The 72,089-nt window shown below is 28.7% G+C and overlaps 2 protein-coding genes across 2 annotated transcripts; both read left to right on the top strand.

Moving 5' to 3' along the window:
* The first annotated feature begins 13,330 nt into the window (after positions 1-13,330).
* On the top strand, positions 13,331-37,489 carry LOC135923411 (WD repeat-containing protein 36-like). Its single transcript, XM_065458139.1, has 17 exons — positions 13,331-13,519; positions 18,974-19,107; positions 19,241-19,394; positions 19,678-19,824; positions 19,911-20,043; positions 20,144-20,325; positions 20,426-20,540; positions 20,933-21,040; positions 21,102-21,281; positions 22,749-22,822; positions 23,991-24,220; positions 24,970-25,164; positions 25,212-25,414; positions 25,681-25,932; positions 26,830-26,946; positions 34,164-34,381; positions 37,228-37,489. The coding sequence occupies exons 1-17, from the start codon at positions 13,364-13,366 to the stop codon at positions 37,375-37,377; spliced, it is 2,748 nt and encodes a 915-aa protein (XP_065314211.1). The 5' UTR covers positions 13,331-13,363; the 3' UTR covers positions 37,378-37,489.
* A 1,465-nt stretch (positions 37,490-38,954) lies between these two features.
* On the top strand, positions 38,955-57,050 carry LOC135923335 (diacylglycerol O-acyltransferase 1-like). The gene is made up of 14 exons (XM_065458023.1): positions 38,955-39,132; positions 42,871-42,958; positions 50,411-50,537; positions 51,792-51,844; positions 52,040-52,142; positions 52,280-52,564; positions 52,783-52,842; positions 52,899-53,002; positions 53,198-53,323; positions 53,478-53,590; positions 53,702-53,767; positions 55,202-55,289; positions 55,487-55,549; positions 56,175-57,050. Exons 1-14 carry the CDS (start codon positions 39,074-39,076, stop codon positions 56,316-56,318), a joined length of 1,479 nt encoding a protein of 492 aa, XP_065314095.1. The 5' UTR covers positions 38,955-39,073; the 3' UTR covers positions 56,319-57,050.
* Positions 57,051-72,089: the final 15,039 nt, after the last annotated feature.

Raw genomic sequence — 72,089 nt, forward strand, 5'->3', positions numbered from 1 at the left:
GGTACGACAAATATCTTCAAGTTATTAAGCCCAAATATTTATTATCGAAAATGAAGTTTTACAGTTTTCAAGCTACTAACGAAACTGTTTTTATATAAATTATTTTTTAAAAAAAACATAGGATTTTTAAACTATAAAATATGTTTATTTACTTCATAAAAAAAAAATATTATTTTTAATTTAAAAATTGCTGAAAAACCTATTAATTAAATTTGAACCTTAAGTAAAAAAAAATTAGCATTTTTTTATTTAAAATGAACCCTATTTAATTTTTTTATAAGAATTAATTAGTCTTTATGAAATGGATGAAATTACTATCAACAGTGAATATCAGTGTTCCATTTTTTTTTAACACAATACATGAAAAGGATTTTAAAAGGAAGAACTTTTTATAAAAAAAAATAAAATAAATTATTAGTGCGTGTGGCAATTAATTTTTAAAAAATAGAATTATCAAGAGAAATGTATTCTATCATGTTTAGAATACCTATCGAATCGTAAATAATTTTGCGGTTAACATTTAAAAACATTTATAATTTAAATTTTTAAAAAAAAATGTATGGAAAAAACGAATATAATATTATAGTATAAGTTCAAAAGTTTCATAGCCAAATTGTCTGAAATTTCTAAGGTAGGCATTCCAAACTATTGCTTACACATCGAGGTTTCGCTACTCTCCAAATCTTTGTGCCATTTATGAGCGAGATATTCAGGCTTGAGAAATATTTTTGTGAATAATATTGAGTTAACCGTTTTTAAAAATCGGCTTCAAACAAGCCGGTTAACAACACTACTTTTTGAAGTTTAAATGGGAAAAAAAAATTTTTTTTTTAAATAAGATGATCATATATTTATCACCAAAATTAAATCATATTTTGTCATCCTACCGTAAATGAAAGGGTTAAAATTTGCTAAACTAAAATATAAAAAAAATATTCCATTGCATTTGAATATAATCGAAATTGTGAACAAAAAATTTAATATATTAACTAAAAAAAAATTCTGTCGATGAAGTTATTTAAAATTGATATAATATTTTTATTATAATAATTTAAAATTTCACGTTATTTTTTTTTTGATTGGTTTCTTCCAATCAAACTCTGTACATCTTGAAGGAAAAAGAGCAATTGAAAATTGCGAAATATTATAAAATATCCCAGGTCTACATATTCATCTATTTTTTCCACCACCCCAATAAATTTTGGTAATCTATTTTTTTTTCACAATCGTAAACCCACCAATGAAACCCGGGGAGAAAACCTCTTCATGATGCAAATGACTGGTCATTGCCTTTCATAAATCTAATTACAACAGGGTAATGTGTAGTCTCATTCCAAAAGATAATTATTGTTACTATTTTGTATTTGTTTTTTATATTCAAATTTATATCCTTGAAAACATCGTCAACTCACTTACTAGGACCCGTAATTTGGTAATTCCTATGCGACTTGAATGCTAGGATTTGGAAGGAGAACTCGTTCTATAAGAGATAGAATAATTGGAAATGCGGCCATTTCACAATCTAACAATGATGATAGTTTGAAGATATCGGAAATGTGTATGTGTGTACTCTTAAAAATTGAGAACACCTTCTTTTCTCACAAACAATACTATAACCTGATTTCTTCATCTTAAACATTCATGGTTAGTTTACGGATGTGAAAGTAATGTCGAACATAAATATTTCCGATCATAAATTAATCAGAGGTACACTGTAAAAAATTTAAGTAACCAGCCCAGATAGCTTCCCTTGACAAGAAATTCAAAGTTCTTTGAAGTAATTATATCAAAATTTAAGTGATAGGATGGTAATATTCCTAGCGTCATCACTTGTTCTGTAAAGAAATGCTGGTTGTCCTTCAAAGCAATGTATTTGGAGTCTGATAGAATCTCTCCCAATATTAACAACTCTTCACAGAGACATGAATGGTTATTTGTACTGTTCATATGATAGCGGAATCAAGTTACATGAAAGACTAATGGTAACATCTGGACTACAATCCATAGACTTAGGAGGGACAGAAGGATTTATATTGCAAATAAAGATTTCGAAATAAATAGAGATATTAAATTTAATATTCGACACCTACAAAAAGCTCAATTTCTGCAAAGTTAAAGTGTTTGTTCAAGACTCTCCCATCGAAGGTAGATAATGGTTTACTGACCCAGAAAAAATGTCGTTATGGTTAGAACATTATACAGGTATCTTAGATTCTAGAAGGCCAACTTTAGTTATAGTCTGAACAATCTGATGCTAACTTTTTATTGGTAGAAATAGCTGCCGGCATAAATAAACTAAGGAATAATAAATCTACTGGTATTAATAATTGTTGTGTTTTAACTTGTTTATAATTTTTATTATCCTTTGTTAGTACGATATTTGTGTTAACTTGTTTACCATTTATATTTTTTCTCTATGTTTGTATAACATTCATATATTACCATTTATATTTTTCTTTGTTCACTTATACCGAGCATGTTTTGATTACATGAGATGGACAAGGATGAAATGAATATTTGTTTATTATTATTTGACTGAAAAAAAGGGGACTATATAAAGACCACGGAAAATGAATTGTGATCATTAAATATTTGATTTTGTTTTGCTGTTTATAATATTATGTGAATTTGATGTATGTTTGTTTGATTACCAATAAAAATAAATTCGTCTTTCATTAATTTCATTACGTAGTCCCGGTGATTCCATGACAAAAATTATATCCAAATCCGCCCCCAGTCCCCATCATCGATCATCTAGGCCCCCCGAACCAGGACCGTATCATCCCTTCCCTGACGGTGGGACTCATCTGTCCAACCACAACAATAACATTACTGGGAAATATCTGAAAGAAACCCTCTTAGCAATTTCTCAGTTCATACTGAGATTGTTTAATCAGATCTCGCACTGGGAGGATGCCTGCGGATTGAAAATGACTATCTTCTCCAACTTCCCTAAAATTCCTAATCCAACCAAATTCAAAGTTACATAGCCATTCTCTTATATTTATTGCATCAAAGGTTTTTATGGTCCTTTTAAAAAACCGCATTTTCTCTTCTATACCTAATCTTTTAACCAAATTTATTTGCGCTTACCGTCCAAGAAGAAATATAAATAATTTTCTGACAAATATAAGTCACCTTTTTACTTTATTTTTATTGATTTGAAAAACGCTTTTGATAATGTTAGTCATGATTCCCTATGGAAGATCTTAGCAGAATGCAGCATTGACATTAACGTCATAAGGATCAAGACATACTACTGCAGTTTTTTGCAACTTTCAAAATCAACAACAAAGTTTCTCCATTCTTCAGAACTAAAAAAATGGGTTAATCAAGGATGTGTTGATTCCCAATTGCTGTTTAATAATGTAATGAACAAAATTATAAAAGATATGCTGGGAACTGCTAATCTTTTAGAACTAAGGTCCAAGTGGTATTTATTGGAGAATAAGGTGATATGTTATACGGATGACAAAATGATGATCACAAAAAGTCTGGAAGAAACCCAAAATTTGATTTTTATACTAAATTCATGTATATATATTTTGATAAAACAGTGATAATGCACTCGTCCCATGCACCCCCTCAGGATAACTTGATAGTAGGGGACAAGATGGTCCAGTTGATGAAATTCTACGAATATCATTCTGTAACTTTTGACAATATAGGCAGTAGTAAAGAGGAACTAAAAATCAGTTTGCAAAATTCTAAGGCAGCATTTTACAAATTTTTCAAACTGTGGAAAGCTAGAGTGATATCTGCTTTCACTTGCCTACTAATTTACAAATCAGCCATTATTTCAATTCCACTCTATGGCGGTTAAATATGTGAGATTACCAAGACTGACACCAAAATAGCAGACATTCGCAAATAATCTATGAATAATAAATGGCATCTTCTACCATAATATTTTCTCGAATGAAAATCTTTGGAAGAGGTCAAAACATACTCAAATACACGTGACTATAATAAAGAAATCCCTTACTTTCTTTGCCCATATTCTGAGAAACCATAGTTTTGACGCTGTGCCGTATCTTAATGACCTACCTAACGAATTTAACTGTCCTTTTTAGGAATTAATTGATTTTACTTTTATTTTTCTTTTAAACAAATGACGCCGAAACTTTAATTAGTCCTATTTATTTTTTTTCTTAAACAAAAATTATATTTTTAACAAAATTATAAAAATTAAAATTACATTTTCATAAAAAAATTAAAAAATTATTACAAAAATTAAAATATATCTAAATTACAAAATTATATTTTCCAGCAAAAAATATATCCTCGACTCACCATGAGTCCTCTCTTTTTTTTAAAACAAATAATTGCGCGTATGTTATAATATTAATCCGCGTTAACAAAAATATAAAATAATTTCACGAAAAAAATAAACAACAAAAATACTTATAACAATAGTAATAATAAATCTGGTTATCGATGCCATTAATCCCCTTTAATGGGAAAACATAACGCAAGTATAAGACATTATAGTTTTACAGAGCTTGTAAGAATATAATTGATTTAAACTTAAATTTGAAACAGTTCCTGAAGATGAATAAAAACACAAGATCAATAAGGAAATGATTAAATATCAAGTGAAATTATCTAAATTTCCCACAAACTAATCTTTTTATTTCACTTTTTATTCTGGCTTATATTTCACTGACAGTGTAGCTCTTCATTTATTTTCATTTTAACTTATCATTTTTATATTTATACAATAATATCTTAAAATTTTCGTTTTTTTTAAATAATTCACAAAAAATCAAATCCAATTTTATTTTTCAATCAGCAATTTAATAATTAAAATTCATTTTCAATATATTTTATTCTTATAAAAATAATTTTCCATTTTTTTATATCATAATTTTTTTTAATCATCTTTAATACAAAATTCGTTCCTTTGTTCTATTTTAACAATTTTTTTTTATCCTTCCGCGATGATTTTTTATCAAATCAATATATAATTAAAAATATATGTTTAATCAATAACATTTTGATTGACATTAAATTCATAAAACAAAATATACTACATATATATATATATTAAAATTTATAAACATAACAATCATAATAGAAACAAATTACTTTAAAATTAAAATCGGTCCTTCCCTTGCCTTTACAGTAGATAAAATACACATGTAATTCATGGGTATCTATGTTTATTTTGTTCATTCCCTTTTAATCAGCCCATAGACCTTTAAGCAATAGTCAGGACTATTGCGCATACAAATCCCTGCGGCTTGCCCACAAACGCGTGAAAGGCTCCTCATCCCTATCCAGTTTGATGGATTTGAGGAAAACAAGCTCTGTTGCATCCACAACCATAGGGCGAAAACGTATCTTTATCACGTATTCGTAAAATGGGATAAAAGTAATATGTACAAAATAAATATTAAAAATAAGTAGAAATATTTATGGATAGCGCTTTCTTTTAGTATACATGCTTATAGTTTTGCGTTATATAATTTCTCAACTCAATAACAGGTAATTTTTTTAAGATTTTTATTTTTTGTCTTAAAGATTTTTATCTTTACTAATTTATGATTATAATTGTATCTCACTAGAAAATCTACAAAGTTATCAAAATATTTTAATCAGTATATTGAACCAGTGTCATAGGTTTGTATAAAAAACATATATATATATAAACGTCAATTTACAATAATTTTTATTGTTGATTGGTCGAAAATAAAAATAATTATTATATTTATTTATTTTAAAAAAAATTTTTTATATTGTAAAAATATAATTGATTATCACTTTTAAAAATTTTAGGATTTATTATATTTTAAAATTGCGTATTAAGATATAAATTTCATATTCCAATATGAATAATAAATATTCAAAAAAAAATATAATTAGTAAAGGATTAAGAAAAAAAAATCATAATAACAAAAGGACAATAAAATAATGTAATACAAAAAAAATAAATAAAAGCGAAAGCAGCAAAAATTATTCAAAACCTCCTTCATCTAATCATCAGGAGAAATCGAATTAATAAAACAAACATAATTAGCCTTAAGAACAGCTATTGCGCAGAATTTTTTCCGATGGTGGCCAACTTCTTTAAAAAAGTTTTTAGCCAAATCACCATATGTAGTTAAGGTGGAGCAAATGATGGGCATGAATATGTAATTAAAAGAATCAGGGCTGTATTTGTCGTTCTTAAAATTTAGAGCTCTGTTCAGAGCGTCCTTGTTAAAATTATAGGGAAGGGGTTAGTGTCCAGACAAGAGAAATCCCACATTAAACTTTCCTTGAAACCATGGGATACATGTGATCCCTACAGGACGCCTACCATCGAAAAATAGAAGGCTCCATTGAGGTAGGAAAACCAGCTGACGTAAGTGCAAGAGATATGATTTGATTGCATTTCAAGTGTCGAGTTTGCCGACAGGGATTACGATTGCAATGTAAAGGATGCAGCTCCATATTTTTATCATCCGTATGACATTTGCTGCATTTATATGGTAACGAAAAAGGAATGTTGAGCCTAATACATAAAGCATAGCTGAGCTCAAGGTTGTCCAATTCGAGTTTGAGATTGGTAGATAGAATAACATCTAAAAATTCATATCCCCGATCTTTGATAAGTTCAATAAATGTGGATTTAGCTAATGGTGAGAGACTCGAAATAAGGTAATCAACGGAGTTTTTCACAAGTGGTAAATCCCAATCCTTCTTCTTTACAGAGATCGGAAATAGGGTTGAGGTTATGACGGATTTTGCCCATTCTATCTTAGCTGTATTCAAAAAAGGATGGTGAACCGACAGATGTTGGTCAATAAATATAAATGCCTGAAGGTGGCTGGCAATAAAAGCACATATTGAGATCGACAAAGGAGATCTTATACCAAGGCCGCCATATTTGGAAGGAAGTGTGGCTTGATGCTAAGCTATGTCTGTAAAAAGGATGACTTTTATTCTGGTTTCGAATCTCACTAAATGCTCCCTCTGTAAAAATAATGGGCTAGATCGTAGAGCATAAAGGTTTTTATGTTGAAGAAATTCCCAATTATAAAAAAGGCCTTGTGAGCCAAAAGACAAGGAAGAATGTGTTTTAAATTTTCAAAGATATCGTCCATATCGCTAAAAAAAGAATTCACTGACTCCTCACCAATGGGAGAGCCAAAATGTGATAGATTTTTGAAGGGGACATGCTTAAAACCAAAAATGTTTTGCGGAATTGTATTAATATCTACAAAAAAATAATACTTTTAAAAATTATATTATTGAATTTGAATTGAAAATAAAAAATAAAAGTTATATGAAATTAAAAAAGTGTGATTAAATTAATTAATAGTTATATGAAATTAGTTAGAAATTGGATTTTATGAAATTATATACAGTAATAATATGATTTGTTGTAACACATTTCCATAATGTAAAAAAACATTCTTAGATAGTTAAATAACTTTGTGTAATTATTCTTAAAACTTGTTGAGATACATCCTATTAAAAAATTTTCACAATACAAATCGATGTCATTCGAATATTCAAGAACAACCAATGATCCTATTCGTTTGAGGAAAAAAAATGGTAATTGGAGCGACAAAAAAATGGAATTGGCTAAAATATGGATGAGCAAACCAATTGATGATCAGCCAAATGCAAAGACAATTTCCCATGATCTAAATTTATCCATTGGTTCGGTTTATCGTTTCAAGCGGGAAACTTTTCCTGAATATTACGACGACCCTTAATCTGATTATATAATAAAACAACGAGGACGGAAGAAGAAAGACACTACAGAACTTCAATCGCATATAGCTAAATTGTTTGGTGCAGAGTTGTACAAAAGATCTTCTTTGAAGATTTTTGAGCGAGATCTAGCTCAAAAATTTGAGCAAGATCTTTAAAGATCGTAAAATTTGAAGATCTTTTATTTTTTAAAAATTTTGTGCTGCGATCAACGATCTTTAAAAATCTTCATGATATTTATTTTTTTACCCCTTTATTAAAAGCCCAGATGTTTTTCAATTTTCATCAAGACAGGAGGAGAGGTATAAAACATAAAAGAAATATTGTATTAATAAAATTGAAAAACATCTGGGCTTTTAATAAAGGGGTAAAAAAATAAATATCATGAAGATCTTTGAAGATCGTTACACAAAATTTTTAAAAAATAAAAGATCTTCAAATTTTACGATCTTCAAAGTAAATCTTTGAAGATCTTTTTATTTTGAGCAAATGTACAACTCTGGTTTGGTGATAATAACGGCTATACAATCAAAAATATTATAGAACATTTACCGCCACATCTAAGGTTGAGCGAGTCGGCTAGATCTTAATGCTTTAAATTAATTGGCTGGAGTCGGAAAAGGGTTGGAAAAGAACCCGATAGGAGAAACTCTCCAGATGTAATTCAAATTCGAAAGAAATATTGTGACAAGATGATAAATATTACTTTTGAAAATGTATTCTTCCTGGATGAGACAGGGTTTAATACCCATATTATTTCTCAGTATGGGTGGGCACATTTGGAAAAACGTCTATCTGTTAAGTTACCTCCCTCCAAGGGGAAAAATATATCAGTCCTATGCACAATAGTAATAAGTGGAATGAAAAAATTCCCAATAGATGGGGCTTTGACTACCATAAAATTCAAGGCATATCTGGATGAATTATTCGCACTTTTACCATCAAATTCAATAATGGATAATGCTCCAATACATCAACGAGAATAATTAGTGAGAATTATCCAAATATCATATTTTTCCTACCTTATTCGCCACAATTAAATTCGATAGAAAATTTTTTCGGAGTAATTAAAAATCAATATAGATCAAATTCTCCTAAACCCAATAAACGGTATTACTAATTCATTACTTATGAACTAAGATAATTAGTGAGAATATCCAAATATCATATTTTTGCCACCTTATTCGCCACAATTAAATTCGATAGAAAATTTTTTCGGAGTAATTAAAAATCAATATAGATCAAATTCTCCTAAACCTAATAAACGGAAGTTATCGCACTTTTACCATCAAATTCATTACTTATAATGGATAATGGTTACATCATACAAGGATAATTAGTGAGAATTATCCAAATATCATATTTTGCCACCCTATTCGCCGCAATTAAATCCGATAGAAAATTTTTCGGAGTAACTAAAAATCAATATGGATCAAATTCTCTTAAACCCAATAAACGGAAGTTATTTCAATTGTTATGAGTATGTTGGGCAAATATTATATATTTAACTTTTCAAATTTTTATTCTCACATCATAAAGTTTATTGAAGCAGGAATTTTATGGATTCCTTTAAATGATTGAATTTGTAATTGATTTATATTGTGATAGATTATTATTATTATAATGGTTATTATTTAGCGAGAATTTTTGTATCTTACATTCATTTAATTAACACCATTTTTAGATTTTTTATATACGTGATACGTGATATATAGCGCATTCGCCCTCTAACGTTGAATATACAACAGAGCAACGCTAGGTTTTCCTCATTTCCATCTAATTGGAATTTATTAATTTAAGGGGGAAAAAATATGAGGAGCCCTCCACACGTTTGTGGGCAAGCCGCACGTACTTGTACGCACAACAATTCTGAAGAAATTTTATTAAAACGTCTATAGGCTTAGAGGAAAAGAGAGGGACCAAAAAATAGCCTACACCCAAGAACTGCTTTTAAAATTAATTACTTTAAAGGTGGGAGGTGGAAAATTTAACTTAAAAAGCTTTATTGTAAGTTTATTTATTTTAGAGGTAAAAAAGAAATATACTTTCAAGAGGAATAAATCCACAAGAGAAATCGAGGAAGAAAAGTAAGAAAAAGGTATTTGAACTAGAGATCTCTAGGAACAAATTTAATTTTCATCTAAAATATCTATCTTTGATGCGAAAGAGTTTTCTGATAGACCTTTTGCAATTATTAAGCTTTATAAATTGTTTCATGTTTACATTCAGCTCCATCACGTCTTTTATAGCTTTGTAATACCATAACGATTTATATTTAGTATACTGTTTCCCTTTATGTGTATATAACCAAACGATAGCATCATGTACAAGGTTGTGATCTGAATTTCTTATTATATGGGCTAGGAACTGTATCCGACGTTTTTTTAAAGTAATATTTATCGGAGTGTGGCTAGATTTCCTCCAGAGGTTAGAGTTAGAGATGACTCTGGGATAAAAAATACCATTTATAGTTCTCAGACAATTATTTATAAAGGATTGGATACGTCTTAAGTCCGTCTTGTTTACTTCCCATATGTCACTTCCATATAATAAAATGGGGATAATAGTAGAGTTGAAAAGCCTCAACCTCGTAAAAACCGATATTTCCTTAGACTTCCAGATTTTCATGTACATATAGAACGCTCTTTTGGCTTTTTGCGTTCTAATCTTCATTTCCTCTTTACATTCCCCCTTGTTATTGAGCATCACACCCAGGTATTTGATATTATCTACTTTTTTGATAACGTTCCCGCCTACCAAAAGATTTTGGAGCGGTGGTGTATTTGGCGAGGAAAGAATAACCGTTTTATTGAAATTAATTTTTAAACCAACTCTGAGGCTTATGGTTTCGATAAGGTAGATCAGACATACAGTCTCTTCAATATTTTTTGATATTACAACAATATCGTCGGCATACGAAACGATCTTATTAACAAAGTGAAAATTTTCATTAGACCCAAAGTCAGCCAAGTCTGCAGCAGCATTTACCTCCTTTATGACTTTATTTATTATGATGTTAAAGAGAAGTGGTGATAAAGTACAACCTTGTTTTACTCCCTTTTTTATCTTGAAGAAGGGTGATATTTTATCGTTTGTTTTAAAACATGAAGTTAATTTGGAATAATGATTCCTTAAGATGGAGATAATATTTTGTTCGATACCACACTCTGATAGTGCTACCAATAAGGCGTTATGGTCTACATTATCAAAGGCCCTACTAAAGTCAATAAAAGTGTAATAAGACGGAATCCTATATTTCCAGCACTTTTGCATAATTATTTTCAGCGATAAAATAGGTTCCAAAATGTTTTTATTTGGCCTATATGCACAGATATATTTAGAAAGAAGAAGGGGTGTAGAAGTTAAGATCCTATTCTTGATGAGTGTCATAAAGACTTTCGATACGCAGGAGGTCAGAGCTACTGCCCGATAGTTCGCAAATTTCTTAGGTTCCTTAATTTTCGGGAAATTACACAGGAGAGATTTATTCCATTCTGTCGGAGTATTCCCACTTTCCCAAATTTTGTTAAAGAGAGCAAGGAGAAAAGAAGAGATTAGGTTCGGGGATATTTTTAAATATTCAGCAGTAATGTTATCCAAACCCGGAGCTCTATTGTTCCGTAGTTTCTTTACGATATTCGAAATTTCATTTGAAGAGAAACCAGCCGGGGATATAATAGTGTGAGAATTCACAGTAGTTAAAGGAGTAGCCTTGCGGGAGTCAAAAATCGACATATAATGATCCAGCCACAGTGCCATTTGCTCATCTTGGTCCGTTATGGTTTTCCCATTTGCTAAGACAATCATAGGAAGTTTCACAAAGCAACTGGATTTGCAGAAGTACTTTAATTTTCTATATGCATCGTAGATCCTGTTCTCTTTCATATCTTTGTCAATGTCAGCCGCCCTTTTAGCAATAAAAATTCTCCTATCTTTCCGTAGTAATCTTTTAATGTCTTTCCATAAATCAATGTTAGAGCTGTTCGTCATTCTTAGTTGATATATCTTCTCAAGAGTTTCATCAGACATCCATTCTTTCCTAGATGCAAGATTTACGTTTGGCAGTCTCTCATAAGATTCCGCTAGTTCTTTCTTAAAAAGTTCCCAGCAAACTTCAACGTTTCCATTTCTGGTAGCATTAATAAAGGTTCCTTTTTTTGAAATAAGGGATTGTTCAAAGAGAGTTTTGTTCCCTTACAATAGAAACTTATTTGCTTTACGTGGAAAAATTATATTGGACGAGGTAGCATTGACGGCCATTAAGTTAGGAATACTATTATTGTGATATCTCCAGATGTTTTTTATTTTTATAACTGCAATAACCATCTTATGATCAGATATGTTAACCCTGGTAGATGCTTTAACATCTACAAACCAACTATGAATATTGGAAATAAAGAAGTCTATTTGAGATATCTGTCTGCCCCTCACAAAGGTATATTTGTTGATATCACGATGGCAGAAAAAAGTATTTTCTACCTTAAAGTTTTTGTTGCTGCAGTAATCTAGGAATTTTATGCTGTCTACATCATTAGATTGTTGAATGGCAGCTTGCCCAATAACTCCTCTACTTATATATTCACTATCTTTTCCTATTTTCATATTGAGATCACCCAGGATTATTACATTATATCTATTTGAGAGGGAGTTTAATATATTCATCATTTCGTCCAAAAAAATTTTCCTCATGTTCCTATTAGGTGGGGCTTAAAAATTCACAACAATAGTGGGTCTAAACTTAGTATTCAGATATAGAAGTCCACATCTCTCCGACACAGGTACAAATTTTATAATGTGTTTATGTAAACGTTTCTTAGTCAAAAAGGCGATTCCTGCCCAACTATTTGAAGTGGTTCCCGAACAAAACATCTTATATACACTAAAGTTTGCCATACTGTTTCCTGGGCAATGAGTTTCCTGAATGCCTATTAAATCTACTCCTTCCGCTTCCAACAATCTTAATAGAACCGCCAATTTATTATTTAATCCATTTATATTTAATGAAGCTATTTGCAACTTTCCTGCGAATAATTCTTCCATAACAGTGTACTGGTTTGAATCCAAATAATGTATTAACGTATATAAAGGATAAATTTATATATAGATTTTTAGTTAAATTAGAGTTAAAAATTGTAGTTTAATATTTTTTAAATACATTAAATAAAACTTTATTATTTATTACCTTGATCCCTGCTAATCTTTTCAGTGTTATGTTTTAAGCTTAACGAATTGGATTAATTAAATAACTATTTACGATATTCTTATGTTTAATAGATATACTATATCTCATTGAAAATTAGAATATGTCGTATCTAAAATTAAGAACCATAAATTTTGATAAATAGAACAGATTAATATTATATAGAAAATATAACAACAATTATAAACTTTAAATCATAAATTATTTACCGTTAGATAGCGCAATTTATTTTAAATTTTAGTTTCTAAATAAAAATACTCAGATAATTTATATTTGAATAGATTTAATTTATATAATAAAAACATTTTATTTATATTTTTAAAATATATTTGATAGACTATAAAATATAAATAAATTTTACCTTTCAATTCACAGTTTCCATTCTCAGATTAGATACACCAATTCCACACATTCATTTTAGTTTTTTAAAAAGTTTTCCTCGCTTCAAAATTTTTGCCGATGATAAACGATAATAAGACCAATAGTAAAATATTTTTACCCTTTAAAGCTCTAGGCTATGTTTGTGATCATGTTCCAATATGTTTAAAATATAACCCACGTTTAAACAAATATGATATCATAACGGCAGTTTCCAAAGTGATTCATTTATATAAGGTAATATTTTTAACAATTTGTTTATCATTTAGTCAATATTAATGTTTAATTATAAAAAAAACTTAATATAATAGATAGACAAATATTCTTTAGAAATCTTAAATGTAATTATTTTCTACATTTATATGAATTAGAACCTGATGTTTCTTTATTTTTTATTAACTTTATCCCAAATATGTATCATACAATTAATTTTGTCCATGATTTTGAAGTGGGACCTCTTAAGATCTGCTTCTTGTTATTTATTATCTTCATAACCCAAAATGATCTTTATTACAACTAGATCATTAAAATAATTATTAATTTTGCAATAATTTTTTTTTAGATAATAACAAAGTTAGTAATGTTTTATAATTTCAAAACAAGTAATATAAAATACATGCTAGCATATTTTTTCCAAGCATGGGAATCTATCCTTATTACAACTTTACGCCATTTCTCCAATGTACTTACTTAGACCATTTATTTTGAGTATTTTAGAGTAAAATAAACAAAATTGAGAGATATAGCAGTATATTTTATATTTATCAAAACAAAATCTAACAATGTATAGTTTTTGTTCCAAGGTCATAACATTAAAATCTTGATTACCAATAATTGCTTTAATAAAAGGGGAACATTTTAAACAATTGAAAATGACATTTTTTTAAAAAATAGAAGAGCCATGAAATTTATTATCAATTTTTAGCTGTATAAATTAATTGGCTGTAAAATAATTTTGTGCTGCTTTATTAACAAAGATTCCTCTGATTGCAATTTCATATTAAAAGCATATAGATTTCCTAAATTTTAAACAATGCCTAATTCAAAATAATTCTTTCAAAATATTTGGATAGCTTTTATCATTTAAAAAATATATATTTAGCGGTTCATGGGTATTAACTATTCCATATCGTATGTGGTTTACATTTGTTGAAATAGGAATTAATGATTGTTTCTTAATTCGAAAATATTTAAGAGTTATGTATTGCTTTGTTTTAAATGACTGATTATAGCAGGCGCGTACGCAGGAATTTGGTCTGAGGGGGGGGGGGGGTAATAATAAATATTATTGTTTTAAAAATATCAAGCATAAATTTATTAGGACTAATAACTATTTCAAATACACAATTTTAAATTAATTTGAATTATAAAAAAATTATATGTAAAGAATCAATTAAATGACCCAAAATAGAAATTTGATTTTTTTGAACTTTAAAAGTTATATATAAAGCATAAAAAATTTAAATGTTAGAAATATAAATTAATACACAAAAAGCTTAGGGAATAATTGTATTTTGTATGTTATATATTTATAATGTAAAATCCAATCTTCGTTGGGATTGAGCTATTTTTTCAATTATCTAATCCTTGCTTGTTGTCAAATGCCTATGAATATTCAAAAGATCCAAACCTTTCAATCTACTTTCAGAAGTTGTACTTCTTGGTATGTTTTTCAGAGACCTGCAGGTCTGGCCCACCGTGCCCTAAATTTTTTAAAAAATAACACCAGGACTGAGCCTGAATTTAAAAAAAAAACATCTAGGCCTGGCCTGAAAATTTTTTTTAAAAAAATATCCGGGCCGGATTGTATATTTTAAAACAGCCTATATTTGAAATCGTTATTATTAGCTATAAAAATCAAATATAAATATAATTTATTTTAAAATCTGGGTGGCCTGAAAATTTTATTTTAAAAAAGGCCAGGCCGGGCCTGAAAATTGAACTTAGCCGTAAAAATCTTTAAAAAAATCCGGGTCGTGCCCTGCAAATGGCACCTCTGCAGGGCTCTGTTATTCTTCTTAAAAAAGAGAAAGTTCTCTCATTAGTTTACTATTGGGAAGAGTTGCTAATATATATAAACCCTTTTAATACATTGGGAATATAATCTAAAATGTGTTTGTAATAATGCAAAGCATCCATAGCATTTTTTGGGACTGTATCAACCATAGTTAATCTTATAAACATAGTTATTCAGCTAATAAGGCATCATAAGATACTTTAACATCTTCATGATAAAAATCCAAAAATATTTTTTTTCTATCACCATCTGAAAAAGGTTGGGAAGGCTTTTATGGAAATAATATTTGCAGTTAATAAGTGCTGCATAATGAATTAAAAACCATTCATTTATTTGGTTTATAAATGTATTTGTATCTAAGATATACTCTTCTACTGATCCTATGTTTTAACTATGAGCTTGCCTTTCTGCAAGTCGAGTGAGACAAATATTAAACACGTATAGCTCTGCTTTTGACTTAACAATAAAAATATGAAATTCTTCATAAACATTAGCCTTAATTTCCTTGAATTCTAATAAAATGCTCTCTGCTATTCTTATCTTCTTAATCAAGTCATCATGTTTTTGAAAAGTAATACATAAAATAGTTGTACATTCTAATGAGAAAAAAAATTTGGAATAAGCATTGATTCCAATAATTTTCTTGCTTCTAAGGAAAAATTTCTTTCAGGCCATTGTGATATGTCAGTAATAGAAAATAATCGGCTCTTCTAACTCCATAAAAGCTGTTACTGCTTGATGGCGGAGACTCTTATCTCGTAGGACAAGGTTGCAATTTCTTTCTCCCTGTTGGACAATTTCAGAATAATTATTTGACTAGAAATTTAAAAATGGTAGATAAATATTACACCGCTAAAAATTTGAAGATAATATTATGCCGGAAAACTTGAAATCGAAATTAATTGATAAACTTAGTGATGAATGTGATAATAAATGTAATTAAATATATATTTAATATGAGATAGGAATAAATATTAACAAATATAAATTAATATAGTACTGTGTAAATTTAATTCAAAACATTTCCATATTTATTAATTTATTTGAAAATAAAATTATGTAAAAGTTGTTAAATAACATATTTATATATTCTTATCAATTTTTACAGTTAAAATTTTTATTTACAAACGAATTAAAAAATATGGGAATGTTTTAAATTAAATCTGCACAACACTCTAAACAAAAATATTTTTGAAAAATATATCCGGCATCTGCATTTTTTGGCTTTGGGGGGGGGGGGATTTGCCCCCCCCCGCTGCGTACGCCAATGGATTATAGTAATAATGAATTGCTCTTATATTTAAAGTGATCTATAATAAATGAAATAATTATCTTCTAGAAATAAGTCCAGTATAATTTATAATTATGTTTTGTATTTAGGTGAATAAATTAAGTTAAGAGACAGGTGATTCACCCTTGAGGAAATATAGTCTAATTCAGGTAAAATGTTCCTATATACAAATTCCTAATATTTAGTTACACAAACAAAAGGTTATTATGATTTTATGCCTATATATTGGATATAACATATTAGAAAGAAGGAAATCCACAAACTAGACATGCATTTTGAAAAAAATAAAATAAAATTTACTTTTTAAAAAAAATATTTGATTAAAGTCAAATACTGTTTCATCAAAATTAATTTATAATTTAAAAACATTAAAATGCTAAAAATTTTAATGCAAAAGTTTTACAAAAGAGTGGGAGGGTGGGGTGTGTCTATATGTCAACTAAAAAATTGTGGGATCATCCTCTCTGATGGGGGGGGGGACATAACAACCCTGTGTATGAACATAAAAATTATAGGCATTCAACTATCAATATAAAATGTTTGTGGTTTTGAGACCTTTTTACAACCTGAATACCCCTATATAATTTATAAATATTTATTAACTTCCAAATGCTCAGATTAAATAAACTTCAAGAGGTAGGAAATTTTCTATCCTGGGTTCAATCAAAAATTGACTCGTTAACCCCTGGTACTTATTTTTTAAAAAATTATATCATTAATTCCCCACTTGCCAATCTTTCTTGGTGCTGCCAATATACGTAACAAACATTTCAATCAAAGTACATAGTTCTCGATATATTTTTTTTTAAAAAAAGTTGCTATTTTGAATAATATATGTATTAGAAATGGCACGATTAAATCAAATTGATTTTAATTGCATTTTTTTTGAATAAAAATATGATATAAATCTATTTTGTTTTTTTTAACCTCATTTTATTAGATAAGTATAAAAGTTTTAATTAATCCCTTAAATTTGATTATTATCAATTTATTTTTTTTGTAGGAATTCATTGATAAAATTAATTTAAATCGAATAATTTAATATAAATTGAGTTTGGATTGGTGTTATTAAACTGTCCGATCAACATTTTAGCCAAAATAAAATTATGTAATCCTAGAGATTTAGCAAATAGAGGTCCTAGCCTTTCTGCCCATCTACAGGCTTACATAAGATATTGGCCATTAAGGGGAATAATAAGCTTACCTTCGCCCCATTTTCTATCAGTGGATCCATCGCTTCCCGTCTCTCATCTGATTCATACATTCGCCAGCTTTCCCCCCTTTGCTTACCCATTGTTAGCACGAAGCCCAGACCATTTGGGACAATTCCGTAGTCTCTAGAACTCTACGACCTTCCCCGTGTTCACGGAAAGATTGGGATTACTCCACTCAATGAAGGTTCCTCTCTTATCTAAAAATCAAGCCTTACGATGAAGATCTCACAGTTTTTCACCACTTGAACCAAGGATCCATTCAAGTTTCTGGAAACCATACCCAGCAACAACCTGGATTTGCTTCTTTCCGCTTATGAGCAAAGATTTTCTATTGGATTACTGCTCAATTGTGAAATTGTTCTACTTTACCAATGCAAACCATTGCGAAACCAGCTTAGATAGCAAAGGTGAGCATTGCCGCTTTGGCGGAGGCTGTTTCCCACGGTACGCCAAATGCAACATTATTTTGCGTGCACTTAAATCCGCAGGCATTCCCTCTAGACTTGAACCAACCGGCATATTTAGTACCGATGAAAACTTCCTGATGGAATGTTCTTAATTTTCTTGGTCAAGTGATCATGGGATTTCACCTGCATTGATCCAATTCACCATCTAACCACACGTCGATTACACTCGCCTCCTCCATTCTTACCATTTTCGGCAGCAAATCTCAATACTTTTTTTTTAAAGGGTTAGGAAGATGGATACATGTAAAGACTCGTCAGTAAGGAATCTCTTATCTTACGTCAGAGGCTTGCTACCATCATTATTCGTTAAACTACCTAAATTTTATTTTTTCTTATCCAATAATCCTCCATGCCTTAGAAATTTCTTTCTTTTCCTTCTCTTTCCTACTTTCTGCTTTCTATTTCTTTTTGTTTCTCCATAATATTTTATATTAGTTATATTTACTCTCTAACAAAGACACAAGTGAACACTGAACAGGAAATTTTTTTTTAAAATTAAGTTTTACAAAAAAAAGCCATACACACCCCCCCCCCCTCTTCTGCAAAGACTTCCTCTTTTTGCAAAATGATTGGCATGTATGAAAGGATTGTTGTCAAATATTTGACAGCGGCATATCTCGCCAGCACTTCGAAATCATCTATCTAAATATTTTTTATGAATATGTGTCCAAAAATTAATAATTTTTATTTATCAAAAAATAGTACAAGGGCTTAAGGCTGGTCTCCACGAGCAAACCGCTCGACTCCGCTATAGACTGCCTCTCCGCCGACAACAATTTCATATTCGTAGCGTGTTCTAAAACTCTCCTCGCCATAAACATCAATCGGGGATTAAGGTTATTTTTTTTATAACAGATAGAACGATATAATTCTTTGGGTATAGAATAAGTCAATTTTTTTTTTACTTCTAAATTTAAAAAAGCAGGTGTTTTTTCTTTAAACAAAAATTATTATTTCCAAAAAAAAAAGGCACGAGTTTCCGGATCACGTGGCCGCTATTCGCCATATTCTTCCGTTCGGGTTTCATTTAATCACGATCGATGATAGCAACTCGGTACACGTTTGGGAGATACGGGACAGATCGAAATACACGGAAATTAATTTCGAACCTACCCTGTTTAAAGTTTGTTTTTTGAATTATTAACCTAATAATCTGCGTCGGACCTAATAATACCCTGGTATCCGTTAACAGTCGATTTGAATTTTAACCTAATCTATACCGAACACTTAAGAGTTTTTAACCCCATATTTAATACTTCTAATTGTATACCAATATCGAATACCTTAACCGACACCGAATACTTTCAAAGCTAACCTAATTGCCGATTACTCTCGATTTTAACTAACATCCGTATAGTTTACATTTATATGAAGATATATATTTTTTTTTTTGAAAACTTTAACAGATATCTGCCGTAATTCACCCTCAGACCTATTTGAACAAAATACTATTGGGATCGCATCAAGGGAGCATGGAATTGTGGAACATTAAAACGAACACGATGGTGTACCATTTCAAGGGGTGGCGATCTAAGATCAACGTCATCGAACAAGTTTGTAAATCACATTTTTTTTTCACTTCTCTTTTCTAATTCGAGTTTTTAACTTTTCCATTTATTTATCTAATTTTTATAATTAGTCACCAGCCGTTGACGTAATGGGGATAGGAATGGCGGATGGCGTTATCGCGCTCCACGACATCAAAAGCGACGAGACCATAATGACCTTCAAGCAAGGTTGGGGACCAGTGGATCTGTTGTCCTTTAGAACTGGTAAGAAATTTTTTATTTTTTTTTAAAGAATAAGGAATGATTAAAAATCTGGATAGATGGGAATAAAATCTTTTTTAAACAAAAACAAAAAATAACCAAGACGGCAAAAATTTTTTCATAAGTGGATCCCACGTAAAATGTAGTCTAGCCGTATGGGACCTGGAGGAGCGACGCTTGATAACGAAGATGGCTCACGTTCACTCATCCAAAACTCTCGTGTCCGCCATCTTTATACCCTTTCAACCCTTGCTCGTCACGTCTTCCGGTGACAATTCCATGAAGGTTCATCATAATTTTCCATTCTACATTATTATTCATTCTTTCCATTACTTACTTTTATATTATCCAAGTTTTATCAATTTTTAAAAAAACAACAACATAGGTCTGGAATTTCGACAGGCCAGATGGTACCGCCACGTCTTTACACGTCAGAGAGGGTCATAAAACGCCCATTAATAGGATAAGATTCTACGATCAAGAATTTATTCTCAGCTCAGGTTGTTATCATTAAAAAATTTTAACTAAGGAAACTGGATAATAACGAATTTTAATTGTCCAAATTTGGATTATATAATATTTGCTCTGACTATCCGCGAAGAAATATCGCCATAATTATTGGCGGTGAAATGTATAAATCTGTTTCGACCTTTCAGCTGTTATTGGGTTATGTTTGAGTTAGAGGCCAACTTAGAGACAGTTGAAATTCAAAATAAGATAATTTCAATCTAGACCAAAGGAGTATATGTAAGGGCCATCTTGTTTTTATGGCATCATACAGGGATAGGTGAACGGGTTCCTCGATGAGATTTGGGTAGTTTAGCGAAGCCTAATTAATAAATTGTCAAATACAATCTATAATTATAATCTTACTGATTGATTTTTCCCATAGGATCAGACGGTTCTTTCCGGATTTTTTCGACGATCCACGAGGGCAAAAACAAGTGCTTTGGTCTTCCAAAAACAATGCAACCTTCGCCCATCACCTATTTTGATTCAAGTATTTTTTTCAACAAATTTCAAATAAATCACATAATTTGTGTAAATTTTCCTATTTAAAGGTTTAGGATTAAACGCCAGAACTTGGGACAATATAGCCACCTGTCATCGAAATGGATCGTCCTCCTCATGGAATTTTAATTGTCAAAAGGCATCGGGCCGAAACTTTCGACCTAGAGCTGTCGCTCTTCGTTGCGCTATTAGCGAAAGCGGGCACTTTTCCATTTTCGGGTTTTCCGACGGTAACCCCCATTTTTTTCCGACATTTTTAAAATTATTTTCTCTTAAAGGTATTTTAAACTAGAATTGGTATTTACGCAAATGAGGGAATCGTAGTGATCCTAAAATGTTTAAGACACCAAAAATGTTTAAGACAAATTTATCCTCAAAGTTTAAGACAAATCTTTATTTCAAAGTTCAAGACAAATTTTTATTTCCAATTATTTTATTTATTTTTTTTATTAATTTCAAATACAAATATATATTATTCTTTTCTAAATTCAAAAAAACTAAAAAAAAATATCGTTTATAATTTTTCTAAATTCACCAAATCGCCGAAAAAAAACATTAAAAAACTATAATAATAATGAAAATCGCGAGCGAAAATAAAAATATATCATCTCAAAAATCAATAATATGTTTTTTTTTTCTCTTTCTTTTAACATACAAGCATACAAAAAAAAATAAATATATATTTCTTCGACTACAACAGGAATAAAGGGAAACAAATATAGGGCGTCATTTTTTTTGTTATTTTAAAGCTTTTTTATTGGTAAAGATTGTATTTATTTTAATCAAATATTTTTTAGCATTTCGTTTTTATTTACGATAGTAACACTCGTTCGATACAATGACATATAATAATACCTAGAATGACGATGCATTCATTAAAGGTGTTACATCAATGAAAAACAGCTGATGACGCCATTTCGGTTACCCATATCATTATCAAAAATTTTAAACGAGAGACCAATTTTTTCCTATGTCCTGACGCAAACTTTATTAAAGAATTGTCCGATCAACATCGAGATAATAAGGAAGCGAGTTATCAATTTAATAGTAGTTTTTAAACACGAGAATAATTATAGTATGGGTTACCAAAATGGCTGTTCCAGCTGATTTGCATTCAACGACGCTTTAAATGCATTATTATTTGAATGCATCTTTAGTCACTCTATGTGTCATTCATTGGTTCGAAAACGCGAAAATTATACGAACGGACCATTTCTTTTTTGTCGATTTTATGAATAGTTTTTGGGGATATAACTTATTTCGCTTTTAAATTTTTTAAAATAATATCAAAGAATTGGATACCTTTTTTCTTTCTTCCAATTTTTTTTTTTTATGGCTAAGTTCAAAATATCGAAAAATACGATTCGCAAAGAACTTTCGAGACTTTGTAGAAAAAAATAAAATCTATAAAATTTTTTCTAACTTTTGAAAATTTTAATTCAAAAAAAAAATAAGATTTTGGGACTTAAAAATAAATCATTTTATTTATTTTACAAAAAAAAAATATTTTTTTTGGGTCACATAAGCAGAATAATAGTGGGCATGAATTTAACTTTTCAACGCAGCGTTTCAAAAATGGTGCACTCAATCAGGCCAATATCGGTGTTCTGAGGCAACTCTATTATAAGTTTTCCTTGGAACTCGTTGATGGCCTTATTCTAATTTTTATATATATAATTTAAAAAAAAAAAATGAAGGTCGCGTCGAGAAATTCAATTTGCAATCTGGGCTATCTCGAGGAATTTACACCGAGACCACGTTAAGCGACAAAGTAAATTAATTACGCCAGGGTCGCATGACCCGTTTTTAAAACTTGTTTCCGGTTTACCGACCCGTCGGATGAGACCGAAATATTTAACCGACTAACTAATGATCCCTATTTTATAATATTATATTTAAATTATCTGCCAATCAATATTAATAAATAATAATAATTCGAATTCTCCGAAATTATAAAATCTTAAATATTCTTTTTTTTATAAACAATATAGACTTCAAGCTTAAGAAAATAATTTAGTCTGTATCGAGAGGTAGGGAGTTTGTTAAAAAATTTTATTTTTAAGGCTATGTCCAAAATCGTTTTTTAAAAAAATTCGCAAAGTTTCAAAATTTTTGAAATTTTTATAATTTTCTAGAAATGTTTTGGGACATGTTTTTTATTTTTTTCATAAAAGTTTGTGAATTTAATTTTACGTTTTGGACGCAACCTAAATAATAAAGTATTCAAAATATATTTATATCTTGTCAATAAATTTGAATCGTAATCTTTAAATGTTAAGTTAAATAAAGGTTTGTTTAATTCACTATTTTTGAAATACGAGTTAAAATTTAAAATTAAATACAAGCGAAATACCAAATTGAATATATTTATGTTTATAAATATATATGTCGATTATTCCTAGATTTAACTAAACAATATTTTACATTATTAATTTTCCGATTTATAACACTCTGTTTTTAGGGTTTGCTAGCATGGGGTTACTATTTTTCACTTCTTAAAAAAAATTATTAGTTGCTTAGATTAGAGGTCTGAGCCCACGCCCGGGTATATATTTTTTTGAAAACTATGGGCGGGCCTTTGGTCCAAAAACCTACCCAATGCAGACCTCTAGCTTAAATATCAAAGTAACGGCTCTGAACCAAATTAGTATCGAAAAAAAATGACACTTACATCTTTGACAAAGGAAATTATGTCATAGGAAAAAGTTATACAAATCGATTTTTTTTAAAATTCCACATCAAATCAATAATTCATAAGTGTAAATTTTTTGGGAATTATGTTTTATTTGTTTCATGTAGGGGTAGAGTGGGTCATAACGGCATTCCCCCCCCACCCTAAATATGCCGTTGACTATTTTGGAACGAAAATTAACATTTTATATTTTATTGCTAAATTGCAAATTGTACTATTTTTCTAAAACTGTAAAAATGTATTCTAGAATCCTACCACATTGTCATCAGAAAGTCAACAACCCGTCAATCTTCTCAGAATAGCTTGTTCCGACACTTTAGTGGTTACCAGCAACGCCGATAATAACGGTAACGTTGGTCGGGATATTGACGGGCACTCCATCAAATTCTGGGCCTTTGGGACTCGTAAACTGATCGACATCTTAAAAATCAAAGGTTTGCCGCCATTATCTGGCGTTGACGCATTTCATCGAAATAGGTTATTTTTAGTATATTTTTTTAAAATATTTTTATTGTTAACGTTAATCTTATAATTTAATTCATATACTACATTCAAAAATGTTAAATGAATGTAAAAACAGACACATGGTGCTAAGGCAACCATAACACATAGTCATTTTTTGATGGGTGAAATCAGATGTAATTAAGAATAAAATCTTTAAACCAACTTGAGAAATGGGGAATTTTGACACCTTATACTTTTGAAGCAATGCCATCATCAGGTCTGTGAATTCATTGGTATTGGATTATTTTACATATAAAAAGTGTATAATAGATGGATATACCTAGTGACCCGAACCCCGAGTCTAAACCACGGGTGTCTGTGCTCGGGGTTCTTACTCAGGGCTGGTTTAGTCGATTTTTAGACCCAAACCCCGCAATAGTGTGGTTTAAACGGCTCGTGAGCCCAATTTTTAAAAAACGGCTAACTTCAATATTTTTAAATATCGATCCAATAGAAAAATCACTAAAAAAAATCTGTAGTGTCTTATTTTACGGACCTGTTATCGTGTCTTGGCCCTGTCTCCAGATGTGTTTATTTTACTTGGAGCTATTTATTGACACCTATCTATTATACACCTATAAATACCGGGAATAATGAGATGTTAATATAAATATTATATCATGAGGGGGGGGGATTGATAAATTAAGGAGGGTGTTTAGGTAAATACTATAAACTTGAATATGTTCTAATTTTAATGCCCCTTCCTTTACTCGCTTTCAAAGCTCGTTACTCGCCTTAGCCCTGAAAGACTATTCTATTCTGCTGGTAGATATTTCTAACCGGAAATGCGTTAGACACTTCCGGTCCGCACATTGTTCTGTGATAACGGATTTAGGTTTTCGATCCCAAGATTGTCAGCTGTTATTCAGTTCCAGCCTGGATTGCACCTTCAAAACTTGGCACATTGCAAGTTCTAAGTAATGATCAAATTTTAAATTTCATTATTAATTTCTCTCTTTTGAAGTTTGTTAGATATAATGAAGTGCCCAACCTCGAGCCCGATAATAAGTTTCGATCTCTCACCGCAATACCTCGTTACGGCTCATTTGAATGACAGGTATCTATACCTTTGGTCGGACGCCACCTTGTACAAACACGTCCAATTGCATCCTCTTAGCAAAGTGATCGACGTTCCCATAGAGCTCAGCGAGAACGGAGAGGAAACGGGTAAAAATTTATAACTTCTCTATACTTTTTCCCAAAATTATCCCGCACCTAATTTCGTGATTAATAATATTAAAACCGCAATATTAAGGGGCCGCTTAAGGGCGATTCGAGAGCGGATCATATTATAAGATGATCAAATTATGAGGTTTGTATTTTAAGTAAATATTATCGAGGGATAATATAGTAAAATGGCCCAATATTATTTAGCCAATAGGGGGGTGATCACATTAAGAAGTTTTATTGATTGTTAAATATTTTCATCAAAGTATCTCTTACATCCTCCTCGTTACTGCTACCACAATTCCGAAACAACGCCGCTACGTCACCGAGTCACGCGAACAAATCGCTGATCAATTTATCCGGCCTTTCGGCCAATCAGATTCGAGCCACGATAAATTTGGACGCCCTCAAGATGAGGAATAAAATGGAAGTCGATATTACCGACGCCCCATTTTTTTTGCCGTCCGCCGCTCATCGAAAGGACCAAAATATCGGTTACGAAATTTCGGGAAAAGAAGGTCAGATTTTATTTAATTTATTTTTTTTTGTGGGGGGGGGTGGAAAGTGTAGGAAGAGTGGAGTGTTAGGTAGTTAAACAAAAACCTTTATATATTTAATAGGTTACCCTGCGTTCACAGTTAACCCTAATTGGCGTCGAAGTATACAAATAATCAGAGTTGTTAAAGGATCTAGATACAAGTATTTAGACCCAGTATCTAGATATAAAAATGTGGTATCTGTATCTATATAGATTTTTGATTAAAATATCTGTATCTAGATATTTAGACAATGTATCTGTATCTAGATCCATTTAAAAAGTATCTTTTAACAACTCTGTAAATAATGAATGTAAAATTATAATACTTACAAATGATATTTTGCATACTTCGCCGCGAATATCGCGCTATCTGTGAACGCAGTTATATACGACGGCGTTCGATAAATATTCTATCCTGTTTTTAACTCTTTAGGCTACGGTTTACATTTTAATATTTTACCCGTCGGCATAATTTCAGTTTAAACGAGATAATGCTTAAATAATTTTTAAAATTTAATTTAATTTTGTGAGTTTATTTGTTAGGATCGGATTAGATCATCTGGGAAGGTTATTCAACATTATTTGAATAATATATTTGTCGTGTATTTAATATAGCGTAATTTTTATTATATTATATAAAAGGTCAGTTAAAGTGAATATAATATAAAAACAATTGACCATATATTTTATGAAGTTTCTTTACCATAAAAAATACTATTTGGGCTGAATCCTAAGAAATAAGTTACTCATTTAAATATGTTATATAGAAACTGGGGAACCTTAAAATTAAATAGTATCTGGTATAATCTCTGTTAAAAAAAAAAACTTCTCTTATTTCAAATTTTTATTTTTGGAAAAAATAAATAAAATATAATAGTAAGCAAAATAAAGTCATCGCTATCGGAGGAGAAAGGTGGTGGCTTGGTCAGTTTCGACGACAGAACACCTTTCGGGAATTTGTTGCTTCGTTACGACGCCGAAGATTCTAATCAACGTAAAAAAAAAAAAATTTTTTTTTTCTTTTTTAATTATATAATTTTATTTTAGTTAAATATATACTGATATATGAGTTAGTGGTCTGCATTGGGCGGGGTTTTCGCCCGCCCGCTCTCTGGCCTATACTTTGAATGGGCGTGGTCGGGTTTTTCTAAAATATTTTTAACATTTGGTCGGGTGGCGATCGAGCTTGAAAATTTTTTTAAAGTAATGGGCAGGCGTGTGACGGGTAAATTATCGATATTTTTGATAGGCGAAATGGGCAGAACAGACTTCAATTTATTAAAATTGCATATTATATATGTGTTTGTTTTTATTAGAAATACATTTTAAATAAATTAAATAAAGAGTCAAACCAGCCGTTAAAATAATTTTCTAAACTTTAGGCGGGCTGGCGGGTTAAATAAATTTCAAAACAACGCGTAGGCCTTGCAGACCTCTAATATGAGTAAAGCTAATTTTTTGTAGAGCTATATCTTTTATCTCGAAAGAATAGCAAAGAGATAAGGGTAACAAACTCAATACGAGGATGGATTATATTATAAGATTTGAAAGAAATAAAAAAAATAGGAAAATCATATGGTTAATATTTATTTATTGGAGTGGTCTAATCGCATCTCCTGGATAAATGATTAGCATTTTATTTTATATCGATGCTACTTCTAATCACTTGTTAATTTGCCAGAGGCTACTGATCATAAAAATCACCTTATTTTGACCAACTCTAAAGTGGCATGGTCAAGAATATCCCCTCAACTTAATGATAGAGACTATATTTTTTTTAGAATGAATAACTTGGCTGAGCAGTTTTAAAGCTAGCCAAAGTTATATGATTTAACAACACCAGAGGTTTATAATAATAGTGATCTGCATTGGGCCTAATTTTTCAAGCCCGGCCCGGCCCGAAATTTTTTAAATATAGAAATTAATTTTTTATAATTACTCAAAATAAAAGACATATGTTATACGGCGTTTAGTTTCAATAAATTTAAATCAAAAATTTTTATCTAGTTTATAATAAGATATCCTAAACGTTATTTACAAAAAAAAATTTAATATGATTTTGAAAGTGTTCAATATTATGGGAGAAAAAAAATATATTAATAGGAAAATACTCTCGCTCGCATCTCAATTTTATTGATTAACATTTCAACTTTACTTTAAGCTTTAACCCTAAAATAAAAAAAATCTCAAACATTTTTCTAAACTTTAGTAAAACTTAAAAAACAAGAAAATATTACTTACTAGTTTTTTTTTCCCATAAAAATTGCACGAATTTTAAATTATTGGCCCTAAAAAATATTTTTATTATAAAATTTACACTGATCAGTAATGAGATAGAAGGAATGTACTGGAGTTTTGGAAAAACTAGTTTTTTTTTCCATAAAAATTGCACGAATTTTAAATTATTGGCCCTAAAAAATATTTTTATTATAAAATTTACACTGATCAGTAATGAGATAGAAGGAATGTACTGGAGTTTTGGAAAAATGGGACTATTGACTTTTGTCCGTTGGATCCGGGGGTACAGAGTAAACCGTCGGGTCTGAGGTCATCCTCTAATGAAAGGTTAGTTGGTTCGAGGATGTTGATTTTTGTCTTATTAGATGCTTTATGGATGATTTTATTTATTGCTTTAAAACGGAGATGGCGACCTTGGCTGCGGGTGCAGTTAAGGCTATGTCGGGCTTTAGGATGCTCGGGTAAGTTACATTGGTGGCATATGTGTGGTTGTGTAAGTGAGCATCCAAGTCTAAATCCCATGGTAACTCTCAGTTGTTCGTTGGTTAAGAGATTATCTAAGGTTTGGCTTGGAAGTGCTTCGAGCCATTCGTGCCCACCATTTTTATCGTTGGATTGTAATAATTGTATGACGTTAATATCAGTAGGATTAAGGGGCGTTCAATAATAGATTTGCTGAATATTTCGGTTGGAAATGTAAAACCGTGTAGGGTAAGTTGATTTGATTCCAACGTTCGATTGCTGCGAAAAGATCATCATTGTGTGCTATAAATGATGAGATCGCTGGATTGAGGGATATGCTTTGAGATGAGTAGAGATAAGCAGTTCTAAGAGGATCAAGTCGATATCGAGGTGCCAATTTAAGTCCGATAATGAAAGGTTGAGGATTTTTTTCTAAAAAAGTTTTTAAGCGAATATTGTGTTGATTGAAAAATTTTGAAGCGGTAAATGAGGAGGATGAGTGGAAACGATACTAGATTTTAGATAGATAAAAACATTTTATCATTTATAACACTCAATGATGATCTTTTAACCGCAGTAATCGAACGTTGGAATCAACTTACCCCAGACGATTTTACATTTCCAACCGAAATATCCAACAAATCTATTATTGAACTCCTAATAAAGAACCAACAAAATAGCCCCTTAATCCTACTGATATTAACGTCATACAATTATTGCAATCCAACGATAAATACGGAGGGCACGATTGGCTCGAAGCACTTCCAAGCCAGACCGTAGATAATCTCTTAACCAACAAGCAACTGAGAATTACTACAGGATTTAGATTTGGATGCTCACTTGCACAACCAAACACATGCCACCAATTTAACTTACCCATACATCCTAACGCCCGACACAGCCTTAACTCCCGTAATCAAGGTCGCCACTCCATCATAAAACAATCAACAAAATCATCATAAGGCATTAAGGCAAAAATTCGAAATATTATTTCATTAAAACTATGAATTACTATTATTGAAAACATCCTTATTTTCGCTGAACCAAAAAGAACCTTGTATGAATTTTAAATTTATAGCTATATATATTATAAAATATATATTCATATTGTCAAATTAAACCGTTATTTTTTGTTATATCTAAAAAAAATATACAAATTCAGTTTTTTAAAAAATGCTCCATCTTGTGGTGATATTTTTGTTACTTTATTTTCTTTATTATTTATTACATTTATTTTTTTTTATATTAAGGGTGTGTCTTACTAATCATTAAAAATATGTTCTAAAAAAGATTAATTGATTCTTTTTTATACTTTAGAAAATATTATATATTGCAATTAATAATTTATTAATTGCAATATATAATAACAAAGTAATATATTAAATGTTATATATATATGTTCTATGATTAATTTAAATTTACTGCTCAAAAAAACATAACCTTAATATTTTAGCACTGGAAAATAATCACTTAATAAAATTTTTATATAGATAAGCCTTTAAAATTAAAATATTACTGTACAAAATAATTCCAAATTTCACTTTCAAATCAAAATAGTCTAAGTATTTCTAATAAGAGCAAATAAACTTATATAATAAAATATTATTACTTACACTATAATAAAATAATGTACAGTATCAATATCTAAATAAAATGAAATGAAGTCCAGGAAGAAAAACGCGAAGGTAAAATAAATGATTCCACGAAGGAAATTATAAAAATTTTAAATTATTTTTTTTTAAAATTAAAGTTAAAAATTTTTAACACCCTGAACCCATGGACCCTCCACTTTTTAAAAGGGTCCGGGTTCAGCCAAAATACGAGGGTCCGAGCTCACGTGATTAAGATGTCACTCCATATCTCTCGTATCTTATCTTATAGCTTAAAGGCACCAAACTGTCAGAACTAATACAATTTTTTTATGAATTTCCGTAACAATAACATAAGCAGAGTTGTTAAAGTATCTAGATACAGTATTTAGATATAAAAATGTGGTATCTGTATCTAGATAAATTTTTGATTAAAGTATCTGTATCTGTATCTAGATAATATTTTGGAGGTATCTGTAGATACTTTTTATGATACATTTTGATATACTTTTATTTAACGCTTATTATAAATAAAAATACTTGAGTGTAAAATTTATTTTATTTCATATGAGCATATAAATTAATATTAATGTATATATTAAAAAATTATATATAGATATATGTAAAATATTAAAACTTATATATATAAAAGAATATATAAATATTAATTAAATAGTAATTAAAAATTATGTCATTCTGATATTAAAATCCATCTTGCCATTTTTAATTGCAATGGAATTGGTATTTTATTTTATTCTATTATATTAATTTTTAAGATTAATATTGATGACAAAAATGACGACATTCCATGGCCAATTTATAGACCATATTTTAAAATAATATCTCAAAATAAAGAAAACAAATCTCTGTTCTCTGTTAGTAAAATGTTTGCCATGTCCAAAAAATATGAAAATTTCAGTTAGCATTACCTCAACTTGCAACATTGTTAAACATTTAAGGGTATAGATACTTAATAAATGTTTACATTAATTTTAAGAGAAAACATCAAACACTCTTAATCCAAATAAAAAAGGGGAAGGAGAAAAAATTTATTAAAGAAAATATTGAACGAGGCTCATCGTCCATTGATTTTTTTTTCAAGAGACCTCAGACTTCAACCCAACCCATTTTAGATGATTTAATATCTGATTTTATTATAGATAGCATTCAGCCATAAATCCATCATTTATAAAAATGATCAAAACATTAGCTCCACAAAAAAATATAATTTGCCGACAGACAGTGGTTGCTAGAATCTCCCAAAGATGGGAGAATGAAAAGAAAGAAATTATTAAAAATCGAATAGAACCATCGTTAATATGCACAACAGCAGATTGTTGGAGTACCTATCGCCGGTAAACGTATTTCCCAGCTCATTATTAAATTGAAAAATTTTAAACAAATGAACCTGAAATTTTGTTTACCACTCTTAAATGCCTTACTTAAAGGAATTGAAGATAGGTAAATTAATAATAAATTAATCAGTATTTAATAATTTTAGCTTTATTGGGACAATTTTTGAAGATGAATATATTTTGGCAACTATGCCTCTTCCTTTTTTTAAACTAGATTGGACATGGTTGCAAATGGATGAAAATTTTAATTAAAAAAAACAATTAATACAAAAATTAGTTGAGGAATTATCAAAGTCTTCAAATGAGTGAAAATTAACCTGTGAAAAAAAACGATAATTTAATATCCGTTTTTTTTCAGTATCCCACAGCAGGAGATATGTTTGTTAATGATTTAAATTCTGATAATCAACAAATTTTAAATAGTTTTTTCAAAAATTAATGCCGAGATTTTAGTATTTTTAAGCAATATCCTGATATAAAAATGTTATTCATTAAATATAACACCATAATCCCTACCAGCGCTCCTGTTGAAAGACTTTTTAATATAGCTAAAAATGTCTTTACAGATAAACGAGGATGTCTTAAACCAAAATTTTGAAAATATTTTATTACTGAAATCTAATAATTATTTATAATCATTTTATCATATATTATTTTATTTGATATATAATAATTATTTATATTAATCGTATTATATTAATATCTAAAAATCATTATTTTAGTTATATTTTGATAAATGTGATATCGAGTCAATAAATTTTTTAGATCATTTCATGAATTTTCACAATAGAATCCTAATTTAGGTTTATTCAAACCTTATCTAAGAGTATAATAAAAAATGTATCTGTACCTAGATACATCATAAATTGTATCTGTATCTAGATAACTTTTTAGAAGCTGTATCTGTATCTAGATAAATTTTTAGACTATGTATCTGTATCTAGATCCATTTGAAAAGTATCTTTTAACAACTCTGAACATAAGTATAAACAAAGATGTCCGACAATATTATTTTTTTTTTTTAAAAATCATTATTTTTTTCGATAATATATTTACAGAACGTCAATAAATGTCAATTACAAATCGACAGATACTAAAAGCCCCCCTCCCCACCCCTCCCGTTAAATTCGAATAAATGATCTAAATTAAATATTATTTATTTTCTTTTTTTTCTGTTCCAGGAAGTTTATTTTTTTCTTGAATGGCTAGTAAGTCATAGCCTGATTGACATTGTGCTGTTGATTGTCATTAAATCCCAATGGTTTGAGTCGTAGCTTGATTGATCCAAGCATCATTGTAGTTTGATTAGACAGAATATTTACAATTAGTAAGTCAGTCAAAAATTTTTTTTTTATAAAATTATATCCTAATGTATTTTTCATTATTTCCATTTTAACATTATCCCAGATACACTTCTTCCTAATTAGTCATAATCCTAAATTTCAGATATTAAACACAAAATTTCTCATCCCAATATTCACACGAGACCTTTTATTATACAATCGACTACCTTTTTCCCTGCTCTTGGGTCTAATGTGATATCAAATGCCCAACTCCATTAAAAATAAAGAATATTCTAATATTATTCAATGACTCCCTTCATTACCCTTTATATACATAAATCCATATTTACACATATAAATCAAAAATATTTTTTTATTAATTTACCTTTACATATATTCAATAGTATGCATATATATATATATAGTTATATAAACTTTTAATATTATTATATTTTTTAAAAACTTGAACTATTTATTGGCCCATCATTCTTCACCTTCAATCCATCTTTAGCACATGTTCAATAATATCTAATTTTACATATTTTTAATCCTAAATCTGTGATTTGCCAATTTTTATATCATCACAATTCTTGCCACTTGCTTAACCTCTCTCAACCTTCTAATTATTCTTCATCTAAACTTCATGTCCTGGAATTTGACATATTTATCATTTTAACAAATTATTTTTACATTTATACATTCTTTCATCTTTATAATCAATATAAATACTTTTCATTTTTTTTTCATCAATACTATCAACATGTTCTTTTTTATATAAATTTTCCAATTTTTTCCCAATTCAAATTAATTTTATAAATTTCTATTCATTATTAATATTTTTTTTTATATTTTTAAAATTAATGCATCATGTATACCAAAATTTCTCTTTTTCAAAAAACATATTCCATTTAAACTTCCTCTTTCCTCCTTTCTCCTTCCATCTATTCCAATTTTTCTCCACTTTCTTATTTTTAATTTTATACATCTCACATATATATATATATATATATATGATTCTATTACCTTTTTTCTATTTTGGCTCTGTATAAGTGGTGTTCCAATTTTAACAAGCATCTGACCCTGTAGTTTAACAAACGGCGCCAAACTGTTAAATATAATGGTGTAATCCATTCTTTATTTTTATGAATTCCATAACGATAACATAATACGAACAATAATTTAAAAAAAGAAAAAGAATCGAGGTCCGCGAAAGGTGTACAGACAGATACTTATAATTAGGCTCCTTTTTATAATAAAAAAAAATTTACTTTTCTTTTTGACAAGATTCTACCATTTTGCTGCAGCTGAATTCCTTTGGACCTTCTTCTACGGATTTGGAAATCAGGTTGCTTTCGCCCGAGAATCAATCCACGTCATCTCTTTCCACCGATTCCCCTTCCAATACCACTCTCCTCCTGAATTTCCTTAAATTCCTCAAGGAATGTTTAACCAGCAAAAACGATTTCGATTTGGTTCAAACGCACCTTTTCTTGGTCATAAAGGTTGGTACCCGCTTATGATTGATTTTAAATAAAAATTTTTAAAAGCCTTTCAAATGTAGAAATATATTTCTTGGAATATGTAAATAATTGTGTTTCCCCACAAAAAAGTAACTATAGGTTAAATTTAAAAATTTATGATTTAAAATCTTTCCTAAGATTTTTTTGTAATTATTATTTACATTTTTAAATACATATCTTTTATATGGTTTTTGTTTTGAACAAAAAAAAGATATATTTTTAATAACTGAATTGTAATTATTTTAAAGCCAAAATCATATGTTTTTTTTTAAAAAAAAAAGTTAAAATTCGTGTATTGGCAAGTTAGTTATATAAATTAAAAATTTATCGAAAGTTCTTTGTTCAGAGTGTTTTTTTAAATTTATAAAGATATAGATATCGTTATTCTAACCCCATACTGAAATACGCTTTCGTAAACTCCTTCAAACATATAATTATCCCATTTTTAATATTGAAAAAAAAATTCCAGGGAGTGTAGAATAGAGGTCTGCATTGGGCGTTTAAAAAAAATTTAACCCGCCTGCCAATCAAAAAAATATATACCCGCCTGTCCCGCCCATTTGTCTTGAATTCCTTACCCACCCGCCCGCCCGCCCATTGGTCTAAATTTTTTTACCCACCCACCCATTATTTATAAAAAAATTTTTAACCCCAAGCCCGCTTATAAAATTTAATTGTGGTCATTCTTTCATTTTTTTTAAGCATCTAATAAAAATATTTCAGCATTACACCTCTGCAGAAAGTTTATAATTTAGGAAATTAATATAAGTATAAAAATAAATCAAATGTAAATTATGGACAATTTATTTGATCAAATTGAATATTCATGAAAAAAAATATAAATGTAAAAATTAATATTGTATGTAATTATAATGCAAAAATAATAATGAATCGACATTTTCTGGATTCAAACACGTTCTTCTTTGTTCTAAAAGTCTTCCAACAATACTAAATCATCTTTCGGAAGAAGTACTAGTTGCAGGAATTGCCAATATTTTTCTTGCTAATCTTGATAGCTTTGGCAAATCTCTTTCTGTCGTTTCCACCAAAGTAGGATATCCGTTTGAAGTATATCCTCTTCCTCAAGTGAGATCTTTAAATAAAAGTGAAACCAAATGCAGATCGCAAACCCCCAAAAAAAGGAAATTTTAAGAGAAAAGTTTTATTACATTCCCATAAAAGGAAATTTTTAATGTACAAACATGTTTATTTATTCTAAGAAAAAAGTTTTATTGTTGTGTTTATTACATAATATAGTTAGGTAAATGTTCTTCACTTTAAAAAAAAAAGGATTGGTACAATTAAAAAAAAAGAAATATTGTTATAGATCATTTAAACAATTATTTTTTTTTGTTTTTGAACCAAAATTTTAAATTTCCTTAATCCGCCCTCCCATAGTTTCAAATTTTTTTTAACACGCCCGCCTGCCCATTCTCGAAAATTTTTTTACCCGCCAAACCGCCCTCCCACTTAGATGGGCGGGCGGGCCTAAACCCCCCCCCCCATGCAGACCTCTAGTGTAGAATACATATCCTAATAAATTTTCAGATAAATTTTTATAGGATATTAAGCCGTATTTATTTAAGGTAACAAGCGTATTGCCATATTGAACCAATTTACTAACAATATGTATATATAATTGTATATTGTTTCATAAAGAAAAATAAGGTAAGGTGTAAGGCGACCAAGAGTTACGCCTAATTTATATTAAACGCGAATTGTTCTAACGGTGCCGTATTTGTCGTCTGCGTTATTTACAAAATCTAGCCAATAAATATGGAGGCTATTTGAAAATCCAATTTTGCATAACGTATATATCAAAAATTATTTATAGCTGTGAAGAATCGGACGTGATTTCGATAGCGATAAACACCGCACCGCATGAACAAATCGCGTTTACTATAAACGAGGCTTTAAGCCGCATTCTTAACGGGATCCGATCCCACACTATTTAACAGCTGATCGAATTTTAAAATTTGTTTATAAGATCGATTTTTCTTTATTAATATTAATTTTATCATTTCTATTCATGATCTAAGAAATAGTGATTTTAATAAAGAAAAATTGATCTCATAAAACAGATTTTATAAATCGGTCAGCTGTTATCGGACCGGATGTCACTATGAATGCGGTCTTAGTTGTTATCTTAATTATTAAAATCACATTTAAATTAGAAACGTTAAAAAAGAAACTTATCATTTCATCTGTATTTCTAATATTATATATTAATTTCTTCTAGGCTAAGGTTGTGACAATTTTTTTCAAAAGGGATTTGATATTAGATCCAGGGTTTAACGAAAATCTTCAAATGAACATTTTAAGTTTTTTTTCTCCTAAAAGCAAAAAATCTTTGAAAATATAAAAAAATATTCAGCAAATGTTAAACCCCAATTAGATATGAAATTTTCCTTTAGTGAAATAAGACTAATTTAGGACTGCGATCTCTTAATCAAATATAAATTAATTAATGCCGGTTCTCGGGCAGGATTGAGCAAGAAATATAAAAATTTTTGGCTGTAAATTTTAAGAGCACAAAGCAAACGGAGACCGATTTATAGTCAATTAGGCAGAAATAATATGGAACCGTGGCGGGGTCAGTTTCGATTAAATTACTGCTAAATAAGGTTCAAAATTCCTGTCATCTTAGTCGGGTTCACGACCCTGAATCTAACTGGCCGGTATCTAATCTAGTGAGGTTTAGAATTGGCCCATAATCTTTTCAAAATTTGCTTTTATCATTTCCACTGATTTTCCCTCCTATCTATATATGTGAACAATATTGTCTTTTATTACAATTCCATTTTTTTATATATATTTTATATATATAGTATCATTTTGACACCATCACCCGGCACTCGCAATTAATGAAGGAATTTTCGGATATTTCGCAGATTCAGGACGCCTATTGGAATGACTTGGAAAAACAATTTATCAGCTGTTTAGCACTAATAAATACATTCAAAAATCCTCTCATATAAAAAATAATTAGGGGGAAAAACTTTCCTATATCCATCTTTTATTTTACACCATTATTGAAATATAATTTAAATCCGAGTTTTTATTATCATTTAATGACGGTTAGTTAAGTTAAAAGAAACGATGTATTGGTTATCGTATATATTATAACCTTTGCAATATATAATAATAATTGTAAATTATGTAAATAAATATTTTTGCACCCTCGTGGTAATTTACTAGAAATCGAAATGTATGGATAAAAAAATAAACAAAAACAAGATGCTTTTTTAAATGTATGATTGAATTTAAATGGAAAATGATAGCGTAAGTTTATGGTTAAGTTATTTTTATTATTCATATTATAAGTCAACACAAAATTAAAACAAATTCCAAATTAAATAATATAAAGGTGAAATAAGTTGAAATACAGTGTAAAATAATAATACGGAAAAAAAGTGAGTTTAGCGAAGATCTGTAGAGAGAAGACTGGACACTTTGATAATTCGCTTTACGGATAGCTATAGTCAGTCTTTATCTTCGGTAAAAACCCTCTCGAGGATCGCCAGTATGCTTACATATGTTAGATCCTAGGCAGATGCATGCTTATCAAAGGAGGTGTGGATATTACTGTAAAGATGTGATCTTTTGATATTTCAGAATATTTTTTAAATTGTATGCTATTCTTTTTGCTCGATTTAATTGGAGTTTGGTTAGATAAAGGTAATTCTATACAAGAATAGTCCTCAAATAAAAAATTGGGCCCGTTTCCATGGGATCAAAATTTCGTTAGACCACTATTCGGATCTTAAAACTCCTGGTAGTTCAAGTATTGCGGGAATTTAGGCGGATTTCGATACTCGCTGGATCAAGGAATTGTGTGACCGAGGATTCGTCCTTTGCAGGATCAACAATGTGAGCTGTGTTTTCATTTGCTCTCTATGGAGATTTTGAAGCCAGATAAGAAGTGAGGGAAGGTCATTGTACATTTTAAGCGTATATCTATTCCATTAATTTGTTTAGTTGGATTAGAAGATTTTTGGAAGGAATGACTTGCAAAAATTCAGGCCAGAATCCATTAAGTGAGGATGAAAGGTTTGTTAGGAACATGCTAGATTATTGGGCTTCAATGCAACATGCTACAACTGGCCTGTCCCAATCCTTCTGTCTATTGGATTCGGGCGCGACATCATCAGCGCGTGTCCTCTATACCAAGATATGTTAATAAAAGTCAATTTTTGATGTTTAGGACCTGATAGGGGGTTTTGAAAGTACACTAGTCTAATAAAGGCAATAAGAGCAAGAAATTAAGGTTATCTTAAACATATATGAGTTTTGAATAAAAAGTAAAGATAATTTGAATATAAATTTTAAATATAAAAGCATAGTTAAAATTGGATAAATAATTTTTTTAAATGAAATAATTTATGTAAATATCCCAATGACATAATAAATTTAATTTGCAGCCATTAAATATAATATCAAATTTATATATATCTGAAATTAACTGATACATAAGTTAATATTAATATGTATCGATCGACAGTTAATTTAAATTTTACCATCCGATTCCCCCGACCTCCCAGTCCCACCAGCTGGTTGCAAAATTATCTATCCAAAAATCATATGGGCTGGCTGTTAATCAATTTTTTTTCAAATAATTCAAAGTGAAATCATATTTTATGAATAGCTTGGATAGTCTTAAAGGTGATCATAAAGATGCTAGAACCCACTACCAATATTTCCAAAATAAAAAAGCATAATAGAAAAGAAAAAAAGTTAGTTTTATTTTATTATAATGAAGATTTTTAAATCAAAAAAAATTTTAATAAATCAATATATCTGAATTCCCAAAATTTAGGCAAGAGATTAGGAACTTTTGAACTAACAAGAATAAGGGATGATTTTTCTATTCATTTTTTATGAATCTCATTAATTAAATAATATTGATGATGAATTATATTTATGATTTTTTAAAATACATCATTGATATTTTTGATATTGGCAATAAAAGATGGTTCCATACATTTCTGATAGAAGTTAAACTAAGCTACTGTAAATTAACTCTAAATCTAGATTTTATAAGCTTCATATTTTAATATTTTTATTAAATTTTAAACATAACAAGTGGCCATATTTTGATGATTACTAAAATTTTATAAAAAAACCTTAAAGTTTTTTATTAAGCAAATGATACAAATATAAATTTTAAAAAGTAACTGTCTTTGTTAAAGACAATTATTAGAGATCTGTTAATATAATTTTTTTTTATCCTAGTATGATTGGAATTAAGTTTGCTTAGCCTTGCCTATTTTCAATTTTTTATAGCCTAGCCTAGCCCTTTTTTTATATAAAGGATATATTATTTGAACACCAAAATAAACAATTATTTATAATATTGAGGAGGTGATAAATTAAAAAACATTACACTTTATTGATTATCACATTTATCAAATATTAGAATTTGCCAATAATCTAGCCTAATTATTTATTTACCCAATCTGACCTCTTAATTTTAATTGCCAGCCCAAATAAATATCTTTCGTACATTACACAGAGCATGCATAACCTGTATCCTTTTATACCCCATAATTGTGCTAAAGTGGTTAAAGGCATAATTACTCAATTCCCAATTTCAAATACAAAATTTTGCATTTAATTGTATTTACTAATTCCCTTTTTAAACTTATAAAATAATTAAAAACTTCACAATAGGATTCTTATTTTATCTTAAATTGCCAAAAAAAATCAAAACAGGATATGACAAAAAAAACATTGAAGCGAATGTTGTTTCAATTTGGACAATTTTCAAAAAGCTCATTTAAGTATTTTGGCATAGATATTTATTAGGCAAACCTGGAAATTTGGCTGGATGTCAGCAGGCGCGTACGCAGTGGGGGGGGGACAGGGGGACAAATCCTCCCCCCCCAAAGCCAAAAAATGCAGATGCCGGATATATTTTTCAAAAATATTATTGTATATATTAATTTATATTTGTTAGTATTTATTCGTATCTCATATTAAATATAAATTTTATTACATTTATTATCACATTCATAAGTTATTTTATCAATTAATTTCGATTTCAAGTTTTTCGGCGTAATATTTACTTATTATTTTCAAATTTTTAGTGGCTTAATATTTATCTACCATTTTCAAATTTCTAGTCAAATAATTATTATTTCTGAAATTTCTAGTCCAACAGGGAAAAAAAAATTGCAACCTTGTCCAACGAGATAGAGCCTCTTCCATCAAGCACTAAAAGCTATTAAGAGCTAGAAGAACCTATTATTACTGAAATAAATGGCCTGAAAGAAATATTTCCTCAGAAGCAAGAAAATTATTGGATTCAAAGCTTATTTCAACTTTTATTTCTCATTAGAATGTATTATTGAATTATACAACTATTTATAAGATATTACTCTGGGTTCAAAAACATGAACAGTTGTATTTGATTAAGAAGATTGAGAATAGCAGAGAGCATTTTATCAGAACTCAAGGAAATTAGGGCTAATGTTGATGAAGAATTTCATATTTTATATTTTATTGTTGAGTCTAAAGCAGAGCTATACGTGTTTAATATTTGTCTCCCTCGACTTGTAGCAAGGCAAGCTCATCGTTAAAACATTAATATAGGATCAGTAGAAGAGTATATCTTAAATACAGATACATTTATAACCCAAATAAATGAATTTTTAATTCATCATGCAGCACTTACTAATCTGCAAATATTACTTCCACAAAAGCCTTCCCAACCTTTTTCAGATGGTGATAGAAAAAAAAATATTTGTTAGATTTTTATCATGAAGATGTTAAAGTATCTTATGATGCCTTACTAGCTGAATAACTATGTTTATAAGATTAACTATAGTTGATATAGTCCCAAAAAATGCTATGGAAGCTCTGCATTATTTCAAACACCTTTTAGATTAAATTCCCAATGTATTAAAAGGGTTTATAAACTCTTCCCATTAGTAAACTAATGAGAGAACACTCTCTTTTTTAAGAAGAATAACAGAGGCCTGCAGAAGTACCATTTTCAGGGCACGGCCCGTATTTATTTTAAAGATTTTTTACGGTCCGGCTTTTTTTTTAATTTTCAGGCTCGGCCCGGCTTTTTTTTAAATAAAATTTTCAGGCCCGGCCCGGATTTTTTTAAAATAAATTATATTTATTTTTGATTTTTATAGCTAATAATAACGATTTCAAATATAGGCTATTTTAAAAAATACAGCCCGGCCTGGGTGTTTTTTTAAAAATAATCAGTTCCCGCCCGGGTGTTTTTTTGAAAATATTTCGGGCCCGGCCCGGGTATATTTAAAAATATTAAAATACTGTCCGGCCCAGGGGCCGAGCTTGCAGGTCTCTGAAAAACATACCAAGAAGTACAACATGTGAAAGTAGATTGAAAGGTTTGGATCTTTTGAATTTTCATAGGCATTTGACGACAAGCAATGATGAGATAATTGAAAAATTAGTTCAATCCCAACGAAGATTGGATTTTACATTGTAAATATATAACATACAAAATACAATTATTCCTAAGAAACTTTTTGTGTAAAGACTCAAAAAATTCAAATTTCTATTTTAGGTCATTTAAGTGATTCTTTACATATAATTTTTTTATAATTCACATTAATTTAAAATTGTGTATAAGGATTAGTTATTAGTCCTAATAAATTTATGCTTGATATTTTTAAAAAACAATAATATTTCTTAAAAAAATTTATTATCCCCCCCCCCAGACCAAATTCCTGCTTACGCGCCTGGATGACAGAAATGTGTGAACATAACTTAGCAAAATTTAGAAGCTTTGGTTAAAATTTTGATTTTTCCCAAATTTAAAAATTGGCTTAATCGCTAAATCAAGACATTAAACCAACACTATGTTGAACTTTATTAATGGCAAACTAATATATTATTTAATCTATAAACATTCATCCAATTTTTATCTTTTCAGAGATGCACATTTGTTACATTTTTTTTGACAATATTGATACCATATTGGTATTGGTGGCCAGATCATATGGTACCACAATTTTTTTTTTTTTTAAATTTAACTATAATCCCCAAAAAACCAGTTAAGTTCCTTATAATTTGATCTCAATTCAAAAACAAAAATACATTCAGAATGGAATCAAAGAGAAATAAAAAAATATTTTCCCATATTTTATTTATTATCGGTTAATTTAATGGATAAATGATATAAAAATGGTATAAAGTAAAATTGTTTTTGGGGAGGGGGTGCACAAATATAGTATATATATATATATATAATATATATACATATTACTAATGCAGAGATACATCGGTCAACATCTGGTATCGACTGATAGTGCAACATATCTCCCCTCATCACAGTTACGGCATTGGTTTAAGTAAAGAGAATAGGCATTTCCATGCACGTTTTCTCCGAAAAGCGGAGACCGTTAAAAATAACGCACCAATTTTTTTTAGCCGACGATAATATAACAATTTTTTTGAATTTCTTTTTTTTTGTTTTGTTGTTGTAATAGGATTCACCATGCCAAGGAGTCGTTATTCACTAGTTCGAGCGGCTTCGGGAACTATAGGGGATTGTTCAATCTGGCCATGATTCTCTTAGTAACACCTTTATATATATTATTTTATATAAATAACACATGTTTTTTTTAATGTTTTTTTTTCTTGATTCGTGATTGTCCTCTGTGTAGAAGTTGTTTTGTTCTGCTCGTTTTGAGCCAATTTCTAAGAATGGCTAACTCAATATTTTAGCCTGAAAAATATAGCCTAAGCCTTGAGATTTCGCTAATAGATCTCCTGACCTTGGCTCCTTCTACAAGCAAAATCTTCAGTTCAGGATGTTTTTAAAAATCGGCTCAAAACGAGCCGTTTAACAACACTATTTGTTAGATTACCTTAATTTTTGGCCATCAAATTCCTATTACAAACTTATCCAAGTTCTTTCGCCTTAAAGAAATATCTTGACTTATACTTCTAAGTTCAGTCTCCACAATCAATCACGTATAATACTTTAGACTGAAGCTTCAAATTCATTCATGCCCCATCATTTTGAATTATTTTTTTTTAGTTTTAAACGTGTAAAATGGGAGGTTCGTGTTTTCCGGTGGGAAAAAAAAATTGAAATAGGAGATTCTATAAAACAAACAAGATTAACTTTACGTGAACTAGAAGATGAAATTGCGATGGGAATAAAAAAATTTATTAATTATTTGATTAATCATGATTTAGATGGCCAATGTGACAACAAGTCTTTCATTTTTTTTTCTCTTCTTCATACCAAACATCAACACTAACAGAATTTACTTATTTAACCTTAGACATTTTAAAAAAATTAAAATCAGCCCTTACCCTTCTCCGTAAAGTAAAATTAAATAGGCTTTCTCTTTGTTGTTCCAACTCTTTTTTTTACCTCAGACTATAGACATTTTTATGACAGTTCTCCTGACAGATGCTCGTCATGCGGTTTAACCTACACGAGTGTAGAGGGCACCCAGCATAACTTAATTCCGGCCAGATGGAAATGAGGAATACTAAGCGCAGCTCTGTTGAACCTTCAACCATTGTGGGCAAAGCTTTCCGAATCACGTATCACGCATTTCATACGGGAAGCCATGATGGCATGTGTCTGTATCGTTAGTCTAGTTAGTATTATACGTCGTTGACCTAACCTTGAATGAACCAGAATCAGTTTTAGAAATCAGAAACAAACTGAAATATTTAAAACCTGAACATTGAACCCTTTAAGGTATACATTTTCCAACATCCGCTTCTACCATGTGTTAGGTTAATCAAAGTTTGAATGCTATCTCGGGTCTTAGCCCAAAGAAAAGCGGAGACTTTTTTTGTGCAAACTGATCTATCAAATTTTTCTATATTGATTCGATTACCATTCACTAGGTTTTTTTTACAGGACCCCCCCCCCTTCACCTTCCTTCCCCTAAGTATATTGAATATTATAATGTTCCATATCCATTTTTTTAATAATTTTTTAGGGAAGCATTTTTAAAAAAAAATTTTTTGTTTTTAGATAGGTTATCACATCATAAGATTATATTCTAAATTATTTTTTAACAATTTTTATAGCTCTGAAGGATTGATTTATCTAAAAATCACCTGAACCTGTTAGGATTGATCTCTTGAGACTTTTAACTAGATCCTGAAACAGAATTTTGGAAGTCAATATACTTGAGGGTTTTCAATTTCTGGTTCTGAATATATTAATTTTAAAAACAATAAATAATATTTACCCCTCAAAAATTGGAAATGGAACTTTATAATATTCAAGCAAGAGTTTCTATCTGTTATATATACTTAATTTATTAATAATAATCGTGAAATGTAACGAAAATTATGAATTCAATTATCGATTTTAAATTTATATATATATATTTTTTTTAAATAATAAAATAAATATTATCTTTTTTTTCTAACTTATTCTAAAAAAAATATTTTTAGTCAGTTATTAAAAAAATCATTTTCTAAAAATAAAATGGGGGAAAGAAGGAAGATTAAGAATAGAAAATGAATGACAGTTTTAAGAGTTCCGGAAGTAAAAGATTTTTCCTTTTTTTTCTTCCTCTCTCCCTTTACTACCCAGAGCAGGGTAGCGAAAATCTGAAAAAAAATTCTCGGGTCATGTTCCTAGGTCGACTTAATACTTAATAGCCGGCTATTTATGCCGTCTTTTAAGATATCGACTAAATAGGCCCAAAAAAAGCAAAAGAAAAGAAAAAACGAAATAAACAAAAAAAACAAGTAATAAAATAATATAAACAATGCTACCCAATGACATATAATAATACCTAGACTGACGATTCATTCATTAAAATGCATTTTTAAGCGTCGTTAAAAGCAAATCAGCTGGACCCGCCATTTTGGTAACCTTTATAATAATTATTTTCATGTTAAAAACTAATATTAAATTGATAACTTACTTTCTTATTATCTCGATGAACTGGCAATTCTTTAATAAAGTTTGCATCAAATATAATATAAAATTAGGCTCTCGTTTAAAATTTTAATATTTATTACAGTAACCAAGATGGCGTCTCTAGCTGATTTGTATTGATGTACACTTTTAATGAATGAATCGTCAGTCTAGGTATTATTATATGTCATTGATGCTACCACAAATACTTAAAATAAATCAGAATAGGGAATGTTAGTAGATCAATCGCATTTTAGCTTATACTAAAAAAAAAGCAATTAAGTATATCCAAATTAAGCCGACCTAACACACGGCTTTAGTCTTAAAAGAAAAAAAAAAACTGTAGGGGGGGGGGGGAAGGGCTTAGGAAAAAAATTTAGGACCGCCTCCTAGATCGGCTTAATAATTGATAGCTGACTATTTAGCCGTCGTTTAAAATATGGGCTAATCAGCTAAAAATATGCAAAAGAAAAAACTATTTTTTTTTTTAAAAAAAAACGAAAATAACATAACAAATAATGAACAATACTACATATTTTTCACCGATTCGATCCGATATTTTGCGATATTGGTACAAACCCGATCCCAAACCCGATCTGATATTTATACTGATTTGTCACCACCCATCCCTCCCCGTTCGAAATAAATGTAATTAATAAATCAAGATTTTTTTGTGCAAAAAATCGAGTCACGCATCTAATTTAATTATTTTTTTATTTCTGCAATTAAGACTATAATTAGAAAAATAATTATATTTATAATAGATATATAGTATATATATATTTAATTAATAAATCCATTTTATGTTGGTATGAATTATGTAATTATAATATACATAAAATAGAATAACGAAAAAAAAGGGAAAAGTAAAAAGATCGGATCGGATTGGATCGGTTTTTACGGGTATCGGCCCGATTCGATGTTTTTGGAAAACGTTATATCGGTGCCGATTCGATCCGATATTTAAAATCGACATCAGCCCTACTTAAAATAAACCAAAAGGAAGAGTAGTCCCTCGATCAATCACTTCTTTGGCCTTCCCTTAACATTTACTAGTTATTGGCGGAAGGCTAATTTTATTTCGTCCCGAAAAATAAATTTGCATTTTTTTTTACCCGATATTTCAGTATGTTAGTCTAAAATATACGAATCTTATTAAATTATGCATAAATCCAATGACGTAAAATATTGATACCTAGGACTGACGATGCATTCATTTATTATACATTTGATGAGCGTCGTTGAATTTTGGTATAACCCGTTTATTAATTATTTTCGTGTTAAAAACTACTATTAAATCGATAACTCGCTTTCCTTATTATCTCTCAACGATCAGTCGTCAGATATAGGAATAAATTGGCCTCTCTTAAAATTATTTTTTTATTGAAGTTCACTTCTAATGAATGCATCCGTCAGTCTAGGTATTATTATTGTATGTCATTGGCATTCGTCCAACTATATACTTCTCTCTGAGTGGTGCATTCAAAAAATGAATCAAGAAGATAATTTTAAAAAAACATCATTAACTAATGTTAATATTGGAATTAAGATGTTATAGCGCTCACAAATTGAGCCTTTTGCGTTTAGCGTTAATTTTTTAAATATTCCATTTTAATATTAACTAGTAAATTATATTTACAAAAATGTAGAATGGGAAAAAAAGCAAACCTTTTTGCGTTTTTTTTTATATATAGTTGCTAACGCTAAAATAAACGCTTTGAAACGCATTTATTTGCGTTTGCGACGCACAATTTGAATTGAAACGCTTATATTATGCTCACTATTAAGCAGATAGTAGATAAAAAAAAATTTCCCTTTTTTTTAGCCTCGAATTCTTTAAAGCTTTTCTAGCTTTTTAAGAATATTTCTCTTTTAACTATCATCATATTCATATCCATAGATATAAATCTTTTACATATTTTTTTTTCTCCTTAAAATAGAAATAAATTTTTTAAATTTATAAACCATATAATATTTTATTTCATTTCTTTGTGTTCTTGTTGTAGTATAAAATTTGATAAACTTAGCAATCACCACGATAAATCTAACGAATAATTATACCTATACCAGTTATCTCGTATATAAAAATATCGAGAAATATTAGGCCCTTTTTTTAAATTTTTTTTTCCAAGCGAGATTAAGAAACATGTAATTTATAATGGAAAAACGTGATTCAATGAATAGTATTTACTAAAACAATATTTACAAGTTTAAATTTATAAGCGTAAGGTATTAATTTATAATAAATTTTTTTTCACGAGTAAAATTTTCGGGTTCCCAAAAAGGAACCGTTAGTCTAAGGTATAAATTTTTTTAATTTTCTGATCGTAATTCTACTTTCATTCGTTAGGGTATTTACTGGTTTGTCTCAAGATCAAAAATGAGAGATACTATAAGAACATAATAAAAAAAAAATAACTTTTTTGTGTATCTATATCGATTTATAGGGGCGTTTCGGCAAAAATTGACGGGGTGTTCTAATTAATATTTGAACCGGAGCGAAGAAACATATGTTTATTCTAGGTTAAAAAATAAACGGCTTACTCGATATTTAAAGCTAGAAAAAAATATCGCCGTAAAATTCTTCGAGATTCCGCTAATTGATGACGTAAACCTTCCTGCCCACCAGTGTTGTTAAACGGTTCGATGTCAGCTGATTTTTAAAAAAACGCGCTAATTCGATATTTCATCCAGAATAGTATTACGCAAGCCTGAAGATTTTGTTCGTAGAAGGAACAAAGGTTTAAGGCTTCACCTTGAATTCGTAGTGGCGCGATCGCGATCGCGATTTAACAGCTGATTGATTTTTTTTTAAATCTGTTTATGAGATCAATTTTTTATTTATTTATGTTGATTGATTATATATTTAAATAAATTTAAATTTGAATAGTTAATTTTAGTTTTATTTGAATATTGTTTATTTTTAAAATATATTAACGTTGATTGTTTAATATGTTAAAAACTTTATATATATAGATACTAAAAAGAGATAAGAAATAATAAATAATTTTGATTTTAAAAAGTATTAATTTAAATAGTTTCTTAAATCTAAAATACTTTCTTTTAATTTAATATTAATTTTAATCTTTAATTCAAAATTTTAATAATAATCTAAGAAATAATGATGATTTTAAATAAAGAATAATCGATCTCATAAACAGATTTTAAAAAAAAATCAATCAGCTGTTAGATCGCGATCGCGATCGCGTCACTATGAATTCAAGGTTAGGCAATATTTTTCTGGCTAAAATATTGAGTGCCGTTTAGCAACACTACTGCCCACCTACGGGTCAAAAATTTTTCGGGCCAGCGTTAAAGTTTTTTTTCTGGATAAAATAAATCAGCCGTTTTCTTAAAAATCAGCTGACATAGAGCCGTTTAACAACAACTACTTAGCGGATAACAAAAAAATTTTTTTAACGTGTTAAAAAAAAGAAAACATTTTTTAAAAAATAAAATAAAAAAGCGAGATAGATATAATAATGATTTGTGGTAATTTCATAATTTCCAACAGAGTATAGTATGATTGGTAGATTAAAAATTTTGCAATAAAATATTTTGGATTATTATTTTCCGTAAGAATTTGTTAGTATTTTCCCTGAAGAATAGAATCCTTAGAATAATTCTCGTATCACTGATTATCGTAAAAAAAATATATATATTTCTCCAACGTGACCCATTCCCTTTAAATAAAATAAAAAATAAATAACCATTTCCGGTTGATTCAGGTTTTTTTCCAATGACATATAATTACTTAGACTGACGATGCATTTCATTGAAAGTGTATACATATCAATGGAAAACAGCTGGGGACGCCATTTTGGTTACCCATATCATTATTTAAAAATTTTTAAACGAGAGGCCAATTTATTCCTATGTCCTCGAGGCAAACTTTATCAAAGAATTTCCCGATCATCGAGATAATAACGATAGCAAGTTATCAATTTAATACTAGTTTTTGTACATGAGAATAGTTACTAATATGGGTTACAAAAATGGCGGGTCCGGCTGATTTGCATTCAACGAAGCTTTCGAACGCGTTATCATGAACGCGTCGTCAGTCTAAGTTATAATTATACGTCATTGCTATATTACCTTGCGCGTAGAATAGCGATTAGTGTAATTCAATCCTATACTTAATTACCTTATAATTGCTATATTCGGTCGTATTTGCATCTGGAATCTATGGCGCTTCCATCTCTCAATTTTATATCATTTATCGAAGGGATATTTAAAAACTAAAAAAAAAAGTCTGATTTGACCGAAAAAAAGGTATTCCAGCTGATGTAGAATAACAACTACTTTATAAATTTCGGACAATTTTTTGCCATGTTTGTATACAATAGTCAAATTTTTTTTATGAAAAATCTATAAATTAAAATAAAATGCTATAAGAAGATCCTTTTTTATATATATATATAAACTTTAAAAAAAAACACGATGCTATATCACGATAAATCGGTCTAGTGTCGGTAAAAGTTCGATTTGGGGTCCATTTTAGCTAAAATATACGTAATCATCGGATTGGACAAATAGACCCCCAAGCATTTCTGGCAGCAGTTATGAGCAAAATCTTTAGTCTTACATAATGTTATTTTAGTTTTAATCTTAATCGACCCGTTTCTAACTCGACCCGTTTCGGACTTCTTAACAACAATAATTCGGTCTTATAATATTCAAGTTATTATTATTCGAATTGTGACGATAACATTCGAACAAAGATAATTTGTTAGTCAAAAGTGTACCACGCGTCAATGAAAAACAGCTGGGTACGCCATCCATTTTGGTTACCCATGCCATCATTAAAAATTTTTTAAACGAGAAGGCCAATTTATTCCTACGTCTGACGCGAACTTTATTAAAGAATGGCCTGATCATCAGGTGATAAGGAAGCGTAGTTTTTTTAACATGAGAATAATTGCTATATGGGTTACCAAAAATGGCGGGTCCAGCTGATTTGCATTCAACGACTATGCACTATTATGAATTCATCGTCATACCTAGGTATTATTATATTATCATTGGGTTTTTCAGACCTCTAAGTTTTTCAACGTATATCTTATTATTAAAATCGACCTCCATCTTTACTTTACAAAAAAAAAAAAATTATATCTTAAAAAAATCAGGTGATATCTCATTCCAGGTTAGCCTTAGAAAACGTCATAAAATACGGGATTCTAGTGGATCCGATAGCTTGGCTAACTTTCTTCCTCAAGGATCCTTACCATTGGCCTTGCACTTGCTTGTTGCTGTGTATGATTCATAAAAAAAATTTATTTTGTAAAAAGAAGGAAGATAGAAGAAAGAAAGAAAGAAAGAAAGTAAGAAAAGATTTTACTGATTAATAGATACTACTTCGTCATGGATATACCTATATGTATTACTTAATAGGGTTTTGGCCAATAAAAATCAATTTGATTTAAATCAATATTTTTTAATAAAATTCTATCTTGGTAAATTTGACCAAAATACTTAATATAAAGAACAAAAGATAAAAAAAACTTATATGATTTATTATATAATTAAATACTCTTTTTTTTTATTATGAAAAAAAAAATAACTAAATTTCACTAGTAATAATCATTGATTTTCAATTTTTTTTGACATGATAAACTGCTAATCATATAATTCTAACTAATGTTGTTAAACGGCTAACCCCAATCCAATAACCTTAACCAAAAAAAAAAAAATTTTTAAGTGCAAACCCGGAAATTTTGTTCATAAATGAAGTGTTGTTAAGCGACTCGATTTGAGCCGGTTTTTAAAACCGGCTCACTCGATATTTTATCCGATAGAAGATAAGGTAAGCTTGAAGCTTTTTGTTCATAGATTGCACAAAGGCGGCTTGGAACATCTATTTAGCGAAATTTCTTAGCTAAAATCTTACATTTTAAAAAAAGTAAGCCAAAAAAAAAGGAATTATTGGAAAATATTACATGACGGTTTTTTTTTTGTATCACCTCACTAAATTGAACGATTAATATAATTAATTATTTCATTAGGGAATAGAATTCTATGTTATTTCACTTCCATGTACTGGGAGTAAAAAATAAAAATTTTTTTACCAACATTACACCAACTAATTTTTTTTTCGCTCCGGACAAAACCGCGGTTATGTCCGCCATTGTCGGGAGGAAAACTACATTGTTTTGACCGTTTATTATAACGAGCTACCCGCTATCCGAGTAAAGCGATGGCTCGATATGAGCCGGTTTTTTTTATAAACCGGCAAACTCAAGATTCTAGCCGCAAAAAATATTGGCCGAGTCTTTCTAGAAAATTTTGCTAACTAGATGTTGTCTCCCAAAAACCTTCGTGCCCAATCTATGGGGAAAAAAATCTTCAGAGGTTTATGTAATACACATTTCTGGATAAAATACTGAGTCGTGTCCTTTAACAACACTGACATCCAAGAATTGTAGTTACATTTATAATATAGGTTTAAAATCCATTATTATTATTTATTAATTTTTTTTAAATAATTAAAAAATTACATAACACTACCAGTTTCTAATGTTTACGCCGTATCAAGCTTCGCCATAGAAAAAATGATGAGCAAAGTAAGGAACATATATTATTATTTTTAAAATGTCACTTTTTGATCAGCTGTCCAATATAAAAAAAATTTGGACAGTTGATTTCAACCATTTTTTTTTTTTTAAAAACAATATAAAGGAATCGATAAGTTTTAATTTTGAAATGAATGAACGACAAATTATTGCTCTTTATTTTTTAAAATATAACAATCATTTTAGCATCGTCTCAACCAAACTTTGGGCCTTACTTTGCAGGCATTCATCTGCATTAACTTATTGACTTTTCCGGCTATAGTGCTTCTACTAGTCAAACCAAATCCCAGTTTCTATTTAATATTATTTTGTTATACTTTTAAATAATTTCATTTTCTCGTTCTCAAATTTTTCTTTGCATTCTTTAAAATATTTCCTTCATTTTTTATGTTACATACTTTTAATTTTTATTTTTTTTGTATAAAGTTGCCGCGGTGTTAACATTGGGCATGTATACCGTTATTTTCCTAAAGTTAGTCTCGTACACCGCCGTCAACAAATGGTGTCGAGACGCTTCCCGCTCGCCTTCTACCATCGGATCTGGCGCCAAAAGCCAATCGGATAGTATCCGCGAGAAACAAAAACTTGGCGATAAAAATGGCGGTGATAATAATGACGAAGATGTGGACGCTGTCGTAGAGAAAGACATGGTGTACGTGAAACGGGAATCTAGGGTAGAGGAATCCATTTATGCCTATAACGACGATAAAGGTAAACAGGGCTAGTTTATTTTGGATATGACTGAAGATGGGGTGGGTAGGAGTAGCGAGGGCCGGTCCTATCTAACCTAACCGCCAATTAACCAACCCGATATTAATTTGGTCCCCGGTTTAACCCGATTCGCCAAACCCGGGGCTTTAGCTAAATATTGGGTAGGAAGAAAAACATGTAATAAATTTAATTGTACAATTATTTATTTATTTTTTTAGATTTAAAAATTTTGTACGGTCGCAAACCTGTCGTGTATCCCGATAACCTAACCCTAAAAGGTGCAATAAATTTTATTTTACCATTTTTATATATATATATTTTTTTAAAAAAAAAGATTTATATTACTTCCTCTTGGTGCCCACGTTTTGTTACGAACTTAATTTCCCGAAAACGCAGCGAATCAGGAAATTATTCCTCTTCAAAAGGGTCATGGAAATGGTTTTTTAATTTATTTTATTTTTCTAATATTTTATTTTATTTTTCTAATATTTTATTTTTTTAATATTTTATTTTATTTTTCTAATATTTTATTTTATTTTTCTAACATTTTATTTATTTTTTCGAATATTTTATTTTATTTTTTCTAATATTTTATTTTATTTTTCTAATATTTTATTTATTAACAATGAATAGATATTTTTGTTTCAATTGATGTTGGGTTTGATTCAGCAATGGATTATTCCTACCATTAATAACGCCATGGCACCTTTCAGTTCTATGGACTATCTGCGGATGTCGGAAAGGTTACTCAAATTAGCTGTAAGTTAAACTCTTATTTTTTTCACCCCCCTTTTTAAAATAATGAGAAAAGGTAGTTTTAAGAGTGGATGCAGAAGGAATAGAAATAAGAAGAAAAAAAAACAATTTAACTTCACGAGAAATAATATTAATATTTTTATATTTATTTATCTAGATACCTAACCATTTGATTTGGCTCATATTTTTCTATTGGCTCTTCCATTCTTGTTTCAACGCCATAGCTGAGATCATGTACTTCGCCGACAGGAATTTTTATAATGATTGGTGGTAAAAACGGAGAAAAAAAATTATATATTATGTCTTCCATTTTTATTCCTTATTTCCCTCCATAACATCTCACTTCTTCCATTCATACTCTTTTTTTTTGTTTTATTTAAGGAACGCTGTAACTATAAATGAATTCTGGCAATCTTGGAATATACCGGTCCATAGATGGTGTTCTAGGTATTGTGTGATTGCTTCTTAATTTATAAATTTAGAAAACTCTCCCCTGAACCCTGCATCCACGGCAGTGTTCGTTAAAGGGTCCGATCAAGATTATGACTAAAATAATATTATATATGCATCTTGGCAAATAGATCTTTCCAAGAGCATTCCTGCCAGCTGATGAGCAAAATCTCCGGGCTCGCATAATGTTAATTTGGTTATGATCTGATTCAGGGTCGTTAGGACCCGAATCGGGCTTTTTAACGACACTAATCCACGGTAGTGTTGTTAAACCGGCTCGTTTTGAGCCGATAACTCAACATTTTCAGCTAGAAAAAAAAAGATATTTGCTCTAAGCCTTAAGATTTAAGCTGACAGATGATGTCTGGACTTCTGCGCTATCTTACGAGCAAAATCGTCAGGTTAGCCTAATATTTTATTGGTTACAATATTGAGTTAAAATTGAGCCGTTTAACAACATATAATCCGCTCTTATTTTTTGTATTCTTCGCCGCCGCCGTTCTCGCGTGATAAAAGTGATCATTTTTTACAAACCTTTCGAGCCTTCCGTAAAAATTGGTCATTTCATTATATTATATTACGTGTCTTCATTTTTAAAGAATACATCCCGAACAGGTATATCACCGGTTTTTAAGGGAGGAATACCTGAATTATATTTTTTTTAAAGGTTTAAGTTAACAATACTGATAATGTGAAATCTTATTTGAAAACCAGTTTAAAGCGCGGTTCACTCTACTCTAACATAATTATTTTGTTTGTTTGTTTTTTTTTTGAAATCTTGACCTTTATTCTAACAATTCAACCCCCAAAATTAATGATTGGCTCATCCAAAATAGAAATTATTTGAAGTGAAACAAAAATATTTGTAATATAATTATTAATTAATTTTTTTTTTGGGGGGGGGGGGGGCAAAATGTATTAATTATTTCCCCCATCAATAATACTATGGATTAAACATTTTTATTTCTTTTTTTTTACCACCGCATACCCCTTCGCTTTGCTATAAGAAGAGTTCTTGGTGCGGTTATGATAAAAGATATTTATTTATTTTTTTCGGGGGAAAGAAAGAGAGAAGAGAATAGAAGAGTCACAAGGTAGTTCTTTATTGTTATTTGTTAATTTAAAACCTTACATAAGTGCCTCTCTTAAAAACCAGTGTGATTCCATATTGTCAATGCATGATTTAAAAAAAATTTACGAACATAATATAAAATATTTTTAAAAAAGTTATGACTTTGGTGAATGTGAATCGATTACTCATTAATTAAATGATTGGTAAATGATATAAAATTTATTGGCCACAATTACGTTGCCCGAAATAAATTTGTATCATGATACAAAAATTAGTATCAACGCTTATTTAATATTTAAATGGGTTTATTTATTTAATAATACTAATATATATTTTTATAATCATGTATAATAATAAAGACACTTATATTTTCCCCTCCTAGACCTGGGCGTTCATAAGATGGTAGCTTCTGTAATAGTGTTTATGGTATCCGCCTTCTTTCACGAGGTTTATATATATCTTTATTATTTTATAAGTATTAGTAGGAATCGCAAAATATTTAATGGCTTCGTAATTGAAGAAAGAGCTGGTTTATCTAAGTTAATTCTAAAAGAAGAGAAAGAAAGAAAGAAAGGACGAAAGAAAGAAACTATAAAAAAAAGAGATAAAAAATAAAAGTTTTTTTATTTTTACAAAAAAAAAAGTATCTGCTCAGTGTTCCACTTCACATGTTTAGACTTTGGGCATTTTCTGGAATGTTGATGCAGGTTTTTTGAAAAAGATTATAATTTATTCTTCAGTAATTTCTAGCCTCAAGTTAATGGAATGGGCTTTGCCTCACCAGGCCTATTAATGGCAGTGGCATTTTACTAACAATCCTTATTTCTTCTTCTTCAAAAAGGTATTGGCTATTTGGGGCCCATTCCAGTACCTCGAGGCCTGAATCTGATTATATTGTTTTTTTTATGGAAGTTACTGCTTTTCACACAATTTCCTAATCAAACATGTAATCCTTACCCTTTCATCATATTTCATAATCGAATCTCATGTGTGTGTGTGTGTGTGTGTGTTTTCTCTCTTTAAAATGAAAATGATCCTAAACATTTTTTTCTCTCTCCCTAATTTAAAAATTAGTTAAAGAATATAATGAAAAGAACCAGAATTTAGCACCAATTGATATTTTGATATGCCCCCAGAATTTAGGGCTTTTCATATGAATCTTTTTTTTCTTTAAATATATTTCATTAAAAATCGCAAAAAAAATATTCATTTTATTTGGTCCTTTTAAAAAAAGATGATTTTTTGATTCTGAAGATTTTTGTGATAGCCTGGAAAAATAACATGACTTTAATTAAATTGTATAACCTAAATTTCAAAATTAATCGCAAAAAGGTTCCTTTGGCATTCCTGGTATCCAAATACATGACTGGCCAATGGGGTAATATCTTGGTATGGCTTAGCCTGATTCTCGGTCAACCTATATGCATCCTCATGTATTTCCACGATTATTACGTCATTAACAACTTGGGAAAATAGAGAACTGACACGCGTCCATTTCATTTACACTTTTCCGTGTCATTTGAAATGCTGGAAAAAATTTTTTTTTTAAGATCCTAAAGAAATTAATTCTAGGTCAAACGTAAAAAATTAAAAATGGCGATTAAAGTTGCCGTTTTATTTTCCTTTTCGCATTTTTTTCGGAGAAAATTTTTTTGGGGGCAAAATAAACAGATGAGACTTGTTAAGTCGTCTGTAATTAGCAGCAATCATTTTAATTTTTTTAATTTTATAACATTTGTTTTTTTTTTAAATTAATATTAATTTCAAATTTGTTAATCCACTAGAAACATATATTTTTCAACCAACCAATGGCGATTTTTTTTTTATCGAATGCTCGAACTTTTAACAACTTACCACATGATATTCCAATTTTCTCGTCTTGGAAAAAAAAATATGTTTTTAAAAAAGATATCTTAAAAAACGGAAATGAAATGATTCCGACACGCACGCACAATCATTTTTTGAAATCAACGTGAAATTGAATCCAGGGTAAACCTTACCAATCTCTAATAAACTCGCGAATCCATTAATACTACATTCTCAAGCTTATTATTTTTAAAAATAATTTTTATATAATATTTGAAATGGAAATTAGAAAAAAAAATAAATTATTTTTTATTCCACTAGGGAATATTTAATTATTTTATTATATACGATGATCCTCCAATCTCTAAAAACCAAAGTATATTGAATTATATTTTTAACATAATTTTTTTTTACTCTTTCACCCTTCTCTTTTCACATTTATTTAATGTAAAATAAAATAAGAATTTATTTGAAACTTATTATGTTAATTTTATTTTTTTTGTTGTAAAAAAACAAAAAAATTATCTTTATTTTCAATTTTATGAACAATTGAAAAAAAAAATTAGCGATTCAAATGATATGCACTTTTATTTAATATGATATATTATGATATAAATATTTATTATTGGCAAATTCTCAAAAGTTTTAATTTTTTAAATCATATTTACAAGTCTGTATTATTACATAATCAATATAACATAATTATTAGATATTTTATATATAAGTAAAGACTTTTATTATAGACTTATTATCTTTATAATAATATTTATTTTTTTAAATTACATTTATTTATCAATTTACCATAGATTGTAGCTGAATATTTTTTTGACTCATTTGTGAATGATCAATATATTTACATATTACCTTTATAATTATCGCAATGCAATAAATGTAAAAATTATTATATTCATAATATACTATACTTTAATAAAAATAATAATAAATTTTGTAAAAAAAATTGCTAGCTTTAGTGAAAAAAAAGAATTATAACAAGATGCTTATGATAGATTATAATTGTTTATAGATTTTTGTTTCAGAATATAGAATATATATACTAAATAGTAAATACTAATAATATAATATGAAATAATAATCATTTAATAAAATATTATTTCAAAGCAACCTTCATAGATTTTTGTTTGAATATAAGCTTTCTTCTATTAGAATCATCAATTTTCTCTACCCTCAAAATTTTACAACTTCTGAATTTCAAGCCTAAATCGTAAAAAATCGTCTCCTACTTGGGCCGACCTATCATTCTAGTTTAAAAACTTACGGTAGAGCCAGCTTATACCTAGAATACTTATGATATCAAAAACTTTTAATATATTGAAACGTTTTTTTATAGGTCCAAGCGTCTTTTACCTCCAAATTTTTTTTTAAGGGAAATCGGTTGTTAGGGTAAGGAAATTTTTTTTACTGTATTAACAATTATATTTTTCGGTAAAATAGGGCCAATTTTATTGCTATTACAGATTTATTTAATATCTTAATTACAGATATACAGAGAATGCTAAGCATAAGCCAAACTATATATATGGTAGTATTTTATCGTAGTCATCTTAAATTACAAAATATCTTGCTAAATATCGAAATGTCTTCTTATTTATTACATATAACATTTATTTCTTAATACCTCCAAGGATATTTTCAATTGCATTACATATTATTATAAATAAAATAATTACAAACACATAATTTATTCATCCATGTAATAGGTACGGTAAAGAGGCAGGATATAAAAAATATATGATAGAAGTTTCTACATTCTAAATAATCTTAGGTAGTTAAACAATAGCCCCCGATTGTTATACATACATATATAATCATTATAACAGATCTAATTAATGAATATACTAATTCATAATAATATAAATAATGTAATACCATATATTCATACACATATTTCCATTATATCAATAATAACTTTATATATGTATTATAATGTAATCGCGTTTTGTTACACGACTCGTTTTGAGCCAATTTTTAAAAACGGCAAACTCAATATTTTAGACAGAAAAATATTGCCTAATACCTCGAGACTTCGATAATATATGTCTATAACCTTTGTTCCTTCTATCAGCAGAATTTTCAGACTTGCGTAATATTTTTCTGGATAAAGTATTGAATGCCCTTTTAATAACACTATTAATCTTACATGTAATTTCCACATTACTATGTATAATACTTGCTAAACACTAGCAATTGTATTATTATAAATTCTTTATCGGGTCGGGGTGGTTTTTTAGGCTTAGTCTTTGACCCGATTTATGGCTAAGCCCACTCTGCTGAGCAATTTTAAGAAACAGGATATATCTCGGTAACTCAATCATTATTTATATTTGTTTTTAAAAATTTGAAATCATCTATAAATTTTCGATTATGACATTAATATAAAATATTATTATTTTCAATTTCATTTATACCTACAAATATATATTTTTTTTTCTCTTTATTTTCATAAATTTTTTGTTAAAGAAATTATCGCAATTCACATTTTCATTTGTATAATATTATTTGTTCAAATTAGTTAACAAAAGAAAGATTTTTTTTTAAAGGCAAAGATGTTTTATATACATCCAGCTCAATTCACGGTGTTTATTACATGACAGAATGAAGCAACCGCCCTTTAATAATCCTTCCCGCCTCCGCCCCCATAAGTTTAGCGATTAATTTTCAATTTAAATACAAGTGTTTAGTCCCCTAGTATCTATTAATATTAATTTCAAATTTACTAAATTTTTTAGGAGATATAAGGCAGGTTCCCAATTTTTAGCGATTTAGAACCTATCCCTTAGCATTAACCCTTTATGACTATGATTGTAGTTGTATGTAATGTAATATATAGATTTGGGCTGATGCTTAGCAATATTATGTATCAATAGGTCCGTAGTATTTAATAAATTTTTAAAAGTAAAAATATTATTCTTTATTTTAATCCAAAATTTAGTTTGTTAACTTTTTATTATTTTCTAAAATTATTTTATATATTTGTATTTATTTTTTGAAACAATAAGCGCCATCTTGCGGATTTAATAATATCTAAATTTTAAAATGTAATTGTGATATTTCTCACCTTTAAAACCGTTCAACACTTAATTTAGCTGCTATTCAACGCCCCTTTTTTTAATCAATCAACACTTTAAATAGTTTCTTATTCGACAAAAAAAATCTTATTTTTTCTTTAATTTTATTCTACACTTTGTATTTTCAGTGAAATAATTCTTGATGACTATATTTTTTTTACTTTTTAATTTCCTTAAATTTTAAATCCAAAGAAATATAATATGAAAAAAAAAAAAATTTTCTTTTTTAACAATTTTAAAAAAAACAATAATAATAATAAAACAATATTATATTTTTTAATCAAAAAATAATATTAAAAAATCGATTATTTTAAAAAAAAACAACGCGTGATCTATAATTAATAATTAAAAAATAATAATATTGAAATCGATTATTTTTAAAATGAAAAACATGTAATCTACAAATGATAATTAATAAATTATATTAAAAAATCGATTATTTTAAAATGAAAAACATGTAATCTCCAAATGATAATTAATAAATTACGATATGTCCTCCGCCGATAATTGAATTCCCCCTCAACCCGGTACTACTCTCCCCTCAAAAAAGCATCTAGTTCTATATCTGTCATTTCTAAGTCAACGATCTCCGGCGCTTCAATTGGTCCATTGCTTGTTATTCCCGCTGGATCCAACGTTTCTGTCACCGTGGGCGTCATCCTTGATATTGCCACCTCTTGTATCACAGGTCCTGTCGGGAATTCTCTTGTTGGCTGCCGCTCCAACTGTCTCCTCGGTCTTCGTGGACATCTGTCTTGTAAATGATCCCTTGATTGACAAAGATAACATCCGGTTGATTTCGTCCCCTTCTCATCGGGTTTGATTGAACCGCCGACGGAGGGAATTCGGCTAAGCGTTCTTCGGTATTCTGCGTATACACACTTATCCTAACGATCATCCCCGGTAAATATATAAATTTGTGGACTAACATATTTAAATTAATTTTAAAAAAAAATTAATTTTCAAAAAATATTTAAATTATTTTAGTTTTAAAAAAAAATTACAATTTAAACTTCAAGAAAAGAACAACTCTTAAAAAATTTTTTAAAAACAACGTTAATTTTTTTATTTACAACATCGTGACCACCCTATAATTATTTTGCCAAAACTTGCCACGCTCGTAAATTTTAACATCTCTTGTAATTTTTCTCCACAAACATCCCAAATTTTAAATTTTTTCCCTTGTGTTCAATTACAAACAACCCTTTTTTTACAACGACCATGTTCACAATTCTTTTTACTCTACAAATTAAAAATTAATTTTCAAAAAAAAAATTTTTTTAAATAATAAAATTAACTACATCCCTTTTATTTTTCGACTCATTACTTTATTTTTATTTTAAAACAATTTTTATCATGCAGCGAAATGATATATTTAATTCAACTCTTGTAATTAGACAACCCGTAATAAGAAATATATTGGACGCTTGGAAAGATTTTGATATATAATTTTAGCCATAAGTAATAAGTAATATTTTAACAAAGAATTAATATGGGTCTCAAGTACAAGCTAATTTAAATATGTTTTGACTCACAAAATATCACTCTTGGTCTTAATGGGTTGGAATTGGCTTGAAGGGGGGAGGGGGGTAAAAAGAATAAAAATTGAATATTTAAATAAAAGGTAACATATGTCGTAAAAGAACAAAGAAAATTCTTATTCCCCGTCATTTTTGAAGGGCTATCTACTAGTATTATTATAATATTTATATTAAATAAATAAAACAAGTAAAAAATGATTTGTAATTTAACGATAACCATAACTGTGTTGGCTATATATTAAATTAATTGGATCGAGTAAACCAAATTATATAAAAGTAGTTAGAGAATAGGATATTACTAGGTAGTGTTGTTAAAAAGCTCGATTTGGGTCGATTTTTAAAAAGGGGTCGATTAAGATTTTAGCTAAAATAATATTACGGTAGCCTCAAGATTTAGGGTTCAGAATTGCCAGGTCAAAATTTTCAAATTGTGGGAGAAATATAAAAATTGTGGGAGAAATTGCTAAAAATTTATATATACCCCTTTCTCCGTCCAATCAGCCTTCGACATCTATAGCACTTTATCCGTCTAAAATAGCTTTAGACATTAAAGCTACCACTATTCAAGAAGGTTCTATGGCAAGGGAAGGTTTTAATAATTTTGGTAAATAACTACTGATGAATTAATGTCTTTATTCTTGCATCCTATAAAAGTATTAAATTTAATACCTACTGGGGTAAAAAATAATAAAGTTTTTGTAAATAATAATCAATTTAATTTATTAAAAAATGTTGGCGAAAAATCAGTCGTTGAGGATGATTGCGGAGCCTGGACTGGAAAGCCAAGAGGATCGAATCATTCAATATACTGTTTCAAAAATTTTGATTTTTTTGGCCCATATATTCATAAAAATAATTTATTTTTTTAAAAAAAAACAAATTAAAAATAATAAAAATTTAGAATTACTTGAGCCTCAGCCAAATATTGACGATATGGTAATTCTTCATCGTTACTATAGTGCGTTAAGAAATAGTAAAAGATATAAGAGAAGGATTTCTTATTTGGTTAATATGTCTTCATCAGTTAACCAATTACAAGATATTTTTATTGCCGAATCTTTAGGTGAGTATCCTGGTAAAATAGCTCATGGCAATGAGAAAATATCTCAATCTATATATTCACGCACACCGCGTTGCGTTTTCAAAACAATTGCTAATAAAAATTACTAATTGAAGATCTTGATATAATAGGACCTCGAAATGTAAAACAAATAGCTAATATTAAATATAATCTTTTAAGCAAAAATGAATCAGGATACTTGTCTAATTTTGCTGATCAAGCTCTTGATATTTTAAAAAACATGTATAAATACCCATTGGTACAAAAGGTTGATATCAGCCCCGATAAAGTAAGATCTCTTATTTTATATACTCCCCTCCAGATAGATAACATTAAATATATCTGCTCAAATAATAATCCTAGCATTAGTATAGATAAAACTTATAATTTAGGAGAATTGTTTGTAACATTCATCGTTTTTAAACATAAATGTATAAAAACTCACCGTTTACACTATCATCCAATTTTCTTAGGACCTATATTTTTACACGGTAATTCGGATTATCAAACATTTAATAATTTTTTCTCTCACCTTGAATCAATTTTTTAAAAAAATCGTATACCCTTAAATAATTTAATTTTAGGGAGTGACGGAGAATTGGGGATGGTATCGGCCTTGCGTAGAAATTTATATAAATTCAACCCATCTTTTATGTACTAAACACATTAACGAAAATGTAATTCATTTTTTAACTAATAACGAAGGAGTTGAAATAAAAATTAGAAACATAATTATAAATTTTATTTTCAATAAAGATGGAATAATATATTCATTAACCGATGAAATCTTTAAAAAAAATACAGATAATTTAAAACAATTTTGCTTAAAAACAATTATACAAAATTTGTAAAATATTTAGATAATCATTTGATAGATAAATTATATAATATGGTATATTTACCTTTAAAAAATAAAATAATTTTAACACCCTACACCAACAATAATTGTGAAAGTATAAATCATGTATTAAAAACAAAATTTGATTGGAAAAAAACTCCTTTACATATAATGATAAATAAAATAAATGATAAAATTTTTATGTGGGTTGGGCCCTTATTATCTAACAAAGGCATTAGATATATCATCCATGCATCAGAGCTGGGCTGAGATGACAGATGATGAACATAAGGCAATTGTGTTGAAAATATTAAAAGAAAATAGTAATGGAAAACTAATTACCTCAACATGTGGTCAATTAGCTATAATGAAACTTTTAGGATCAAAAAAACCAAATCAAGCCAAAAGAGCCAAAGCGGAAAGAACGAAAACAATAAGACCATAGATTTATATGTTTTTTATTATAAACCTCTAATTTCCAACAATTAATATATCCAATAATTAATTAAATAATTCTCCCTATATTTATAAAAAATAATTTATATATTTTTAACAATTATCGATCCTCCTGGCTTTTACAAAAAATTGATATATGTATGTAAAGAAACCTTCTTATCTTCTTATGAAACTTTATAATGAGTTTATATTTATCTTAATTTTTTTTATAAAATTATAATTAATAATATTTCTGGTATTGCTATTTCTAATTGGTCTAAAAATTTTATTATTCTCTTTTTATGATATAAAAATACCCAACGGTCTTTTTTAAGACCAAAGAAAACCCAACGGCCCTTTTAAGGGTCCCTAAATTTTAATTGAAGTAAACTAGTTTTCCGATTCCAACTATAAAATACTGCATTTATTTATGTTAATATAAGTTAGTTTACACCAAAAGAGTCAAAAAAAATAAAATATTTTTAAAATCCCAAAAATCTAAAAAAAATTTAAAAAATTGACTAAACTGAGAATCCACATCATAACTCCAAAAATAATGTTGGAAACTTAAAAATTTTTTCATTTTATGTTAATATAAGTTAGTTTACACCAAATGAGTCAAAAAAATAAAATATTTTTAAAATCCCAAAAATCTAAAAAAAAATTAAAAAATTGACTAAACTGAGAATCCACATCATAACTCCAAAAATAATGATGGAAACTTAAAATTTTTTCCATTTTATGTTAATATAAGTTAGTTTACACCAAATGAGTCAAAAAAATAAAATATTTTTAAAATCCCAAAAATCTAAAAAAAATTAAAAAATTGACTAAACTGAGAATCCACATCATAACTCCAAAAATAATGATGGAAACTTAAAAAATTTTCCATTTTATGTTAATATAAGTTAGTTTACACCAAATGAGTCAAAAAAATAAAATATTTTTAAAATCCCAAAAATCTAAAAAAAAATTAAAAAATTGACTAAACTGAGAATCCACATCATAACTCCAAAAATAATGATGGAAACTTAAAAATTTTTCCATTTTATGTTAATATAAGTTAATTTACACCAAATGAGTCAAAAAATAAAATATTTTTAAAATCCCAAAAATCTAAAAAAAAATTAAAAAATTGACTAAACTGAGAATCCACATCATAACTCCAAAAATAATGATGGAAACTTAAAAATTTTTCCATTTTATGTTAATATAAGTTAGTTTACACCAAATGAGTCAAAAAAATAAAATATTTTTAAAATCCCCAAAATCTAAAAAAAAATTAAAAAATTGACTAAACTGAGAATCCACATCATAACTCCAAGAATAATGATGGAAACTCAAAAATTTTTTCATTTTATGTTTATATAAGTTGGTACCAAATTAATTAATTCAGAGCGAAATATTATGCTCTTATAATTCATATTATTTTTAATTAAAAAATAAAATTTTAATAATTTACGCCATCTAGCGGAATTTATTTTATGATGTATAAAATATTATGGGTGTTTTATTTTCTATATAATAGATCTGTTATACATATTATAAGTTTGTAAACAACAATATCTTTTCTATTCTAATTTATATATTTAAATAATTTTAATTTTGGATAAATTTAATTTTTATAATAAAAACCTTTTTTTTTATGAAGTTTTTAAAATATAATTGATAGGCCATAAATAAATTTTACCTGTTAATTCTCAGTTTAGTTACACCCCTCTTTTTGTAGTTCCAATAAATTTTCAAAATTTTTAATATGACTTTGTATTATATTTACACTAAGCATATTATAAACTACATTGTAAAAAGATTAATATCTCGATGCAATGAAAATTCTGAAATATATAATCAAAAATAAAGTAATTCATTCATTCATTACCACGCTTTCATCACCAGGGTTGCCATGTCTCCCCCCATCAGTGGGATTCTCCCACAATTTTTTAGTTTACCCACATACATCTCACTCCCACAAAACTCCCACAATTAGAAATCTACCACAAAAAGCTCCCACAATTTTTTTTTAGCATTTTAATGTTTTTAATATATAAATAATAATTTTGAGAGACAGTATTTGATTATTTTTATATTTTTAAAATAAATTTTAAATATTTATTCAAAATATATGTCTAGTTCTTTTATTTTATTTTTCCGCTTTAAATTACTTAATATATTTTATATCGTTATCTAGAATTGCACTGCTCCACTCGACAATTTCAAAAATTTCGTGTCAGAAGAATTGAACTTTTAGAAGTGGATATTATATCCCATATACCAAACAGATTTAAGTAATAAAATGTTCTATTTTGCTAATAATTTTATCTTACTGTAAAATTAAAATAATATATTAAGCACTAAACATTGATAAAATTTTCAGAATAAATGATTTCAAATGGCTGTTCTGTCCAAATTAATAGATATTTAATATAACTTTGCAAGAATATATTCCCAGTACTTAAAGTTAGATGGTCTAAAAGCAGAGGAGAAATGGGTGGAATTTTTTAGTAATAACGATAAATCCCCATGCTTGGAAAAAATTTGCGAGTATGTTTTCTCCTTACCTCATTCTAATGCCTCATCGGAGCGCACTTTTAGCCTGATAAGGACTGCATGGAGAAAGGAGAGAAATCGAATTGCTTTAACAACATTAGAGGCCGAGTTAATGGTTAAACAAAATTATAAAATGTCATGCCAGGAATTTTATAAATATCTTAATAACGACGGTAAACGTTTAGTTCCATTATTTAAATCTCAAATAAAATATAATTAACTATAACTATTTGACTTTCTATATTTTATAAAATCTTATTTATACATTTGCATAAAATCAAATAAATTTATTTTTTACATTGTAAAATTAATATTTTGAATATTTTGGCAAATCATAAAAATAAAGAAGCATTACAATCTCCTCAAACATGACATCATATTAAATCTTATTAATAATTATCAGATAATAGTAATAATTTTCTTTCTTTGGTATTTCTGCAGCATAATTTAGTGAACCTTTATTAAATTATATTCTTCTGATTGCAACTGCATATTAACAGCATATAGTAGATTTCCTATATGTAAAATTCCTAAATATACTTCTGCCATTTATTTTTGAAATTTTTTTTCAAAATATTAGGACAGCTTTTATAATCTATTTATTTTTTAAAGGTTTGTAAAATTTTAAAATTCTACGATGGCGCCTATTAGGAGGAACCTGTCAACCAACATTATGCTGACTCAATTCTGTAAATACACTCTGGTTTTTGCCAAATTCACTGAGGAATTATCAGATCAGAAAGCTGCCATGCAATTCATTGGTAATGCCAAATCTGCCATATTTACCATTATATATGGTTAGCTATGTGTTTGGATATTTCATATCTGGAGAAAATTTTTTTAATAGTTTTATTGAAATGACATTAATTTTGTTGAAATAGGGTAGGATCAAGGGAAATGTTTTGATATCTCCTTATTAGATGCATCTGTTAGAATTGCATATGTTTGCACATCTTTCAAATCGTCAAGAATTGACCTTCTGGATTTATATCCTAAAACATTGATGATAGCCTTGCTCATTTGTGTTCTACAAAGTATACTTTTCATTTATATTAGTCGTTAAATATTATGGGGAAAGATTCTGCCAACATTGTGATGTTAATAGCTCTCTGAATGTTGTACTGCATGATAGGTATTTACCATTTCCGCAACTGTAGTTACATCTGTATTATTTCTTATTTTTGAAGAATATTTTTGTTTAGCAATAGATGTTGATAAACTGCCCTGTACTGATTTATGCTTTAAAGATTTTTGATGCCTCAAAATATTATATTCCCCCCCCCATTGTATTAACTAAATACTGTAGAACAACTTTCCCGCACTGATTATAATAATATAATGTGAAAAATAATTATCATTAAAATTATTACCTGATTATGTATTTAAACGTGATGATTAAGCGCCTATCCATATAATTTTATACACAAACACGCATATTGAAGTAGTCTTGCGGGACATTGGCATAATAAATATTTTTTACATTGTAAATTTAAAATTGTTTGTTTTTTTATAAAATCTTATTTATACATTAGCATAAAATATATTTTTTTTACATTGTAAAATTACAATTGATGATTTTTTTTTATATAATTTTATATTGTTTACATTCTTTTGTATTTAAAAAAGATCGTTGGTTATTTTTAAACAAAATTAATATATTATAATAAATCAATATGTTATTTTAATAAAAAATTTTGTGTCGTACTATAATACCTATTTTGAAAAATAGTTGCCTATTTTATTTTGGAAAATAGTTACCTATTTTATTTTGAAAAATAGTTGGCTATTTTATTTTGAAAAATAGTTGGCTATTTTATTTTGAAAAATAATTACCTATTTTATTTTGGAAAATAGATTCGATTTTATATTTATAAAAAATAATAAGCGGATAACTAAGTCAATTTTAAATCCAGGCAGAAATTTTTTTTTAGCAATTTTAATATTTCTCCCACAGTTTTTATATTACTCCCACAAAATACCGAATTTCTCCCACAATTTGAAAATTTTGACCTGGCAACCCTGTATATATATTGTTGTCGACCAACGCGATATATTTTGGTCAACTCCCTTAATTACTCATTCCTTAATAAGAAAACCCTACGCATTAAGATATATATCTATATCGGTCAATACGATTGCCCAACTCTTTGTCCTTGGACATTAAAAATTCCCCAAGAGACAACTCTTGTTTTACCTCCCCCCCTTTTTTTTATATATTACAACCCTTTAGTCATATCTATATTGGTCAGTCAGGTTTTGCATCTCTTTGTCTTTAGATATTACAAATTCATAAAGTTATAACTCTTGTTTCACCCCCTCTTTTTTATATATTACAACTCTTTAGTCCTGATATTTCACTTCTCTCTCAACACTTCAATTCCCACTCCCCTCTGTATTTGATCGGAATGCCTTCTAGAGGTCTGCATTGGTCTTAAAAAGGCGGGAGGGTTAAAAAAATTTAAGATTTTTATTTTAATTAATAAAAAATTGTTCTTACGAACTTAAAAAATAAAAAGCCTTTTTCTGGTATAACTTTTTATAAAATAAATCAACTTTTTTTCTTCAATTAAAAAAAACTTTTTCTACAAATAAAAACAAACTTTTTTTTTTATGAACAAATTAAAATCTCCTTTTATGGTAATGAAATAAAACTTTTTTTCTTAAAATATATAACGAGTCCCTATCTCTTAAACAAAAAGTCCAATTTGAAATCCTAAAGGGGAACTACAAATGTTTCTTCGAAACACTCCCATTTCCCTCCTAGTTTATCAAATATAGTCATTGTTAATTTTATATATATTTTGCATCGCAACTATATTTAGATTTTAACCACAAAAAAAAAATATTTTTTCGTTATAATTAAACAGTTATGTTTTAATATATATATATATTTTTTTTCCGAGTATGTACTATATTTCTTTTTTATATATCATTAGATTTCAAATAATACATGTAAAAAAAAATATATATCTCTTTTTTTTTAAATAAACACTTAAATATTCTTTTTAAATATAAATAAAATAAATTATTTTACTAAAAATAAATAAATAATAATTAATGCTTGTGTAATTTCTATTCACGACCGACTCAAGTTGGAAGTCTAAATTAAAAAAAATAATTGTATTGTTAATTAATAATAAAAAAAACTAATTTGAAATCACGACTCGAGTTACTTGAGTCGACTTGAGTTCACGAATTGAATCGACTTGAGTTCACGACTTGAGTTCACGAATTGAGTCGACTTGAGTTCACGACTTGAGTCGACTTGAGTTCACGACTTGAGTCGACTTGAGTTCACGACTTGAGTCGAGTTAATTTCACGACTTCGACCCAAAACTTAGACTCAGTTTTCGACTAAGTCGACTCGACTCAGTCGTTTAACAACACTAGCAATGAGTATATTAGTGGTATATAATCGAGGCATTTAGGGAGGAGAAAATTTTAATTTTTGTTTCGTAATAAATTACAAACCTTATCACTTAATCGCACTGAATTGTTTCCCACAAACCTGTATTGTATTAGTTTTTCTTTTATTTCTAAATAAACACTTTTATTTTATATTTTACAAAATAGGACTTCACAATTCGTAAGAGAAAATAATACAATTCATGAAAAATTTAAAAATGATGCAAAGAATTTCTTATAATCACGTAAAGAATTGTATAATTTCTAACAAAAATTTTATAATTTTGAAGATTATAATAATGATGTCAATAATTTAATAATTTTTCAAGAATTATTTAATAATGGCGTTCTTTCCAATTTTATTTAAAGAAAAAAAATACAATAACATCACATGTTATACAAATTTAATTATTATCCAATCAACCTTGTTTAAATCGGTTGATTGGCATTACATAATTATAATTATATTAATATAGGCGTAATAATTTGTGAAAAATAATATTATGTAAGCCGTTTTCGAAAAAATAGAACTCTTAACAACATCAAGTACCTTTTACAAATTTGGAAATAAGATATGCCACCCCTTTATGGGCCAATGGCATGCCTATCAAAAATAAATTATATTATTATTGCTAAATGCTATAATTTATCATAAACAAAAAGAAACTATATTATAATAATTTAAACTAACATTCATGTGTATGAAGTTTCTTACGCGGACTTGGGATTTTCCCAGAGTCCCTCTTCATCATTCACGTTCCCAAAGAATAGGTTCGTGGCAGGATTGTGAGCGCTGGTTGTTAGGGTAGCCACCGCTCGCTGCAATATATCCCACACCTCCGGCCTCTGGACACTTCCTTCGAGTTTCACTTGTATCGCTAATCGGCAGTGACAACGGAGGCTCCCGAATATTGTTGGTACCCGGCACCCAGTTGACGGAGGACGTCGGTTGATTTACCCCACCGTCGCGAGCTTCCCTTTTGCGAGTTCCATTAGCGCCCACCATTGAGTCGTTGGACAGGGCTCTCATGGGTACACGGGCTCCTTTTAGCGGTTGTTACATCGTTTCCTCCTGGCACCCTGGAACGGAGGTTGATTTTCGGTCACCGCACCTTCTCCCAGCGAAATTCAATTGTATTTTCGAATTTTTAGTTTAGCTTTTATTTTTATTTTAAATTATATTATTTTATTTTATTTAACAAAACCATATATTATTATTTATTGTGAAAACAGTAAGCGCCATCTTGCGGATTTAATAATATCGAAATTTTAAATGTAATATATAACCATATATCATAAAGATAGTGAATTTTTATGGGTATCTAATAAATAGTAATTAATGTAATCTTTTGATTACATTAATTTTATCAGTTTAAGCGGGCCTAATGAATATTATTAATATTAACGCAAAACATCAACATGGGTATTAAATAAAAATTAAATACATTTACACTTCATTATTAAATACAATGATAATCAGGGGTTAATTAAATATACTCATGGCTTTTTAAAAACTCATTGTAGCCTAATGATAAAATTATTTGCTAGCAGTAATTTTAAAATTATTATAAAAATTTTTGCTGTTTATAAGGGTATTGAGGAGAAATCTCAGTTTAAATTATTCATATAAGAGACGTAAGGAACCTTGAGATAGACTCTCGGGCAGATATAGGGAACCTAAAAAGAACTAAGGGCTTATGCGAATTAAAAATAAATCAACAGGGCTACTGGGGTCATACGAGTAAGGAGCTCTAATAAAAGGATCTGGGCGGGAGGAGTGGGAAAATTTTCCAGAATTGGGGCAAACGGGTGAACGATATATAACCCCATTAGAATTAAGCGAAATTATTTTTAAGCATACTTCGCAACAAGAGTTTACCATGGAGATGGCTTTGAAAGGGAGAAAACAAAAATAATATATTAACAGATATTATAATTTTGAATGGGTGAAAAGGAAACCCAAAAATATTATGGGGAAAAAAGAAAAAAAAATACATTGGCTATATCTAAATTAGGGGGGGGGGGGGGGGGGGGGTAAGTGAAATATTTTTAAAAAAAATAATAAAATAAGATTAGATACATAAAGTATGAGGGGATGGGTATTATTAAGAACAAGAAAACAAGAGAAATTGTGGGGGGGGGGGGGATTGAAAATTTAAGACAAACAAATATAAAACAAAGATTGAGTTAATGGAAAATGGAGTAAAAAAAACTTTTACTTTAATCTTTACCAAAAAATTTTTTATTTCATTATATTTATAATAGTACTATAATTATATTTATAAGTTTATTTGTATAAATATAAATTATTATAAAAGTATTATTATATTTAGCTATTTTTAAGATGTTTATGTTAACCACGAAAAAAATTTCTTATAAAAAATATATATATCAAAATTTCGAATATCTTGCCTACCATAGAATTTTTTAATTTGACAATTGTCACCTAGATACTTGACGGTTTCTTTGGCATATATTTTATTTAGACTAAGGGCCAGTATATCATTAAAAATAAATAAATAAGCCGAT

This window comes from Gordionus sp. m RMFG-2023, chromosome 2 (genome assembly GCF_954871325.1).
Source record: "Gordionus sp. m RMFG-2023 chromosome 2, tfGorSpeb1-WG-v2, whole genome shotgun sequence".
Lineage (NCBI taxonomy): Eukaryota > Metazoa > Nematomorpha > Gordioida > Chordodea > Parachordodidae > Gordionus > Gordionus sp. m RMFG-2023.

Coding starts and splice junctions, on each gene's coding strand:
- LOC135923411 (XM_065458139.1), top strand. CDS start 13,364: ATGATAAACGATAATAAGACCAATAGTAAAATATTTTTACCCTTTAAA. Junction 19,825..19,910: donor AGATCAACGTCATCGAACAA/GTTTGTAAATCA, acceptor TTTTATAATTAG/TCACCAGCCGTTGACGTAAT. Junction 22,823..23,990: donor AGACCACGTTAAGCGACAAA/GTAAATTAATTA, acceptor AATGTATTCTAG/AATCCTACCACATTGTCATC.
- LOC135923335 (XM_065458023.1), top strand. CDS start 39,074: ATGCTAGAACCCACTACCAATATTTCCAAAATAAAAAAGCATAATAGA. Junction 51,845..52,039: donor TAGAAAAAATGATGAGCAAA/GTAAGGAACATA, acceptor CAATCATTTTAG/CATCGTCTCAACCAAACTTT. Junction 55,550..56,174: donor TTTCTGGAATGTTGATGCAG/GTTTTTTGAAAA, acceptor AATCGCAAAAAG/GTTCCTTTGGCATTCCTGGT.